General features: G+C 42.9%; 1 protein-coding gene and 1 long non-coding RNA gene across 10 annotated transcripts; one reads left to right on the forward strand and one right to left on the reverse strand.

The window, feature by feature from the left end:
* Positions 1–13380: 13380 nt before the first annotated feature.
* LOC134810794 (uncharacterized) lies at positions 13381–27137 on the reverse strand. The gene is made up of 2 exons (XR_010159383.1): positions 26894–27137; positions 13381–13593 (listed from the first exon to the last, which is right to left on the reverse strand). It is a non-coding gene; the product is annotated as an uncharacterized LOC134810794 (long non-coding RNA).
* An 18336-nt stretch (positions 27138–45473) lies between these two features.
* PDP1 (pyruvate dehydrogenase phosphatase catalytic subunit 1) lies at positions 45474–54759 on the forward strand. 9 transcript variants are annotated; one of them, XM_063817317.1, is made up of 4 exons: positions 45604–45757; positions 46588–46622; positions 47769–47816; positions 50694–54759. In XM_063817317.1, exons 3-4 carry the CDS (start codon positions 47807–47809, stop codon positions 52349–52351), a joined length of 1668 nt encoding a protein of 555 aa, XP_063673387.1. In that variant the 5' UTR covers positions 45604–45757; positions 46588–46622; positions 47769–47806; the 3' UTR covers positions 52352–54759. The 9 variants fall into 9 exon arrangements, with proteins under 9 accessions (XP_016815173.1, XP_003311893.1, XP_003311894.1 ...); XM_063817318.1 differs by lacking the exon at positions 45604–45757 and adding an exon at positions 46220–46344; XM_016959684.3 differs by lacking the exons at positions 46588–46622; positions 47769–47816 and adding an exon at positions 49905–50041 and having other exon boundaries at positions 45474–45757.
* Positions 54760–72089: the final 17330 nt, after the last annotated feature.

Genomic DNA, 72089 nt, shown 5'->3' on the forward strand with positions numbered 1-72089 from the left:
CATATTCATTTCTTCATACTTACTAAGTTCCTGCTCTGAGAGGGCCTCTGTACTAGATGTAAGGAAGAAATTGAAGAAGAGAAAGCAGCCAGGTGCGATGGCTCACGCCTGTAGTCTCAGCACTTTGGGAGGCCGAAGCGGGCAGATCATCTGAGGTCAGGAGTTCAAGACCACCTTGGCCAAAAATGTGAAACCCCGCCTCTACAAAAATACAAAAATTAGCCAGGCATGATGGCGGGTACCTGTAATCCCAGCTACTCAGGAGTCTGTGGTGGGAGAGTCACTTGAACCCGGGAGGTGGAGGTTGCAGTGTGCCGAGATCGAGCCATTGCACTCCAGCCTGGGCAACAGAGGGAGACTCCATCTCAAAAGAAAAAAAAAGAAAGAAAGCCCCTGCTTTAGAGGCACCTGCACTCTAGTTTTAGAAAGAGATGTGTTAGGCCGGGCACAGTGGCTCACGCTTGTAATCCCAGCACTTTGGGAGGCCGAGGCGGGTGGATCACGAGGTCAGGAGATTGAGACCACCCTGGCTAACATGGTGAAACCCCGTCTCTACTAAAAATACAAAAAATTAGCCGGGCGCAGTGGCAGGCGCCTGTAGTCCCAGCTGCTGGGGAGGCTGAGGCAGGAGAATGGAGGAACCCAGGAGGCGGAGCTTGCAGTGAGTGGAGATCGCACCACTGCACTCCAGCCTGGGCGACAGAGTGAGACTCTGTCTTGGAAAAAAAAAAAAGGAAGAAAGAGATGTGTTAAAAATTAAACTGTGAACTATAGTAAATAGTAATACAATAGAGGTATGTAAGTGTTATCAGGACCAGTAAGAGAGTAATTAATTTTGCATGGGCGAATCCAGAAGGTTTCATGGAAGTCACACTACTTCTCTTAAATCTGGAAGGATAAGTAGGATTTCCACAGGGGACTAAGCAAAGTCCCAAAATAAAGAAAGAGTTCAACAAATAATCCTGTGTGGTTAGAATACAAGGTACTTGAAGAGGAATGACAGGAGATAAATCTGGAAAGGGGCCAGGAGCCAGGTCCTATCATCTTTCCTACATCAGTGGAGTAGCATGTGCAAATGTGCATTTTAAAATAACAATGCTGACCGTGATATGGCCCTTGAGTCAGGGTTGTGAAAGTATCTTATTCATTTATGTGCTCCTCAGAGAGCATCTTTAGCATCATTAGACCTTTACTTATACGGAGTAGAGGTTTCTTAAACATTTATGAAAATGAACGAGGCCAGGCGCGGTGGCTCACACCTATAATGAATGAGGCCAGGCACAGTGGCTTACACCTATAATCCCAGCACTTTGGGAGGCCGAGTTGGGCAGGTCTCTTGAGGTCAGGAGTTTGAGACCAGCCTGGCCAACATAGTGAAACCCTGTTTCTACTAACAACATAAAGAAAACATTAGCTGGGTGTGGTGGTGGGTGCCTGTAATCCCAGCTACTAGGGAGGCTGAGTCAGGAGAATCACTTGAACCCAGGAGACGGAGGTTGCAGTGAGCGGAGATCACACCATTGCACTCCAGCCTGGACAACAGAGTGAGACTCTGTCTCCACAAAAGAAAAGAAAAGAAAAGAGAAAAGAAAAGAAATGAATGGATGAATGAATATGTGAATGAAGATAATAGTATTTGATTTTTTTTTTTCTTTGAGATGGAGTCTGACTTTGTCACCCAGACTGGAGTGCAGTGGCACTCACTGCAACCACCGCCTCCCGGGTTCAAGCGATTTTCCTGCCTCAGCCTCCCAAGTAGCTGGGATTACAGGTGCCACCACCACGCCCAGCTAATTTTTTGTATTTTTTAGTAGAGAAGGGGTTTCACTATGTTACCAGGCTGGTCTTGAACTCCTGACATCGTGATCCATCCACCTCGGCCTCCCAAAGTGCTGGGATTACAGGCATGAGCCACTGCACCTGGCCTTGTATTGGATTTTTAAACATAGGATATTGTAACTGTTACCAGAAAGAGGTCCTGATCCAGATCCCAAGAAAGCGTTCTTGGAATTTGTACAAGAAAAAATGCAGAGTGAGTCCACAGAATAAAGTGAAAACAAGTTTATTAGAGAAGGGAAGAAACAAAAGAATGGCTACTCCATAGACAGAGCAGCCCTGAGGGCTGCTAGCTGTATATTTTTTATGGTTATTTCTTGATCATATGCTAAACAAGGGGTGGATTATTCATGGGTTTTCTGGGAAAGGAGCAGGGATTTCCCAGAACTGAGGGTTCCTCCCCCTTTTAGATCATATAGGGTAATTTCTGGACATTGCCATGGCATTTGTAAACCATCATGGCACTGGTGAGAGTGTCTTTTAGCATGTTAATACATTACAATCAGCGTATATGAGCAGTGAGGACAGCCAGAGGTCACTTTCGTCATCATCTTGGTTTTGGCGGTTTCAGCTGGCCTCTTTATTGCATTCTGTTTTATCAGCAAGGTCTTTGTGAGGTGTATCTTGTGACCTCCTATCTCATCCTGTGACTAAGAATGCCTAACCTCTTAGGAATGCAGCCCAGCAGGTCTCAGCCTCATTTTATCCACCCCCTATTCAAGATGGAGTCACTCTAGTTCAGATGCCTCTGGCATAACTACCCAGTGGGTTCTTCTTGCCCACTGCCCAGATAGAGCTGATTTATCAAGGCAGGGGAATTGCAACAGAGAACGAGTTTTACACATGTAGAGCATCTAAACGGGAAGCTAGAGTTTTATTACTACTCAAATCAGTCTCTCCAAGAATTTGGGGGCTAGAGGTTTTTGAAGGTAGTTTAGGAGAAGGGGTCGAGGTAGCTAGGCAATGGGTGCTTGCTGCTGATTGGTTGGGGGGTGCAATTATACAGGTGTGGGAAATGGTCCTCCTGCTCGTTGAGCCACTTCAGGGTGGGGCCACAGGAGCAGGTGGCAGGTCCAAGTGGAGCCATCAGTCATCAGATATACAAAAAGCCTGAAAAGATAGCTCAAAAAACCAATCTTAGGATTTACAAGAGTGATGTTATCTGCAGGAGTAATTGAGGAATGCCGAGACCAGCTCGGTCAGGGAGATCCTAACCCAGTGGTGCTAGAGGAATTAAAGACACACACAGAAATATAGAGGTGCGAAGTGGGAAATCAGGGGTCTCACCGCCTTCAGAGCTGAAAGCCCCAAACAGAGATTTACCCACATATTTATTAACAGCAAACCAGTCATTAGCATTGTTTCTATAGCTATTAAATTAACTAAAAGTATCCCTTATGGGAAACGAAGGGATGGGCCGAATTAAAGGAATAGGTTGGGCTAGTTAACTGCAGCAGCAGCATGTCCTTAAGGCACAGATTTCTCATGCTATTGTTTGTGGCTTAAGTGGTTTTCTGCCCTGGGCGGGCAGGTGTTCCTTGCCCTCATTCCGGTAAACCCGCAGCCTTCCAGCATGGGCGTTAGGGCCATTATGAACATGTTACAGTGCTGCAGAGATTTTGTTTATGGCCAGATTTTGGGGAGCCTGTTCCCAACAGAGGAAGTTGCGTATCTTGTCACCTCTGGAGTAGTGGCTGGCAATCCTTTAGGTCTACAGCTTAGCCGAATTCAGGCTCCTCTATCCTCCTAGCCTGGTGGTCTCTCATGAGGTTTACAAAGGCAGTTGAGTTTTGGGGAAGGGCTAAACTGCACAAAGTTAGCTTGGCCCAAGCCCAGGGATAATTAAGGGCAGCTAAAGGAAAGGTGAGGGTTGGTTAAATCCCATCTCTTTCACTGCCATAATTTTCTCACTGTTATAATTTCTGCGAAGGTGGTTTCCATATCTATTTTAGTTTGCTAGGGCTTCCACAACAACATACCAGAGACTGGATGGCTCAAACCAGCGGTCTCCAACCTTTTTGGCACCAGTTTCGTGGAAGACAATTTTTCTAAGGAGGGTAGTAGCGGGGTAGAGGTAGGATGGTGGTGGGTGATGGTTTTGGAATGAAACTGCTTCACCTCAGATCATCACACATTAGATTCTCATAAGGAGTGTGCAATCTAGATCTTTCTCATGCGCATTTCACAATAGCATTACCACCTGAGCTCCACCTCCCGTCAGATGAGCAGCAGCATTAGATTCTCAGGAGAATCTAACTGTCATCATCTTCGTTTTGGCAGTTTCAGCTGGCTTCTCATTCGATTCTCATGAGAATCTAATGCTGCTCATCTGACAGGAGGCAGAGCTCAGGTGGTAATGCTCCCTTGCCCACTGCTCACCTTCTGCTGTGCGGCCTGGGTTCATAACAGGCCACAGGCTGGTATTGGAATGCGGCCCGGGGGTTGGGGACCCCTGACTTACACAATAAAAACTTATTTCTGCCAGGCGTGGTGGCTCACGCCTATAATCCCAGCACTTTGGGAGGCCAAGGCGGGTGGATCACCTGAGGTTGGGAGTTCGAGACCAGCCTGACCAACATGGAGAAACCCTGTCTCTACTAAAAACACAAAACTAGCCAAGCGTGGTAGTTCATGCCTGTATTCCCAGCTACTTGGGAGGCTGAGGCAGGAGAATTGCTTGAATCTGGGAGTCAGAGTTTGCAGTGAGCCAAGATCACACCATTGCACTCCAGCCTGGGCAACAAGAGTGAAACTCCATCCCAAAAAAACAAAAAACAAAAACAAAAACCTTATTTCTTACAGTTCCAGAGGCTGGGAAGTACAACATCAAGGTGGTGCTGGCAAGGCAGGTTTCAAACTGAGGCCTCTTCTCTTGCCTGGTGGACAGTCACCACCTTGCTGTATACTGACATGACTTCTTTGTGCAGGTGTTGGGGGTGGGGAGGGCCCTTCCTTTTATAAAGACAACAGTCCCATCAGATCAGGGCCCCACCCTTATGCCTTCACTTAACTGTAATTACCCCTTTGAAGGTCCTGTCTCCAAATACAGTCACATTGGAGGTTAGGGCTTCAATATATGAATTTGGGGCATTGAGGGGGACACAATTTGATCCATAACTATACTATTCTGCATAATGTAAAAACAATCCAAATTAGCATAAGCCCTCTCAGAGATTACCACTAGAAAGGGAAGATACCTGTATAAACAACAAACACATGGATATAAAATGATCAAACAACTCCAGGCTGGTGAGACTATTGTAGATAATAAGAGTTAGTTATCTGATAGGACTAGGGCAGGCTTGGCCAACCTGTGGCCCAACACAAATTCACAAACTTTCTTAAAACATTATGAGATTTTTCTGCAATTTTTAAAAAAGTTCATCAGCTATTGTTAGTGTTAGTATATTCTACGTGTGGCCTAAGACAATTCTTCTTCTTCCAATCTGGATGAGGGAAGCCAAAAAATTCGATACCTCTGGACTAGGGTAAGGGTGAGTGAGTTGCCGAGGCTTCATATTTAAGGAGGCACTTAGTCTCAGGGCCATGTGAATGCACGGTTGGCATTTGCACCACCCAGAGAGTGAGCACCTAGTCCTGGCCCTGTTTCCAAGTCTCCACCAAAGAAAACACTTTGAAACTGTCTTAGTTTGGGATCCTGTAGAAGCAGACTCTGAGATAGAGACTTGAGTACAGATGGTTTATTGGGGAGATGCAAGGGCTGCTGGCAGGAAAGTGGGAAAGTGACAGAGAAGGGAAGGCAGCCGACAATGTGTGAATTATGAGACCAGTCACCCTAGGGAGTGATTAGACCTTAACCCATGGAGAACCCTGGTGTGAAGGACACTCCTCAGAATCATACCACCTGAGGGGTGGGGGAGCTGGGGTATTTATACACCACCTCCCCATCAGCTTTTGTTAAGAGCTGCTCTGGGGGCTGTGGCACTTCTGAGCAAAAAAGGGGCCAAAAATTCTCAGGCACAGAAGATGCAGATACTGAAAGTTTAGGGTACAAAGGATAGGCAGTGGTGGGGGTGGGTGGCAAGGGGGAGAACTGAAGGCATTGACACTGGCTGCTGCAGAAACAAAACTTAGATATTATTGAAAAAGCCTTCTACCTCCCCCAAGGCATGGGCACTAGGTTTGACCTAGGTCTGGCCATTGGGTTGTTCCCAAGACTAGGCCTTTAGTTGCCCTTGGCTGTTGAGCCTGGTGCTAAAGAGGTTGATTCAAAAATACTGCACCGAGCAGAAGTTAAATGAAAGCCAAAAAGGAAGAAGAATCTGGGAGTGCTGTCAATAGAGTGGAGGCTGGGAAGTTCCGGACAAGAGAAGGTTTGAAGCAGGCAGAGGTTGGGAAATCAAACCTGGAGCAAATCCTGTATCACAAGAGAGGAAATATAGCCACAGTGGCTTTGTACATTCTCCCATGACCCTGGGCAAGGGCAGGGCAGGAATATAATGAGGACAATGAACAAACAAGTGCCTGTGAGAGAAGAAGGGAACATAGGGAGTCTTTAGACCATGCAATATTAGGGCCCAGAGGACCTGAAAAATCATATGCCCAAATCTCTTAAGTTACTGAAGCCCCAGTTTCTCCTACTTGGGCTCACTGTGCCCTCCCATTGTCCCTCCTCAGGCTGCTCCTGTCCCCAGTGGGGAGTTTGCAGAAGGCTGATCATGGAAAACATGGTTCCTTTTCTCTCTTCCTCTCTACTTAGCCAAAATTCATGAGGTTCTTCTGGGATGGCTGTGCCTACTTTCTCACCTCCCATTCACTCCTTGCCTCTACCACTCATTCATTTATTTACATTCATTCAGCAAACTTTATATATATATACCGGGCATTCTGCTAGGTTCTATGGATACAAAGATAAGGTACTTCCTATTCTTATAATGCACCCAGTCTTGGGGAAAGAAATTCAAGTTGTATATGACAGTGGTTAGGAGCACAGACTTAAAAGTCCAACCACTTGGCTTTGAATCTTCGCTCAACTACTTACTAATTATGCCCTTGGGCAAATTACCTCTTCCTGCTATAGATTCCTCATCAGCACAATGGAGTTCCTCACAGTACCTCTCACTTGCATCCATGTGAAGAGACCATCAAACAGGCTTTGTGTGAGCAATAAAGCTTTTTAATCACCTGGTGCAGGTGGGCTGAGTCCAAAAAGAGAGTCAGCAAAGGGAGTTAGGGGTGGGGCAGTTTCATAGGATTTGGGTAGGTAGTGGAAAATTAGAGTCAAAGGGGGTTGTTCTCTTGGGGGCAGGGACGGGGGTCATAAAGTGCTCAGTGGGGGAGCTTCTGAGCCAGGAGAAGGAATTGCACAAGGTAATGTCATCAGTTAAGGCAGGAACTGGCCATTTTCACTTCTTTTGTGATTCTTCAGTTGCTTTGGGCCATCTGGATGTATATGTGCAGGCTTGGGCTTAGAGGCCTGACAGTACCTACCACCAATGGTCATTACAAGGATTATAGGAGAGGCCTCTAATGCATTTAGCACAGACCCTGGCAGATAGTGAATGGTCAATGATGATGAGCAGTCACTGTTACCAGCACGTACAGGGGGATAAGAGTCAAATAGGCGAGTGCAGGGGATGCTTTGGAACACATGGGCATGGTTCTTAACCTAGACCAGGCAGGAAAGTGATTTCAGGGAAGGTTTTTCTAGAATAGAAGAATGGCCTAAAATGAGTCTTGCTGTTTCCATTTTGGATCCTAAGGGCCTACCATATAATAGGGACTCAAGTCCTAAGTGCTGAAATGCTGAGCATAAACACATACACAGAAACATGGACAGAAGGATGGAAGAGACAAAGAAAGCAGGAGTGGTGGTTAGACCCCACTGGTCACAGCTCATGCTCCTCTTTAAATGTCCTCTTAAATGAACATTATGATTCTCTTCCCCAGCAATGGTAGACATCGCATTCCAATAATAGGCAATAATCAACTATGGAATTGTTTACAAAAGTTTTTTTTCTTTTAGTCTTGCGAAGTTTCATTCAGTTTCTGTAACTGTAATAGGTTCATCGCCTGATGCACACAGCAAGTCAATATGCAGAGACACCAGCAGAGAAAGAGGGCCACCAAATGAGGAGATGGGAGGGAGCCTCAAACCTGTCTCCCAGAGGTGTCTGGGGATAGAGTTTTGAAGGGTTTTGAAGTGGGCCAAAGTGTGGAGATGATTGACTGGTTGAAGAGTGCAGGGTGGAGTCATGTGAAAGGGAGAGAAAGAAGCTGGATTCTCATGCTAATTCCATTCCTCTGTGGGGCCCTTCAAACTATTGCTAGAATTTGGGGGTCTGAAAACTATCTTAAGATCCTTAAACAAAGGGTTGCTTATAGCTCGAAGCAGGCAGAGGATGGGAAATGAAAGCTGGAGCAAGTTCTGTATCAAAAGAGAGGAGCAATGGGGATGCAAACCAAATCTTAAGCAGTCTTATGACCCTGATGTCAGGAATCCTACCTACAGGAAGAATGGGGATGCAAATGGTCAATATCTATTGCTACCTGACTTTTAGCAACAAGGAAGTGGGGTGGACAGCAGCCTACTAATGCTTAACCATAACAATATTTCTATCCAGAATCAGGCATGCAATTTTTATCAACCCCATGGGGATGGTTTCATTTCTATTTGGGCTTGAAGAGCCTTGGCTGATTTCAGAGACTGCTGTCCTCTGTCTTTTATTTTGTATTGGAGAAATTTCAGGAAATTATTCTGGTGCTTCCAGGACATTTGTTCATAGCATCATTTAATGTAAAATTAACATTTTAGGGATGATAGAATTTCTGAACAATGTTCTTGGATCTTTGGAATTATAATTAAATACATGTTCAGGGTGTTAAAAATTCAAGCACTATAGCTTGTACCAGAGTGTGGAAAGACTATAGAGATGTTATGCTTTTTAACGGAAGTTGGCAGAATATGATGTCAAGATTAAAGAGCAGGCAGATTTATTTTGGCAGCTGACGATCCTAGGCCTAGTGAATTTCCCATCACAACCCATTAAGCAAGAGGAGAAAAAGCCTGAGTGTAGGATCTTTAGAATGAAGCCACAGCAGGAGCAGCAAAGGTTGGTTTAATTATGTTAAAAGCAACCCTAAGACCGGAAAAAGCTTTTAACATTCCTAGCACATAAAAATAGTTGGTCTTGATGTTTTGCTGCTGAGCAATTGGGGAAATGAGTGTTTCTATTGTGGCCAAAAGCCTGCATATTTCTTTTATGACTCATCTCATGTCTGAATTATGAAAGTTTGGCATGCAGAAGGGCATGAAAGCCTCACATCTTCATTTCCAGTTAACCCCTGTCAGTATAAAGTTGGGCTGCACTTTAGGATGAAATCGTGTGACAATTCAAGTCAGAGTATATTTTCTAGGACTGTTTGGTATTTGGAATAAGGAATGATTTCTCATCTCTAAATGTTTTTTAAAAGTAGACATAGGCTGGGCGTGGTGGCTCACGCCTGTAATCCCAGCACTTTTGGAGGCTGAGGCATGCAGATGACCTGAGGTCAGGACTTCGAGACCAGCCTGGCCAACGTGGTGAAACCCCATCTCTACTAAAAATACAAAAATTAGCTGGGTGTGGTGGTGGACGCCTGTAGTTCCAGCTACTCAGGAGGCTGAGGCAGGAGGATCTCTTGAACCTGGGAGGTGGGATTGCAGTGAGCTGAGATCGCTGCCAATGCACTCCAGCCTGGATGACAAGAACAAAACTCTGTCTCAAAAAAAAAAAGGTAGATATAATGTCATATGCAAACAATAGCAGTAACCACAACACACACTCCCCTTCTTGCTTTCTATACTGATTATAAAGATCTGGCTGATTGTAAAGATCAGTGCCCTGATATTGGGAAGCAATGATTATTGCTGAGTTTTATTTTCCTCATTTGTAAAATTTGAATAATATCTGCCTGGCTGGTTTGTTGTGGGAATTAAATAAGTGAATATATGTGAATAGCTTAGTACAATGTCTGACACATACTCTTTGTTCAATAAACAGTAGCTGTTGTGAATGTTGACGTAGTTAGTATTATTAATAATGCAATGGGAGAAACATTGGCCTAGAAATCAAAAGGCTCTGTTTTCTCTAAGTAATTATTTAACCCATTGCCTAACCTGTTTTGCTTACTGAATCTATTTTAAGCCATAATTTTTCTCATCTTAAAAGAAGGAGTTTGGCCCAGATAACTTTCTAACTTTAGTATTTATGATTCTATGAATAACTGGTGGTCAGTATGGCGAAGTCCTCTCTGCTCCACCCCTTCAAGTCCCTGCATCTTTCCTGAAATAATATTCTTCAACCACAAGCAAGTCTTGTGTCTGGCGTTCTGGGAGGAGAGCTTGAGCTGCACACTGGCCAGCTTTGTGTGGGTGCAGAATAGCTCTGCACTGCGGAAGGAAGGACTTTTTTGGGAAATGAATTCTAAGTCCAAGGACATAATGTCTAGAAGTGTCTTTCGGTACTAGTGGGTACACAGATAAAGTTCGGACTTGTCTCCAGGAGATACTGTTCCATTGTGAGAGCAAAGATTGATGGCTTTGTCCCATAGACCTTGATGGAATTTAACCATTTTAATTTGACAACAAAGACGTTTTCACCTGGGGAGATAGAATTCCCCAGACTGGCTCCAGTTAAGAGCAGGCAACCATAACAGCATAATAATTACCCCTTGCATCTGTATAGTTTGTTGCCTCTACAAATCCCTTTGTCATACATTATGCCATTCCATCCCCACAACAACTGTGTAAGTTAGGGAGGGCAGCTATGAATATCCCCATTGCTTCAATAAGGAAGTGGATCTTCAGAGAGGTTGGTGACTTGCCTGGGGTTGCACAGCTCATAAGGGCATGTGCTAAGCCAGAGATGTTGGGCTTACTGTATGTGGGGCACCTACACACCTCCTAACACCGTGTCTGAATAGCAGGAACTCGCCTTCTCCACTGGTTTCCCTGGAAACTGGCAAAATGTCTCAGCATCTCCATCAGATAACACTAAGCAAAGAAAAAATTTCAAAGAAGGGTCTGTGAGGGCAGTAGTTTGGCCAAATAAGCAGAAAGGCTAAGGAGAGGGGAGATGTCACCCTCATTCTCTATCAAGAGGCTCCATATAATCCTTATCAATAAACACTTTTAAAAGGGCTGTTAAGTTATAGTCATCCAAATATGCATTAAAAAATCACCTACGAAGGGCAACATTCAATTCAAAAGTACAGTTATTTAAGACATTTTAAGGAGAAACATATCTGTTTATTGTAAAGAAAAAAACAGAGCATGTAAATATTTTATTAATTGAATAATCAAATCCTAGAAGAACAGATTCAAGTTCATCAATCAGTAGAAAAATCATTCTTGGCCTATTCATAATTTTGCTTAGTCAGTTCTGCAGAGAGAAGATAATGGCATTTGACTTGCTTCTCTCTGATTTTCCTTGCTTGGGTTTGAAAAAAGAATCCGCTGTGGCTTCTGTCTCCCACTTTCCTGGAGGCATCCTGTTCACTCAGGATGATGAAGTGGGAGTGCACTCGCTGAGGAGTCTTGGGGTGTTGAGTAGGCTCTCCTATCACTTACTCTGACAAGGGACCACAAACACACAATGCTAGTCCTCAAGTCTTCTAGAAGCTGGACTGGATGATCCAGAGGCCCCTTCTGGCTAGAAGGCCAGAGATGTCCTTTTCCCCTCCCAGGAATCAGCCAGCTGAAGTGTCCAAATCCGTCCTTCTATTCCCAGCAGGCTTTATGCCCCCCAAATCAAGGGAAAGATAAAACTCCCAGAATCCCTCACTTGATTTCCCCCACACCTTGTCATGGGAAGACCTACAGCTGTAATCTGTGTGCTGGGGGAGACAGGTGTGTCGTATTTGAATATCCTACCAAGTCTTAGGAGACATGGAAGGCAGTGAGGTTTGGGAAAGACAGAATCCCCACATAGCTTTGCTGCCCATGCCACATGTGAGAACCCTCCTGATGCTGCCAGGCCTGAAATGCCCCAGAGGTACATAGAAATGCTCTACTCTGAACCCATTTAACCAGCTTCCCAAAGGTTAGGATTGCTTTATTTCAGCTCCAGAAGAAAGCCCTCAAACTAGCTTTTTTTTCACTATGGATTTCAATCTGTCAATCTGTACAATGTCTGATTTAGCAAAATCTAAAGGCATCTGAATAAAAGGCCTACAGACAAATTGTGAATGCACTCCTATTAAACCCTTGGACAGATTTAAAGGCAATAATGATCTCCACTTCCCAAGGATAGGTTTTGCATAGGAGCGGCACTTTGGTCTTTCATCTTCTCAGAAGCCCCAGGAGGTAGGTATTACTACTGTTCTCACTTCAAAGTTGAGGACATTGAACCAGATAAGGTAGAATAATTAAGTTCACATAGGTAGTAAAAGCAGGAGCCGTACATAAATCCAGGCTCTTGCCTTTAGGCAACATTGCCTTCTAGATGGACAGGAAGGAACAGAGCTTCAGGCTAAAGAGAGATCTGGAACTTGGGACTAGCTCATCAGCATGGCTGAGTGCTGCTTTTTTCAGTTCCTTCCTTGCTGCCTCCACATCCACTCTGATCTATACTCCATATTCGATAAATGCAATAGCCCCATAATTTCCCTTAGAGGCATCTGGAAATATATAGGTCAAACTTAGAAAGGAGGAAAGTTTAAAAAAAAAAGACTCATGGGGGTTTCATGGGGCTCAGTATCAAAGCATGTGTGTGTGTCGCACGCACGCACACGCACTGAGCCTCGAATGCGGCCTCCCCACTGTGCACGTGAAGAGGAGAGCAAGACCTCTCTGTGCTGCAACAGCTCTGCGAGTGCTGCCCAGAGCAGATGTGGCCTCCCCGGCCTCATCACTTTACAGAGCAGCATCTCAGTTACAGCCTGCCACCCCGCCTCGCTGCTTTCAGCTCCCAGCTCTCCTCTTTTTTTTTTCTCTCCTGACCTCTCTATCCTTGCTGTGGATTAGCTCTGTGTGGCTAGCTTGGTCTGTACTTCCCCAAATTGAATCCCATTTCCTCTCTCCTGCTCTGCACCAGCTTTTTCGGATGTCTGTGTTGGTTTCCTTCTCCGGCCTTTGCAATACCCACTGTGCCTGCACTCTTCCGGGTTACTAAGAGTAGGTGTCAAACGAGGACAGCCAAGACCAGGTCTTCCGCTGGATGCTTCCCTAGAGCCAGCTACCAGCTCTCCCCCAAGATGGGTACAGAAATGCCAGTGCTTAGCCTCTAAGGCTTGCTTTGAATTCCAGCTCTGCCACTCGGACCAGTACTTCACTTCCTGAGTCTCAGTTTTCTTATGTGTATGATGGGTATAGCAATTTGTATGATGATATGATGGGTACAACAGTCTCTTCCTCAAAGAGTTGGGAGAAGTGAATGAGATAATGGTATAAAACACTCGGCAGGGGCAGCTACAGAGAGAGTTCTAGCTATTAATATTATCAGTATGTTGTGACTGGTTCCTTACCTTTCACAGGACACAAACTCTGCCTCATTTTCACTTCCTCCTTTTACATTTTTTTCTTTTAAACATACATTACCTGAATAACTTTTACACGTAGGTGTTATTACCCCAATTTATAAGGAAGAAAACAAAGCCACAGACAGGTTATGTAACTTTCCCAAGGTCACATCGTTTGAAAGAAGAGCAGCTGGGATTCAGTGGTCCACTCTGACTCCTTCAGGAGACAGCTGCAGGGTGTGTCAGGGTCCGTGAACTTTGCCGGGGACTGAGAAGACCAGATGATCAGACAGTGCCCTGCAGATGGGGCACAGAGAAAAGGAGAAACAGGCAGGTAAACAGATAATTATGGAATAGTGGGATAAAGGTATCCAAGTAGGCAGGCAGGGTCCTGGGGCCCCCCTGGGGGCAGGTCTCCAGAGCCCATGTTTTTTCCACCACTACTGTACTGATCACAACTCAAGCTAGATTATTTCCTGCTAGATTATGGGACACATTTGAGGAGAGAAAGAGTAATTCTGATACAGGGTAGGGGATGGGGTAGCAGTGGAGAAGTCCATATAAGAGTAGGTGGCCTTATTAGAGTCAGATTTTGGAGGAAGGGACATAGGTAGAGAAGGTAGGAAAAGGCATTTCTAGGTGGTGAGACTAACATGAACAAAGGCAGAGGGGCTGAAGGACGTAGGATTCATGGTGGGCCAGAACATGAAAAGCCCAGAATGCCATGGTAAGCAGCTTGGGCTTTATTTTGAAGGTAAAAATAGAACCACCTAAAAGGTAGGTCAAGATTGAAGCTATTTTGGGTGGCAGCATGCGTGTGGAGGCTGGACAGGAGAGAGGAAAGTTTCAGGCAGGAAAACCAAGAAGGTCCATAATTTTTTTTTTTTTTAAAGAGATGGGATTCACTGCAGCCTTGAAATCCTGGGCTCAAGCAATCTTCCCACCTCAGCCTACTGATTAGCTGGGACTACAGGCACATGCCACCATGCCCAGCTAATTTTTAAATTTTTTGTAGAGATGGGGTCTTGCTATGTAATCCAGGCTGGTCTCAAACTCCTGACCTCAGCCTCCTAAAGCACTGGGATTACAGGCATGAGCCACTGTGTCCAGACTAAGTCTAACATTTTCATCCAGGTCAGTCTCAGTTACTATGACAGAGATGGTAGTGGTGGTATAAAATTCTCAGGACATAGGTTAGATACGAGAAGGATTGGGGAGATTAAGAGGGTCTAGTCAGAGCTCTGCTATGTTGACTAATCAAGCCAGCACCCAGTGGAGGAGTACAGTAAATCACAGTCAACTTGAACACAAAATATTTCCTAGGCCCAAAACAGGAAGTGCAAAAACATGACTGTAGGTATTGCATTGTCAAAAGAAGGAATGTATCGTGGAGGGGGAACTGCCATTGCCGAAACAATTAAAAAGAAAATAAACACAAGCACAGAGATGCAGAAGTTGGCAGCTCCAGGGGAAGGTGCCCCATGACCCCCAAATTCAGCAGTCTCATCCCTGAAGTGAGTGTATTTTGACCCAAGTGTGGGTCTTGATGTCATTAGCCTTTTAATTTATATCACTGACTCTCCTTGCTCTGACTTAATACTCACCAAGCCATCTATTGATTATAAGTCTCCTTTTTATATAGATCCTCCTACAGAGGAACAGAAACCTCTGAGCAGCCAACATGAATGTCCAGCACATTTGGCAAAAGGCAGTAGAGTGTGTCAGTGAAGAGCATGGGCCAACATGCTTGAGTTTGAAACTTTCCAGCTGTGTGGCTTTGGACAAGTTATTTCAAAGCTCTGCAACTCAATTTCCCTGTCTGTAAAATAAGGATGTTAATGGTACCCTCTCAAAGGGTCATTGTAAGAATCAAATGACAAAATGCATGTAGACACCTGGAAGAGTGTCGGCAAGTAGTAGACGCTCAATAAATGATGAATGTTGTTATTACAGATCTCATTGCCAACTGATAAATGGTGGCATTGTGGTTATATAAAACATCAGTCTCTCATGAGGACGGTAAGTGTGAGTCGGTCTTCAAGGGTGTGCTTTCCTATGAGACTGATAAGATTGAGTTTCTGGGCCAGGCGTAGTGGCTCATGCCTGTAATCCCAACACTTTGGGGGGCCAAGGTGGGAGGATCACCTGAGGTCAGAAGTTCGAGACCAGCCTGGCCAACATGGCAAAACCCTGTCTCTACTAAAAATACAAAAAAAAATTAGCTGGGCTTGGTGGCGCATGCCTGTAATCCCAGCTACTCGGCAGGCTGAGGCAGGAGAATTGCTTGAACCCGGGAGGTGGAGGCTGCAGTGAGCCGAGATCATGCCACTGCACTCCAGCCTGGCAACAGAGCGAGACTCTGTCTCAAAAAAAAAAAAAAAAAAGAAAAAAACCCCTGAGAACTTGATCCTTTACTATGGTGAATTTGTTTACTTGTCTGTTTCCCATAAAACATTTGCAAGTCCTTGAGAGGAGAGTTTGTGCCTCATTGTCTCAAATCCCAAGTGCTCAGAATGGTAGCTGGCACATGATAAGTGGTTAATACATTTTTATAGACTTTATAGCTATGATTCCAATATTGTCACTGGCCTATTTCAGATCTGTCCAATAGAAAAGTAATTAAGCTATATTGAATTGTAAATTTTCAATTTTGTAGTAGCCACATTAAAAAATAGTTAAAAGATTAGGTAAAAGTAATTTGGGGAATATTTTTTATATTACACTCTTACCTCATACCGTATTTAAAAATATTAGCTTGTAACAGTTCAAAGACCTAAATGTAAGAGCCAATACTATAAAACACTTAGGAGGAAACATGGGTGTAAATTTTCATGACCATGGATGAAGCAACAGGTTATTTGAGACGACACGAAAAGCATAAAAAACAAAAGGAAAAATAAATTGGATTTCATCAAAATTTAAAACGTTTGTATACTAAAGAATACTGGCAAGAAAGTGAAAAGACAACCCACAGAAAATACTAACAAATTATACAACTGAAAAAGTATTTGTATCCAGAATATGTAAGGAACACTTACAAATAAACAATAAAAAGACAACCCAATTTCTAAAATGGGCAAAGGATTTGAGACAGTTCTCTAAAGAAGATAGACCAATGGCCAATACTTGTGTGAAAAGGTGCTCCACATCATGAGTTGTTAGGGAAATGCTAGTCAAAAACCACATGAGCTACCACTTTATACCCATTAGGATGGCTATAATTTTAAAACAGAAAAAGACAGAAAATCACAAGTGTTGATGAGGATGTAGAGAAATGGGAATCCTTACACATTGGTGGTGGGAATGTAAAATGCTGTGAAAAATGATTTGGTAGCTCCTCAAAAAGTTAAACATAGAGTTATCATATATTCCAGCAATTCCACTCCTAGGTTTACACCCAAGAGAACTGAAAACATATGTACATACAAAAACTTGTACACTTGGCCGGGCATGGTGGCTCACGCCTGTAATCCCAGCACTTTGGGAGGCCAAGGCGGGTGGATCACCTGAGGTCAGGAGTTCAAGACCAGCCTGGGCAACATGGTGAAACCCCATCTCTATTAAAATTACAAAAATTAGCTGGGCGCAGTGGTGCGTTCCTATAATCCCAGCTACTCAAGAGGCTGAGGCAGGAGAATCGCTTGAGCCTGGGAGGCAGAGGTTGCAGTGAGCCGAGATTGCGCCACTACACTCCAGCCTGGAAACAGAAAGAGACTCTGTCTCAAAAAAAAAAAAAAATTGTACACTAATTCATAGCAGCATTACTCATGGTAGTGAAAAAGCAGAAGCAACCCAAATGTTAACCGATGAACTGATAAACAAAATATGGTATATCCGTAAAAGGAAATATTATTCAGCTATAAAAAAGAATGAAGTACTAATATATATTACAACATGGGAAAACCTTGAAAGCATTATGTTCATTGAAATAAGCCAGACACAATAGTCCACATATTGTATGATTCTATTTATAAGAAATATCCAAAATAGAAAAATCTATAGAGACAGAAAGTAGACTAGTGGTTGCCAGTGTTTGAGGGGAGGCTCAAACTGGGAGTAACTGCTAACCTGCAATGGGGTTTCTTTTTGGAGCGGTAGAAATGTCCTGGAGGCCAAACATGGTGGCTCACGCCTGTAATCTCAGCACTTTGGGAGGCCGAGGCAGGCAGATCATGAGGTCAGGAGTTCGAGACCAGCCTGGCCAACAGGGTGAAACCCCATCTCTACTAAAAATACAAAAATTCCTGGGAGTGGTGGCATGCGCCTGTAATCCCAGCTACTTGGGAGTCTGGGGCAAGAGAATCGCTTGAATCCAGGAGTGGGAGGTTGCAGTGAGCCGAGATCACACACTGCACTCCAGCGTGGGTGACAGAGCCAGACTCCATCTTGGGGGCAGGGAACAAAACAAACAGAAATGTCCCGGAATTCCACAGTGGTGATAGTTTCACAACTTTGTGAATATACTAAAAACCACTGCATTTAACATTTTTAAAGGGTGATTTCTATATAGTGTGAAATTTTATATTATGTGAATTATATCTTAGGTTTTATTAAAACCAATGTATCTAAAATATTACAGGTTGACTATCCCTAATCTGAAAATCCAAAATCCAAAATTCTCCAAAATCTGAAACTTTCTGAGCACCAACATACTAACATGACACTCAAAGGAAATACTCAATGGAGCATTTTGCATTTTGTGTTTTCAGATTAGGGATCCTCAGCTGGTAATGTAAATATTCCAAAATCAGAGAAAATTCAAAACCTGAAACACTTCTGGAGTGTTTCTAAAGTATCCCTTTAAAATAAAGAATAATCAACCTGTATCATTTTAGAATGTAATTGATATAAAAAGTTATCAATGAGGTAATTTACATTTTTCCCATGCTAAGTCTTTGAAATTCCGTGTATATTTTATACTTAAAGCACATCTCAATTTGAACGCTACATTTTCTTCTGAAATATTGTATTTAGATTTCATAAAATTTACAATGAAAAAAGTAGACTCACAAACCTAAGTTGTCTCAAGCATGCTTCAAAGTTTTCCAGTAATGGAATCAAGTTATCAGTGCTTAAATTTTTGTTTTAATTAAAATTAAACAAAATTTAAATTGCACTAGACACATTTCAGGTACTCAATGGCCACATGTGGCTAGTGACCACCCGAATGCACAATGCAGGTCTAAGGCAGACTACTAAGCCTATCTCATTCTGCTATTATCATTCTAAACTAGTGTTTTTGTTTTTTCCCAGTACCATTCAACTGTGATTGTTTCAGTCACTGTCCTATTTAAAGCAGAACTATATTTGGGGAAAAGGGTCTTTCAATATTCTTCCTCCTCCCCTGGTCCTTCCTCCTCCCCTGCTTCTTTACTCTGGAAGCATAGGAAGCTTGTGTTGACGTCACGGTGGTGGGTTGCCCTCCGATATCCCTCCCCTCCACCTCTCTTAGTAACCTCTCAATTTGTTTTGGGCAGCAATGCACAAATGGAATGACATAGTCTTGGCTAGTGAGGTATTAGAAAAGCCTAACCCATCCATAGAAGAGAGATCACTGGTCTATGTACATCCTCTGGGTCAGTGGTGATACAGCTGTTCCCATCTAGCCTTTGAATGTGCACCAATATCATCTACCTATGTACTGAGCCTTCTCCTCATCCCAAACCAACTTCTTGCCCGTTGGGACTTCTGTGTAGTCCCAGCAGGACATATGGCAATCTCTGGACCATCTGCACACCACGCACAGGTCCTTTCTCTGCCTGACCATGTCACGTCGCCCTTTCTGCTCTTCTGCAGCCTTCCCTGGTGAGGAGGGCTCCTCTCACATTTCCAACTGTAAGTGAGGCACAGGCCCCTTCTGACTTTGGCTTTCCCTTTAATCTAGCAGAGGACTCCATTGTTTCCATAGGCCCCTCTTCCAAAACATTCAAGCTGTGGCCCAGCGGTAGTCATACCTATTTCAAAGCTCGTGGCTCTTGCTGCTGCTCATGCTCTCATGTACTATCTCAGTTATATTCTCCTACCATGTTCGGCATCTTCTCTGTCTTAGAGCTTGTGGTGAACCATTTACGCATACCTCCCAGATGTGCTTTTGAGGCCACCTCTAAACTAGAAGAAATGAATGAAATACAACACAGATGACCTTCACTTTGGGTTTCCTCTCAATGAGTTTAGGCTACGCTACACCCATTGGCATGGGGGGATATCTCAAGAATTCTGAACATGCATAATTGAATATACTTCTACTGCAGCAGAACCTAGTTGGATTCTAGCAAAATGCTCCAATTTAATCTGTGTTTAATATTTTTCTGTTGCTCACCAAACTGAATTAATTTGGCAATATATTGCAAAAAGAAGTGCTTAAAAATAATCTCCAAAAAAATGGCAATATATCAAGACCCAGATTTCAAAAAGATAATCATAGTAAATTAAATCTTAGAGTACTTCTTTAGCTCTTAAAAAGATTCTTTCATATCTATTACAATAAAACCTTTATTTAACTAGAATGAAGTATTTTACTCACATTATCTGGTTAAAAAGTAAACAAACCTGAACCAGTGCATCACTTAGAAATACATTTGGCTACAAGTAAGAGAAACCCTGACTCAACTGACTTAAAAAAATAAAGACTATTGTTCCATGTAATAGTGAGCCCAGAGTTGGGTGGTGTCAGAGTTTCAGCAGTTCAGTGTTATCACCTAGATCCAAATGATTTTGTATCTTTTTACTGTAACATCCTCAGAAAGTTGGCTTCAGCAGCAGTGGCAGCTTCCTGAGTTGCCAAAATGTGACACAAGCCCAGGTATCCCCTCATCACACAGCAAGTCTCAAGGCATTTACACAGTCATCCTCTATCTAGAACAAGGAGACGCTTCCCCCAGAAGTCCCCATAGACCTCTCAGGTCTCTTTGGCCAGAATCACATCACAAGCCATGATTGGCTTAGAATAACCAAGAATTATTCCTTAGGCTCAGAGTGGCCTTGTCCTAAACCCACGAAGATTAAGCAAAATTCGGGTTCTATTAGCAAGAACAAAGGGGGCTGGCTGGTGGGCGGTCAACCAAAAATATCTGTCAAAAGCATCCTTTTTTTTGTTGTTGTTTTGGTTCAAATGTTTGGCTAATCTTCCTTTCATGTGTGGTGGTCCACATTCTGCCTTTCTGATAACTGGAGATGTTGAAATAACCTCAGCTCACTAAACTGTGAGCATCAATTTTTCATTATAATGGGCTGTAGGATTAGGAAGTTTGGAATAATGGGCTGAATTTTTATTGGCTCCTAAGATGTATTTTGGAAGGTGCATTTTGGGCAAATGATCAACATTTGTTTCTCTGGCTATGATTTACTGTTTAATTCCAAAAGCAGTGTGCTGAAAAATGTTGCTGACTGTACTGCCAGCCTCCTGTTTTAGTTGTTTGGCTATTGGTCACTTCCATTTGATTCCATAACAATCTACAAAGTAGGGTAAGTACTAGAACTTCTAACTAAGGTCAGAGAAGTAAAGTAACTCTCCTAAGGCCACATAGCAAGTTTTAGGCTTCCTAGCTGCAGACTTCTCACTAAGTGTACTGTGATGAGCAAAACAGCTCATTATACGAGAAAGAAGTCTCGCATAATGACCTGAAAACAACCCTGGCAGCTCACTCTGATTACCAGTACCATGAGCTAGAAAGGATGAAAGACCTTCTTCTCCCAGCAGAAGGGGCTGCACTCAAGTGCAATATTCCAAAGGACTGGTGGTGTCCTCCCCACTGCAGGACTGTAGCATCCTTTGGACCCCAAGGTCCCCAGATGCTAGGCAGCTGGCTTTCCAAGGTACTCCTGTAAGCAGCCAAGCCCCCAAATCTAGACTGCCTGGACCAAGATGCCTAGGCATCCCTTCACTGACAAGGCAGCTTTCTCAAGCTTGCTTTATAGAAAAGGTAGAATCAGGGGGATATCGTTCCTCTGTTAGAATAAGGACTCACACTACATGTCTTGCAGAGCACTGTAACTTACCTTATAGGTTTACCCTTTCCCCAGTAAAGCCTATTTCTTAACCCAAACTAGGTGAGCTTGTAGAACTCAATGGCTGCATACCAGGTGGTGACTTGGAAGGGACCCAATTTACACAACAGACACCCGCTTCTTTTATATAGGTAGAAGGATGTGTCATCCAACTGTCCCTACAAGTGCAAAGCTATTAATATAGTGCTGCATTAAAAAAAATTCATGGAAAAATTGTTTCACCCTTAAAGTGATGCTTTCTAGTTATATTACATGCATCCATTTAAGTCATCCAAGCTTGTCTCTACAAGATAGAGTATGTATAAACACATATCAATAAATGTTATACATCATACATTGTTGTATTCGAGACTTCATCTTCTTTTGCTTTTTGTTGCCCCCATTTCAGACACACACACACACACACACACACACACACGTATCCCCTCATGAACTTTCTGATAACAACTCACCAATGCCATTGCTAAAGTAGCTTGATTTCTCTAGTGATTCTGAATATTTAGATTCTAGGGGCACATGGGAACATTCTCCTCTCCAAGTTCTTGTGATCCTACAATTTCTCTTATGTCTCAACCACAGTGATCTAAGACAAAGTAGCTTTTTTTTTTTTTTTTTTTTTTTTTTTTTACTAAACAGGGTCTCGCTGTCACCCAGGCTGGAGTGCAGTGGTGTCATATTGGCTCACTGCAGCCTCGACCTCCTGGGCCCAAGCAATTCTCCTGCCTCAGCCTCCCAAGTAGCTGGGACTATAGGTGCACACCACCACACCCAGCTAATTTTTGTATTTTTTGCAGAGACAGGGTTTTGCCATGATAGTCAGGCTGGTCTTGAACTCCTGGACTCAAGTGATCTGCCCACCTCAGCCTCACAAAGTGTTGGTAAAACAAGCATGAGTGCCCAGCAAAAGTAAAGGAGCAGGTTTCTCAGTAAAGCATTAGTCTACCCTCATGGGTTTTCCTTTGATTACTCTTTGGGATACCCTCCCTCTTAATCACATATGCTAGAGACCACGAGTTTCAGACCAGCCTGGACAACATCGCAAGATCTCTGTCTCTGCAAAAAACAAACAAATGAAAAAAAATCCAAACCAGAAAAACAAAACAAAAAAAACCATAATGGCTTATTTCATTGTCCTCCTAAGGTTTTCTTAAAATTGATTTTTAAATGTTCATTAATTTTTACATTATTCATCTACCAAAATGACTAAAATAAGACAAACTGCCAATACTTAATGTGGATGAGGATATAGAGCCACTGGAATGTCCATACATTGTTGGTGGGGTAAAATGATACAGCCACTTTTGAAAAAGGCCTGGCAATTTCTTATAAATTAAAGATACAGCTACCCTATGATCCAACAATTCTATTACTAGGTATTTACCCAAGAAAATAACAACATATGTCTGCCAAAGACATATAAGAATATTCATAGCAGCTTTATTCATAATAGCCAAAATGTGGAGATAGCCCAGATATCGTCAGTGGGAAAATAGATATACCAATTGTAGCAACTTTAACAATTGGAATGCAGTTTAGCAACAAAAAGGGAGCAAACCAGAGACATATGCAATAACATAAACAAATGTCCAAATTGTGCAATGCGAAAGAAGTCTTGCATAATGAGCAGAGTCCGCACTGTATGATTCCAACTCTATGAAGTTTTAGAACAGGCAAAACTAATCTATAGTGAATAAAATTAGAACAGTGTTTCCTTTTTTTGAGATGGAGTCTCACTCTGTCTCCCAGGTTGGAGTGCAGTGGTGCAATCTTGGCTCACTGCAACCTCCGCCTCCCGGGTTCAAGTGATTCTCTTGCCTCAGCCTCTGAGTAGCTAGGACTACAGGCATGTGTCACCATGCCCATGTAACGTTTTTGTATGTTTAGTAGAGATGGGGTTTCACCATGTTGGCCAGGATGGTCTCGAACTTCTGACCTCAGGTGATCCACCCGCCTCAGCCTCCCAAAGTGCTGGGATTACAGGCGTGAGCCACCACGCCCAGCCAGAACAGTGGTTCTTTCTGGGGTAGTTAGAATGGAGACTGACTGAGACAGGTCATGAGACATTTTGGGGTGATCATTGTTATTTTGATAGGGGTCTCAGTTACTTAAGTGTATGGATTTGTCAAAAAGAGAATGTTCACTTAAAATTTGTACATATCGTTATGCATAACTTAACAATAACTATAAATAAAATTAAACTTTAATGCAATGTATGCTGAAGTATTTAGGGAGAAGTGATGTCTGCAACTCATTTTGAAATGTATCAATAAATTAGATGGATTGATGGATGGATAGGGATGAATAGATAGGTAAATATGTGATAAAGCAAGTATAGTAACATGCTGTGATAGAATCTAGGTGGTGGGTATATGAATGTTTAGTATTAAATTCTTCCATATTTTCTTCCACTGAAATCCTGTGTTTCTGAAAATTTTCATAACTTATATTGGATATAAGTTCATTAGCTTCTTTCATCCTCCAAAACTGGTACATCCTCCTCTTCACACTTCCTTTGGTTCTCATGGTTTCTGGAGGCAGAGACAGCCTTGCGACTACAGCTACCCATGCAGTGCTATTTGAGGGACTCCAGAAGGCATCTCTGCTCAGCATCCCCCCTCACCTCCTTCTCCTACCAGTCACAACAGAAGGTTTCTTTTTTTTTTTTTGAGATGGAGTCTCGTTCTGTTACCCAGGCTGGAGTGCAGTGGCATGATCTCGGCTCACTGCAAGCTCTGCCTCCCGGGTTCACGCCATTCTCCTGCCTCAGCCTCCCGAGTAGCTGGGACTACAGGTGCCCATCACCATGCCCGGCTAATTTTTTTGTATTTTTAGTAGAGATGGGGTTTCACCGTGTTAGCCAGGATGGTCTTGATCTCCTGACCTCGTGATCCACCCACCTCGGCCTCCCAAAGTGCTGGGATTACAGGCGTGAGCCACCGCGCCTGGCCACAACAGAAGGTTTCTACTAAGCATTTATTTCTTTAGATCTAGAGGGAGTTTAGGTCATCACAAATCTCCTATCAATATGCAAATATTCCCAGGTCAGGGAAGTAATTTAAACCTGGTGGGACTTACTTGTCAAATAAAGGAAAGCAGAGTCTTTTGTGACAGTAAATAAAATATACGGACAAGAAAGAGAAAGAGAGAATCTATGTAGGAGGCTAAGACATGTCAAAGCCAAACCGCAATATACAGTTTTGCCTAGAGCCAGGTGTTTGAGACCTGGCTTAAACCTTAAAAAACTACGGTTTATCTATAGGGAACAACTCTAATCCCCGTTCCTCAAGGGATAACAGCCAGAACCTAGAAATAGAGTCAAGATCATGGTCATCAAAACACAATTCTCTGGCCCCAGGCTTGTTTGCTCTATAGAACTGAAGTTCCTCAATTTCCTCCACTTCATTCTGGGAGGCATTAGATGATGTCTTGTGCACGCCTGAGAATGAATCCTCTCTCCCTCCTTGACCTGCTGAGGCTGTGAGTTTCTCCTGGGCATGCCCCCAAGGCCTGTGCCAAAGGTCTGGATGCCTGCCTGGAGCTGATTTCCTCTCCCATGCCATCTCTGGTCCAGATGTAGGCTTGGTTCAGCCCATGCCTCTGCTCAGCTGCTATGCCCATTCCGAGTTCTAAGACCCGAATGAGGAATGTTCCCTTTGTCCTCTAAATCCCCATGTTTTCCCTAGAAACTTCACTGAAACCCTGTTTTGCATATATATATATATATATATATATATATATATATATATATATATAGTAGAGACGGGGTTTTACTATGTTGGCCAGGCTGGTCTCGAACTCCTGACCTTGTGATCCGCCTGCCTTGGCCTCCCAAAGTGCTGGGATTATAGGTGTGAGCCACTGCACCTGGCCTCCTGTTTTGTACTTTCGATTGCAGCCTCTTCTCTTCAAGGTTTGGGTACAGCTCATGGGGGCAAGACTGGGGCCACCTATGGGACAGACTAGGGCTGTACTGATAGAGCCACCCCTTATCACTGACTCAATGTTCTTGGACTGTCTTGCAACTCTCTTCTCTTTCCTCAGGATGAATTCTCAGTTCATCCTGAGGAAAGAGAAGAGAGTTGCAAGACAGTCCAAGAACTAAGGCTTTTTGTTCCTTCATGTAAGTAGGCCACCCATAACTGTTTCCCCTTCTGTTTCTTTTGAGGCAAGACTGAATTATGAGGAGATCCCAGCTGAAGCTATCAGGATGGGACACTAGTTTCTGAATAAAAATAAATGGATGCAGACTTCAAGTTACATTACTGCATTCCACTGAGAGAGAGTCTTATATCTTCAACTCCTTGCTTATGAGCTTGGCCATGTGATTTGCTCTGGCCAATGACAGAAACAATTGTGTCGCAAATGCGACACAAACAGAGTCTTGGAAACAGTTCTACAATGGGAGCTGCCTTCTTTTCTTCTTTTGGAAGACAGTAGCCAGTAGTCTGAGGTAGGTGCTAGATGCTGCAGACACAGGGCCCAGTTGCTTTTGCACCATAGCCAACCACCAGATGTGTGAGTGGGGCCATCTCTGATCAATCAGCTTCTGGCTGACCTGCCAGCTGACTGCAGCCACATGTGTGAGCCCAGGCGGTACCAACCAAATAACCACCTAGCTAAGTTCAGTTCAAATTGCCAACACCTGGAATCATGAGCTGCTCAGTAATTATTGTTTTAAGTCACTAAATTCTGGATTGGTTTGTAAGGCAGAAACAGATAAATGATACACTGTTGGGTGGGCAGAAGAGGAATTGATGGAATAAGCATCCATAATTGATTGAGGAGATAAGACCTAAGGTCCCTTTCAGATTCTGAAATTATATGATTTGATGAGAAAATCCCAATGTCTGCAATAAGTGTAATGCATGTAATTTAAATTTATAATTTAAGAACTTTTCCTCTCTTCTCCTATCTTTTACGTTTACAATCTCAGAGATATGTGACTGATTATCTACACCGGGATCTTATTACTTCTTGGCCATGCCTTGTTCTGTTGCCACCAAGTACCCCAAGTACACAACCTTTCTTAAGTGTGCACTGTTTGTAAAATTTAACTTTGCATCATTCATATCCTAATCTTGAGTAAGAGCTACATACATAAAAAGAGTTGAGACTTATGTATGAATTAATTTTTTAAATAAAAAGATATTGAGATCACTTGCAAAGTCACACAAACCATAAAGAATGCAGCTGCCATAACATTAAAGGAAATTACCTCTAGGCTTCCATCCAGTATGATGCAATTTTCAAGGACTAAGACAGAGGCCTTGAAAATGGGCGGCAATAATGGAAATGCTGACATATCCATAACTCCCACTGCTTAAGGAATGGTAAAGAAAGACTAGAATAATAATGACACATTTAGAATCCCCAGTATTTTTACCTAGTGTTGGCAGCAAGTGATGGAACAGGCTTTCATAATAACATTATAATTAAATTACAAATTGTTTGTCTAAATAATTTCTGAAAGTCAAGAAAAACAGTGCTGTATTTAATTTGGGATAAGATTTCATTTTGCTGAGGTTTTTGCTTCCTGCTCCCAAGTGAGAGGTTTCTCAGATAAGACCCTACCCTGTCCTGGTTTACATACCTGGTGTCCACGGAGGGAAATGCAGGACAGAGGCAGATGAATCTTTGTAAACAACAGGTACTGTTGCACTAAGGACTGTAGGCCTGGAGTTCTTGGAAAATGTCCTTTTTCACCTCCCCCCTCCCCTTCCCTGGTTTTGACACAGTTTTCTCTTTGAAAACACAGGGATATCAGGAAAGAGTGTGAACAGAGTCTCATCTCCATTTATGCTCTCCCCATACCCCCTGCTCTGCTTGCAAGTCCCCCGAGGACCTCAAAGGGTATCCTCCTCCAGATACTGAGAGCTGACCCAGCAGGAGGGGCCCGGGAAAGTTTGAAGGTGCAGCCACCCTTATTCATTACAGAATGTCCTCTCTTCTTATCTTGCCTTTTTTTAGCCTGAAGGACAAAGAAAGAGAGAGGAGTCTCGATTTTCCTTGTTAATCTGCTCCAGCTGGCAGCCTGTCCAACATTTGAAATCATCTGTGATGTAACAATTATTTTTTTAAAACACTAACATCCCATTTTATGTAATTTTATGGGATAACAGGATGGCAATTTAGCTTAGAAAACATTTTGACCAACGATCATTCAGACAAATAAAAATGAGGACAAAAAGGATGACTGTGACAAGCAAAATAGAACAGCCTGCTATGCCAAGAACTGAACATGAATCATGCTTTCCAAAGGCCACATTGCTTATCTGTTCTATAATAACCTGGAACCTCCTCCTCATCAAGTCTCTCTTGGGCTCCTTAGTAGCCCAAGGTTAACAGAGGTATGGACTTAGAACAGGTAGATACACAGAACCTCAGACTCACAGCTGAAGGGACCTCAGGGTTCATTTTAGTTCACCACGTCTACTGGATTCCCCATGCTGGTCTGGGAGTTGGAGAAATTGGTGTAGAGTGGAATGGGTTGAATTGTGCCCTCCAAAAGGGTATGTTAAAGTCCTAACGCCTAGTACCCATGAATGTGACTTTCTTTGGAAATAGGGTCTTTGCAGAGGTAATCAAGGTTAAGATGAGGTCATTAGGGTGGGCACTAATGTGACTGGTGTCCTTAAAAGAGGAGAAGATACACTGGAACAGAAATGCATGAGGGAAGAACTCCAGGTAATGACAGAAAAAGAGGCTGAATATTGCAGTTGCAGTTCAGGGTGTGCCAAGAATTGCGGGAAAACTACCAGCAGCTAGGAAGAGGCAAGGAAGGATCTTGTGCTACAGGTTTCAGAGAGGGAAGGGCCATCGGACACCTTCATGTTGGGCTTTTGGCCAACAGAACTGTGAGACAATAAATACCTATTGTTTTTGTTTTTGTTGTTGTTGGTGTTGTTTTTTCCTTGAGATGAAGTTCCGCTCTTGTTGCTCAGGCTGGAGTGCAATGGCACGATCTCGGCTCACTGCAACCTCTGCCTCCCGGGTCCAAGTGATTCTCCTGCCTCAGTCTCCTGAGTAGCTGGGACTACAAGCATGCGCCACCACGCCTGGCTAATTTTTTTTTAATTTTTATTATTTTTATTTTTAGTAGAGACAGTGTTTCTCCATGTTGGTCAGGCTGGTCTGGAGCTCCTGACCTCAGGTGATCCACCCGCCTCAGCTTCCCAAAGTGCTGGGATTACAGGCATGAGCCACTGCGTCCGGCCTAATAAATAACTGTTGTTTTGGTGATGGCAGCCCTATGAAATGAAGACAGAGAGCTTAGGCAAATGTTCACGATCACACAGCCTGTGATGACAGAGGAGACGGGCGCGTGTAGGCCCTGCCATCCCCATTCCAGAGCTCTGTCCTTTGTCCAGGGCTTTCTTCCTCTGAGGCTTCATGCATCAGTTGCCTGTGTTGTCTGTGTAAGTTTTCTCCATCTTTTATTTTTGTTCTGGATTTCTAAAATAATTTCCTTCAAATAGACTTTTCTTGTCTTCTGACCCCTGCTGCATATAACTTTTTATTTGGAAAAATTTAAAACCTAAGATAAATTGAGAGAATAAGTCAATGAACACACTCCCTTCACCCTGATTCACTGATTCACATTGTGCCACGTCTGTTTCCCTTTTACTTTCTCCCATGTGTATTTACTTTTTTCTGGAACCATTTGAAAGTTGCAGATCTCATGACATTTCATATCTAAAATATTTCAGCGTGCATCTCCTAAGGACAAAGACACTCTCATAACAATCAGATTCAGAAAATTTAACACCAATTCAAAATCATTATCTAATAAAATGACCATATTCACATTTCTCCGATTGTCCCCTAAATATCCTTTGTAGATATTTTCTTCCTTTCTTCCATTTCTTCCCCTCTGCTTTCCTTTCCTTCATTTTTAGACCCGCCACCCAAACCACCCAGCCATCATGCCTCTTTAGTCTCTTTTAATGTGGAGCATTCTCCCACCTTATGTTTATTTATCTATTTTTTTTTGTCTTTTACAATATTGACATTTTTGAAGGGTCCAAGACATTTGCCCTACGTGATGTCCCACAATCTGAATTTGTCTGCTTGTTTCCTCGTAATTAGATTCAGATTAGATATTCTTTGGTAAGAATTTTACCTAGGTGATGCTGATTACCTAGGCGATTGCATCTCACTGGGAAGAACAGGGTGTCAGTCAATCATCACCCTTATTAACGATGTTAGATTCATTGGTTATGGTGGGACCTGTCAGATATTCCCATTGTAAAAGTATCTTTTTCCTTGTTGTAATTAATCAATAATCTGTGTGGGATATTTGAGAGAAGACTTGTTCTTACTCATTTAATACAGTACATCCAGGGTTAAAAACAATATTGACTTGACATTAGATATCTCTCCATAGCTGAAACGCAACCCCTACCATGTCCTTTTACCGTGTGTGTGTGTGTGTGTGTGTGTGTGTGTGTGTGTGTGTGTGTGTTTTACCAGGGGTGGAGGTTGGGTTAAGGTTAAAACTAACTTTCCTCTTTTATAAACCACCAGCCTACAGACATCTGAAGGTCATTCTCATGTCTTTATCAGTACATGTATAATATTATCCAGGTTTTGGCCTCATCTAAGCTTTCTGACCCCTATTAAAATTTGTGTGGAAGCTTAAGACGGCATAAAAGGTAAAGTGTATCTTTAAAGGTAAGTTATGTATATAAAAAGGTAAGTACATCAAAGAGCAAAATGTTAGATAGGTAACCCCAAGGCTTAAAGCATAAAATGACATTATGTAAATCAAAGTTTTGCTTCTCAGCATGTCAAGGCCGAAGTATCACGGATAACATAGAGCTTATTCTGTGACACTAGCAGCAGGGTGATCTTTTCTTTGCTGGCTACCACAAAGGATGTGAACTTGAGAATGCAGAACAAAAATAGATCTCCAAAGCCATGTCAATCATTTTTGAGAGGTTGAAAATACTCTCTGCTTTAAATGGAAGTTACTGCTTTGGTAATCAGTGTAACAACATTAAAAACACACACCTGTTTCTGAGTGAGTCTCAAACACAGTGCTCAGAGTCGAAAACGCACCAAGCCCACCCTCAGAGCATTCCTATGCCACTGTGGGGCTGCATCTGCTGTGGGATTCCTGTGGAATTCTTTTTGTATCATTTTCCCCACTAGGTTGCAAGTTCCATGAGAACGGGATCTTTGTCCTGTTTTATCTCCAGTGTCAAGAACACTGTCTGGCACACATTGGGTGTCAAATAATTATTGGCTGGATGAATTAGTGACTAAAAGTAGTGCTCTTCAAAGTTAGGTCAACTCAACCTTTCCCTAGACTTTCTAAGCAAGAGATGTAACCTTCTGTCTACTCCACTCCCTTTTAACTTAATTACAAAATTTGTTTCTGGGGAGTGTGTAAAGGGGAATAAAGGAGCCCTTTTCAGTTTCTCTCTCTCAACCTCCAACAGCTCAGCTAGTCATTTCAGGCAAGACAGGCTTCAAGGCACAGCGCTGTGTGCCAGATCAGGTTAGGATTGCTCTCCTAGAGGCCATGTATCTTCTTTTCTTTGCAAAGCTGGAACCAGGAAGGACTCACCCATCCTCACTGGTGAGCTCACCTCCTTCCAATATTTTCATTGCTGAGTTGCTAAAGGTCATGAGGAGAGTGCAGCCTGAGCATCGTTGATAGAACGTGTAATTTGTTTAAAACTTCATATTATTTCTCAGCATGACTTTGTCTAGAAATAGTCCAATATCAAATTTTAATTTGCTTAAATATGTGACAGTTAACCAAAATAAATTATCTGCCTTTTGACGATTAGCATATTTATCGTTCATGTGTAGATGCCTTTGTTTCAAGGAACCTGAAAGAACCAACCAGTGCATATGAATCAGGACCCTCCAGACTTAGAGACGGTAGGTAGCCAGTGAACAGTAGAGGACAGAGGGGGCAGGAGAGAAGCACTCTTTCCAGAAGAAATAGCAATAATATCACTTAAAATATAAAAAGTAGTATCATGTGCTAGTGCATGTATAATACTTCTGTTTACAAGAGCCCTGTGAAATAAGAACCATTATTCCCATTATAGAGAGCAGGAAACTGAGGCTTAGCAAGGCTGTGACTTGACAGTAGCAAGAGGTGGAGCAAGTATTTGATGGAGCGGGTCTGACCTCAGAGCCCTTGCTTCACCACACACATGAGAAATGTGTCCAAGCGCATGGTAGAGACAGAAGCCTGTTATTTACTATTGTTGTCTGGCAAGTTTTCAAGGAAATCTTTGATCATTTCTTAAAATGCTTATGTTGGGAGAAACCCAGGACAGACAAACTCCTGTTAGATTACTGCCTCAGAGTTCAGATAGAGGAATCCCTATACTCTTCATAATAATTTTTTGATTATTTAGTCCTTTTATCATCTTTGTGGTTCTCCTTGAATCGCACTTCAAAGATGACACATTCCAGAAAAGTATGGATATAGTTCAATTCCAGAGAGGCATTTATGTGCAAATCCATGAAAAGCTCTGCTATTGTAGGTGCATTGAATGAAGGACACTGGGCAGTCAGCCTTCATCATGGCCAAGTTAAATATTCTATTACTGCTGACTTGCTTAGACACCCGAATCCAATGGCTTGTCCCTTCTCTCCTTCCCTTGCAAAATATCAGAGGGGAAAAAATACCCATATATACAAAGGTCCTTTTTATTTTTTAGCCTAACACCTAGAAATAAGTAGAAGGTTTACATTCATCAGGACTAATTTTACCTAAACTGTTTAAGATTTTATGCGGAGGGAATCCTTCCCAAACCAGTTTCATTTCCATGTAGGCAACAGCTGCTTTCCACAACTACAGTTCACATTCTCTACCACTGTGGGTACAAGTTTTCTTTCCTACTACTCACCTTGGCCCCCACTCCCCCAGACACATACAAGAAAAGCATCGAAAACCAGTTTTAAAAAGCAAGCATAGGCTAGGTGTGGTGGCTCACGCCTGTAATCCCAGCACTTTGGGAGGCCAAGGTGGGTCTTTGAAATCCAAAAAGTTAGGAGCCGTGTTATAAACAATTACATTTAAGCCGGAGTTGGAAGAGACACACTCCTATATAAAGGAGTTCCTGAAATTTGCTTGTCAGTGGCTTCACCATATCTGAGTTAAGGGGAAATTAATTTGCAAGAAATAAAAAAAAAAAAGCCTGCTTTATTTTTTTTTTGAGACAGAGTTTCGCTCTTGTTACCCAGGCTGGATTGCAATGGCATGATCTCGGCTTACTGCACCTTCCGTCTCCTTGGTTAGAGCGATTCTCCTCCCTCAGCCTCCTGAGTAGCTGGGATTATAGGCACCCACCACCATGCCTGGCTAATTGTTTTGTATTTTTAGTTGAGACAGGGTTTCATCATGTTGGCCAGGATGGTCTTCAACTCCTGTCCTCAAGTGATCTGCCTACCTCGGCCTCCCAAAGTGCTGGGATTATAAGCGTGAGGCACCATGCCCGGCCAAATTTTTAAAGGCATAAAGACTATGTCTTACGCTTTTCTCCATTTGCAGAACACAGCAAAAACCCTAGAACACAAACATTCAAAGAGTGTTTATCCAATTAGTTTGCATATAACTAAGTCAAATGTAAAGAGAAGTTTCTCTCCCTAGACAAAACTGATCACCTTTTTTGCAAACTGGCATACCACAACAGGCCCTGAAGGGAAGCCCCAAGATGTAAAGAAAGTTATAAGAACATTAAAATACCACAGGCACATAGTAATGGCTCGAGAACTGAAACTGAAATTGAAATTGAGCTAATTAGTAAACACCATTGTTCAGAACAGTCTTGGCTAAGTAATAGGGGTTGTGTTTAAACCTTAAGGGTGACATCCATTTATACATACTTCAAGTGGAAATGGAATTTCCAGATGAAGAATAGAATAAGTGCCATCAAAAGGTAGGGTAATTGCCAGCTGCAACTGAGATCCTCAGTGTTCATTTATCCAGGTCATTTATTCGTGAGTCATGGATTTGTGGAATGAAAACTGAACACTGAGCCAGCAGTTCCCTGAAACTAGGAAAACAATAAGTTCTTATTTCCCTGACAAAATCTGGCTACAGTTCAGCAATGCAGTAAAAAATCTTTATGGATTTTCTCATTACATTGACAATTTCCCCTCATGGGGGGTGGAATCACCAAAAACTTGTATCCTCTATATGCATACATTTCCCATGAACATAAAAAGTACAAGGAATAAAATTATAATCAATCGTTTCATACACTACTAAATTCAGAGAATGTAAGCATACATAGTGTTATGTTATTTTTTATTTTTTATTTTTTTTAAGAGATAGAGTCTTGCTCTGTCACCCAGGCTGGAGTACAGTGGTATGATCATAGCTCATTGAAGTTTCAGACTCCTGGACTCAAGGCATCTTCCTACCTTGGCCCCCCAAAGTGCTGGGATTACAGGCATGAACCACTGTACCTGGTCCATTAGCTATTATTTTAACTCCTTAGTGGTATCCAAACATTCAGTTGTTTAGTGTTGACTGGAGGTTCAAATTTGGACTTACTTTTAGTAGTGATTAAACGGAGATGTGAGGCTACACAAAACTTTATGGATGAAACTGTGGCAGCACTGGCAATTGTAACCAGGGTCAGAGGAACAAAACTAGAAACCCATAACATCAGCACTTGCTGGTGCTTATTTCCCTAGTTTTCAAGATGAAAGGAATGGGAACAGCTCTGAGAACCAAACTTGAGGCTCTTCTAATCCAACACTTCTGCAAAAGCAGCATCATGTAGGTTCCGCTATGTCATGTACTCACTGTGGTTGGCAGCCTCCAAGATGGCCTCCAGTGATTTCTGCTGGAATTCATACCCCTGTGGAATGCTTTCTCAAATTTTACCAGGGTACAGAAGTAATTGTATGTCACTTCCAAGATTGTTGTAAAAGATGCTGTAGCTTCCGTCTTTGTCTCTCTCTCTCATTGTCTGTCTCTCTCAGATTACTCACTCTGGGGAAAGCCAGCTGCCATGTTGTGAGCAGCCCTATAGAAAGGCCCATGTGGCAAGAAACGAAAATGTTCAGCCATGTGAGTGAGCTGGAAGCATATTCTTCAGCCTCAGCCAAGACTTCAGGTGACTCTGCAGCCCTGGCTGATGGCTTGACTGCAAACTCATGAGACCCTGAGCTAGAACCACCCAGGGAAGCTGCTCCCAGATTCTTGACCCTCAGAAACAGAGTGAGATCAGAAATATTTGTTGTTTCAAGCTAATTTTGGTGGTGATTTGTTATCCAGCAATAGATAATACACCCGCTGTAATCTTGGGCAAGTTAGATAAATTAAGCCCCTGTTCCTCATCTATAAAGCAAGGACTAATATAAATAAAAATACATTTCTATTACTCTCCTTTATTCCAGAATGAATTTATGACTACTTTTAGGGATATATAAAATAAAAGACAGCGTAAGTTAAATGAGAAGTGAGAAGAGAGGCAGAAAAACAAGGGTGGGGACATGAAACAGAAACAGGAAATAGGTTTAAAAAACAATATATTGCACACATTCCATAACTGAGTCACAATTCTGGCTCTAAAACTTTGAATAATTCTTTTTACCTCCTCCACCCCTTCAAACACACAGAGATAGAATTATTTATTCAGTTCAGAGTCCAAGAATTTTTAAAAGAATCCAATCACTTCTGAGACTTATAACTATCCTTAGTACTAAGATGGGTGGGAATTTCCCTTGGGAGCTGCCCTAAAGCAGACACTGCGTGGAGTACTAGCTGATGCCTTCATGCTCATGGGTAACTGCACAAAATGGGATGATACATACAAAGTGTCTCATATCATGTAGGCTCATAATGGGCTCATACAAGGTGCTACTATAACTATTACTATTTGGTATCAGGTTTTGCCAGTGTAACAGCTCACCTCTTAAAAATGTTTGCCCTTCACAGGCTAATGCTCTTGACTTTTTTTTTTGAGACAGAGTCTCACTCTGTCACCCAGGCTGGAGTGCAGTGGCGTGATCTCAGCTCACTGCAAGCTCTGCCTCCTGGGTTCACGCCATTCTCCTGCCTCAGCCTCCCGAGTAGCTGGGATTACAGGCACCTGCCACCACGCCTGGTTAATATTTTTGTATTTTTAGTAGAGATGGGGTTTCACCGTGTTAGCCAGGATGATCTTGATCTCCTGACCTTGTGATCCGCCCGCCTTGGCCTCCCAAAGTGCTGGGATTACAGGTGTGAGCCACTGCGCTCAGCAATACTCTTGACTTTCTATCCTCATACATATTCAAAACAGCCCACTTCAGCCATGAACTTAATGGAAACAGTTTGGGAAAAATCCTGGATATTTTGAATATTTTTCCATATTACTTCCATCTCAATAAGAAAGTTTGACATACATGTCCATCCTCATGGCCACCCATGCACAAAGCTTTGGGCCTCTTTGATACCTTCCCCCTTTTCACCCTTTCTCATTTACCTCGCCAACAAGTCCTGATTTTTTAGCAACACATCTTCCTATCTGTTCCCTCCTTTACATCCTTGCTGCCATCGTCTAGCTCTGCATTTTAACTCTTTACACCCACGTTTAGGCAGTCACTTCCAGTTATTGCCAATCAGCTATAATGCATATCATTGTCAGGGCAATTTTCTCTTCTTTGATCACAATTCAGTCAAGTGTCAATCTGCATCCCAACTGCAGAATGAGGAAGTCCAACATCCTTGAAATTAAAGACCTTCAAGAATCAAGACCCAGACTCTGCCCAACTCTTAATTCCCACTCTTCACCCAACATAGCTCCTTGACTCAGATTTGCTCTCCTCTTGGCCTTTCTGAACTGTGGTTCCCACCTAGAATGCGCCATCACCCTCACCCCCTTTCTGGATCTCAATTAAATTCACTACACCTAGCTCAGATCCCAGCTCAGAGAATTGAGAGTCCCAGAGTTGGAGGGACTCTGATGGTCACTCTCTCCAACTCTCGACCTCACCCACGCATCATCCATTTACCTAGCCAACATTTGTTAGCTACCTCCTAAGCCAAGTTAAAAACATATATGATAGATTCAGCCTAGGAAGAGGTCACATCTATATAGGGAGACTGGCCTGCAAATGATGATAATGTGAGTATAAAGTTCAAGACACAAACAAAGTGCTTTGAGAGCACATTCTTTGTCATTTGTTGTCTACATTCTATTGGCAGAATCACCCCCAATAATTCAACATAGGTTCTTTTCTATTTCCCTAAGTGTCAGCTGGTCTGAGAAATAAAGGGAAAGAGTACAAAAGAGAGAAATTTTAAAGCTGGGTGTCCAGGGGAGACATCACATGTCGGCAGGTTCTGTGATGCCCCCCAAGCCACAAAATCAGCAAGTTTTTATTAGTGATTTTCAAAGGGGAGGGAGTGTATGGATAGGGTGTGGGTCACAGCGATCGCATGCTTCACAAGGCAATAAAATATCACAAGGCGAATGGAGGCAGGGGGAGATCACAGGACCAGGGTGAAATTAAAAATGCTAATGAAGTTTCATGTACCACTGGGCACGCGTTGTCATTGATAAATCTTATCAGGAGACAGGGTTTGAGAGCAGACAACCAGTCTGACCAAAATTTATTAGGCGGGAATTTCATCGTCCTAATAGGCCTGGAAGTGCTACGGGAGACCGGGGCTTATTTCATCCCTTATCTGCAATCGTAAAGACAGACATTCCCAGAGCGGCCATTTTAGAGACCTACCCCTGAGAATGCATTCTCTTTCTCAGGGCCGTTGCTTGCTGAGAAAAACAATTCAGCGATATTTCTCCTATTTGCTTTTGAAAGAAGAGAAATTTGGCTCTGTTCCGCCCGGCTCTCAGGCAGCCAGACCTAATGGTTATCTCCCTTGTTCCCTGAACATCACTGTTATCCTGTTCTTTTTTCAAGGTGCCCAGATTTCATATTGTTTAAACACACATGTTTTATGAACAATCTGTGCAGTTAATGCAATCATCACAGGGTCCTGAGGTGACATACATCCTCAGTTTACGATGACGGGATTAAGAGATTAAAGTAAAGACAGGCATAGGAAATCACAAGAATATTGATTAGGAAAGTGATAAATGTCCATGAAATCCTCACAATTTATGTTCAGAGATTGCAGTAAAGACAGGAGTAAGAAATTATAAAAGTATTAATTTGGGGAACTACTAAATGTCCACGAAATCTTCACAATTTATGTACTTCTGCCACGGCTTCAGCCGGTCCCTCCGTTCGGGGTCCCTGACTTCCCACAACAACAGTCTATTTGAATACCTCCAGTAACAGGAAACTCATTGTCTCAAGGGGTAACTCATTCATTTTCAGAAAACTGTAACCACTTTAAAGTTATCGTATTGAGTTTAAATCTAACTTCCACACACTTAATTCTAACTTTTTCTTTTTTGTTTTCCTTTTTTTTTTTTGAGATGGAGTTTCGCTCGTGTTGCCCAGGCTGGAGTGCATCAGTGCGATCTCAGCTCACCGCAATCTCCGCTTCTCAGGTTCAAGCAATTCTCCTGCCTCAACCTCTCTAGTAGCTGGGATTACAGGCATGGGCCATCATGCCTAGCTAATTTTGTATTTTTATTAGAGGCAGTGTTTCTCCATGTTGGTCAGGCTGGTCTCAAACTCCCGACCTCAGGTGATCCACCTGCCTTGGCCTCCCAAAGTGCTGGGATTATAGGCGTGAACCACCACGCCTTGCCGTTTTGTTGTTGTTGTTTTTTGAGAAAGAGTCTTACTCTTTTGCCCAGGCTACAGTGCAGTGGCCGATCTCAGCTCACTACAACCACTGCCTCTCAGGTTCAAGCGATTCTCATGCCTCAGCCTCCTAAGTAGCTGGGATTACAGGTACACACCACCACACCTGGCTAATTTTTGTATTTTTGGTAGAGATGGGGTTTTGCCATGTTGGCCAGGTTGGTCTCGAACTCATGACCTCAAGTGATCCGTTTGCCTCAGCCTTCCAAAGTGCCAGGATTACAGGTGTTGAGCCACCGCACCTGGCCTAGTTTTTTCAAACTCTGGTGTTTTCAAAGACAAAGCTAGCTGTCTTTTCATATGACTATCATTAAAGTATTTGAAGAGCATGCCATGAATATCTCCAAACTTCTCATATGTTCTGATTCTAAACTTTTTATCCTGCTGGTAGCCCTCCTCTTGCTACACTGTAGATTTTTTATGCCCTTCAAAGTTTGGTGGGGACTCAACAAGGCAGAATGGAGGGAGTCTATCACCTCCTTTGTTCCTAACTCAACCTAAAATCACATTTAGGTTTTGAAGAGGGAAGGGGGCATTCTCATTACATTGCTGCTTTTAGACAATCAAAATTTCTAGTGACTCTTTTTTCCCTCTCTCACACACCTAAGTGATCTCTAAAATCCTGTAGCAAAAATTTGTTGTTGGTTTTTTTTTTTTCTTTTTGTTTTGGAGTGCACTGGCACAATCACAGCTCACTGTAGCCTCGAGCCCCTGAGCTCAAGTGATCCTTCCACCTCTGCCTCCCAAGTAACGGAGACTACAGATGTGTGCCACCTTGCCTGGCTAATTTTTAAAATTTTGTTGTAGAGACAAAGTCTCAGTATGTTGCGTAGGCTGGTCTTGAACTCCTAGGCTCAAGCAATCCTCCCACCTTGGCCTCTCAAAGTGCTGGGATTACAGGCATGAGCCACCAGGTCCAGCCTGTGACACAAATTTGAATGGCTCATATTGGAGCTTGTTGCTTGCTGCCTTGTACTGTTGGTTAATGTCTTTTGCATATATTTAAGCTCTCCACCTAAATATTAAGTTTCTTGAGGATAAAAATATTTATTATTCATTTTCCTTTAATAAATATATTAATAAATACATGAGTGTTAAGGGAGAAAAATGCCACAGTATGCAGAATAATGCTCCCTCTCTCCCAAAAAAAGATGTCCACATCATAATCCCAGAACCTGTGAATATGCTATGTTACATGGCAAAGGAGAATTAAGGTTGCACATGGAATTAAGGTTGCTAGTTAGCTGATTTTAAAATAAAGAGATTATTCTCAATTATCATCGTGTACCCAATGTAATCATCAGGATCTTTTTAAAATGAAGACAGAGGAGGAAGTCAAAGTCAGAGAGTGGCTGGAAGGTGCTACTCTGCCAACATTGAAGATGGAGAAAGGAGTTATGAGCCAAAGAATGTGGGCAGCTTCTCAAAGCTGAGAAAGGAAAGAAAATGGATTCTCCCTTAGAGCCCCCAGAAGGAAGCACAGCCCTGCTGATGCCTTGATTTGAGCCCAGTGAGACCCATTTCAGACTTCTGACCTTCAGAACTGAAAGATAATATGTGTGTTATTTTAAGCAACTGAATTTGTGGTCATTTGTTACAGCAGCAATAGGAAATTCATTTTTAAGTACTAACATTTGGCGTTATTTGCCAGTTATCATTTGGCTAATTCCTAATCCTTACAACACATGTTAGATTTTTTTAAAAGTTGAAGTTATTGGGTAAATTTTGAAGGATAAACCCAGAAAATAAGAAGCAGAGGTAGGGTTTGAACTCAAGTGTCTCTGACTCCAACTCATACTCATTCCACAAAACCAGTATGCCTTAAAGAGGGATAAAATCAAAATGCAGATATTGCACCTGAGTATTTCTCTGAATGTTCTGATTAGAATCCCAGAGCCCATCGTTTCTGGCAGAAACTAGATGTATAATTCAATATCTATTGTTCCTCTTTAATTCATTGCTTTTTTTCTCTCCTTAAACTTTTCTCTCTCCAGTTGATACTGCTTAAACATAAAAGTAACATTTTGAACTGAATATTAACTTACTGCTTTTAACAAATCAAATTGTTCACTTCAAATCATATTATCAACTATAGTTATATTAGAATGTGAGTTGAATACAGTAGGTATTCACCTACAAATACAGTATCTGTTTTCTAAGGAAAATATGCTTTTATAAGGTATGATTGGTTCTCCTGATAAACTATATTCAAACCCTGCAGCTCTCTAACAAGAGTGGCTATTCAGTGGTGATACACTTAGCTGTGCAAACTTTACTGCTGGTTATAGACACAATAAGCATGGGTGGAAATTCTCCAGTTATAAGGATGCAGTTTGCCCTCAAACCCATAATGAAAACGTAAAACTTTCTTTAGTTTTCACAAAGCTAGAATTAATTAAATCCTAATCCTGACATAAGCCCTTTTGAAACCTAAGGAATATAATAAAAGGTGACATATTCATTTATTCATTCATGAAGTATTTTCATTCACCCGTTGAAACATGTCATTTTCTTTTCCTTCATTTAAAACAAGTCCATTTATTCATCATTGAGCTCCTATTACGTGTAGTGATCACTATACTATAACATAGTGCCTTAGTGTCAAGCTCTGGAGTAGATGGCTCCACAACTTCTTACTTATGTGATCCTAGGGCAAATTACCCTCATTGAGATTCAGTTTCCTCTCCTGTGAAATGGATATAAGAAAAATGCCTGCCTCATAAGGAGTCAGTGCACTTAGAATAGAGAATGGTAGAAAGGAAGCATCTGCTACCTGTTAGTTTTCACTATATGCCAGGCCATGGGTTTGTATTGGTGGGTAAAAAGACATGTTCCCTGTTCTTGAAAAACTTATACTCTAAGTAGTTCAGATACGCAAAGAATTATAGCTTTTAAAAAGTATGCAAATCAGCCACTACTATTTTTGAGTTCACAGCTTGGGGACTCCTACTGAAGTCTGTAGATTGGCAGGACCTGCTTCGGGGCAGCCATGACTGGCACCTATTGTAGGAAGTGCTCTAGACACACCCCAATGTCTCAGTTCCCCGGAAGCCTGTCCTCCACCTCATACCCTCTGTGCTTTGGGGAATCCACCTACAGAATTATACTGAATAAAAAATTAATCTTGCCAAATTGCCTGATGGCCAGATACTAACACCAACACCTACCTCCCCTTTCATCTCTCCCCTCTTGCCCATACATGTCATCTTTAGTATTTGAAGATAGCCTAACAGGAATTTTTGAAGTATGTGCCAATCTCAGGTCCACAGGCATGCAATACTCTTGGTAAAGCACTTGAATTCTATCATTACGCAACCCCAGACACCTACTTTTTGTATTCTGTGTCATGTTCAATTAGTACACAGAAACTTACTGCCTGCCAGCCAAGAGCCTTTGGTCCCTCATTTTGTAAGAGAATAAAGCTTTTCCCCCCTTGAACATTCTATTGTCTCATGAATTCTGATGAGAATGGATTCCTTTTCAAATATAAAATCAGACAAATGTGAAAGCATCTAGAACAGTCTCTGGTCCAAAGGAGATGAACTACAGTACATGTTGTTTCTTTTGTATAGATGATTCGTCAATCTCACTGCTAACTCCAAACAACTTAATTTCAAAGAAGGAACTCCCGACACTGACATGGTAATAAAACAGGTAGCCATTCTTTAGTTACTTGGCAATTTCTTGCTGATTTCCTAGCCAAGACCTGTAGGGAAACAGGTGCTAGAGGAGTATGGTAAACCAGCCTCTTTCCCCTGTGACTGCTGATTTTGGCAAAGGCCACAGTAAATCAGTAACCATCAGGGTGAGGATATCTCAGACCCACATGCAGGTCTATTTTAAGCTTCTTGGCTGGCACCACTGAGACTGCTGGATCATCTCCATGTTGCCAAAGCTAACCTCCAATACCCCTAAGGGCCTAAGGGTCTAAGGGTCTAAGGGTCTTATCACCTGCCCCCAAGAACATCAGGCCAATCTGATCAAGCATTGCTCATTTTCAAATCCGTCCTAGGGCAAATGGATGACTAAATGTTAAGGTTCATATTCAGGAAATGTCATTGCATTTTTGTTTATCACAGAAAGCATTTGTGTAAACAGGTGATTTTGCACAGTGCTTTCTTAGTACCATACTATTTTTGAAGCCCCTTCCTGTCTCCTTCCCTACCTTCTCAACAACGTTCCTGGGTTGTTTCAGTGCTGCTTTCCAACACTTTCCAATGTTGAAGTATCAACAAGTGCTCTGGTGGCTAAAACAGTCTGGGGTCAACGCAGTAAACCCAAGGACCTGTTCTGGCCCTGGCCAGTTGGCCATGTGATAACAAACAGCACTTTTGAAGCAAGCCCAGTGGGTGGCTAAATGGAGCTCCATCTAGAAACAGGAACAAAGCCAGGCCAGAGGAGAATCAAGGTTGAGATACTAAAGAATCTCCTCCAGTTGTACCAGCAGTTGGTACCTCTGCAGAAGGGTAGTTTATTTATAATATACCTCTCACTGAACCATTCAACTTTACAACCAGAGGACAAAACTTATACCTGTAAATGAGATTATTTCAAAGCCATCACTTTAGGAAGGCTTTATTCTGATTTCAAAAACACCTTGGCATTCAATACTTATGTCAAAATTCTTCTGACTATATTTAGTGGTGGCAAATACCAGTTTTTTTGAGAGTGGGTGTTATTTTTAGAAATATCCAGGTCATTCAGAACTAAGAAGAATAAGATGGGAATCAATACTATTCTGGTATAAAACCAAAGTGTTGGTTATAGTAAAACAAGTTGGAGTTTCCTGTGCAGATCTGAAAACAATTTGAAAAGGGAGTTTTAAAAGTGCTCTGAATAATGGCAATGTCAGTGTGGAATAAGGGTTGCTACTAAGGTAACAGCTTTGAAGAGGTCATTTGATATGGATGTTGGACTCTGTTTTTTTTTTTTTGGAGACAGAGTCTCACTCTGTTGCCCAGGCTGGAGTGCAGTGCTGCAATCTCAGCTCACTGCAACCTCCACCTCCCAGATTCAAGCAATTCTCCTGCCTCAGCCTCCCAAGTAGCTGGGATTACAGATGCCCACCACCATACCCGGCTAATTTTTTGTATTTTTAGTAGAGATAGGGTTTCACCATGTTGGCCAGGCTGGTCTCAAACTCCTGTCCTCAAGCAATCCACCTGTCTTGGCCTCCCAAAGTGCTGGGATTACAGGTGTGAGCCACCGCACCTGGCCTGGATGTTGGATTCTTACTACTCCATTTCACAACCATTAAAAAAAAAGCTTTTTGTTTTTTTTGAGACGGGAACTTGCTTACTCGCCTAGGCTGGAGTGCAGTGATGCATCACTGCTTACAGCAGCCTCAGCTTCCTGGGATCAAGCAAGCCTCCTGAGTAGCAGAGACTATAGGCACGTGCCACCACACCCAGCTAATTGCTTTTTAGATTCTTTGTAGAGATGAGGTCTATGTTGCTCAGGCTGGTCTCTGGGCTCAAGCAATTCTTCCGCCCCGGCCTCCCAAAGTGCTGGGATTACAGGCAGGAGCCCACCAAGCCTGGCCAGGAAAAAGTTGATAAGACAACAGAGAAGTCTAGTATGTACTTCATTTCTGGGTCATAAAGCAGAAACTCTTAAAATTTTACTCACAGCTTCAGTTAAGTGGTCTCTATGTCCACAAAGTAAGGGTTAAGAGGCAGAGATCCTCCATATAAATGAATTTAAACTGATATTCTAAGGTTCAAAGATTCTCCATTCTATTAATAACTTATTAGTACCTAACTATAGAATATAATGCACTTGGGGGCCTGGGTCTCCTACTTGCTAGGAGTTCTTAATCTAAAACACTGACCTGGACATGTCGATAATATCAAGAATAGCTAACACTTATATAACACTACATGCTATGTACTTTCTTAGCAAGCTATATATGTCAACTCTCTTAATACAGCCCTGCTATTACTTTTTACATTTTTATCTTACATGTGAGAGAATGAGGCATGCAGAGTTGCCCATGACCACACAGAAAGCTGCAGAGCTGGGAATGGAACCCAGCCAGCTTGGCTCCAGCTGCACTCTTAATCACTAGGCTACACCATCCTATGCATCTATGAAGAAGAAACCAGATACTTAAATTAAATGACAGGAAGAGTAGTGGAGAATATTTGCAATTTATGGGAAGCCCATTTGAGAAGCAAAAAGGAGAGGATGAAGGGAGGCAGATGGACCTGTAAAAACTCGGATGAAGGCCAGACAGACTAGCCACAAAAGTTCCATGGGCAACCTGGGGATGGGCAAAAAGAGTCTCCTCTAGTTTATTTAGAGAACAGAGAATACAGCAACTTGAAAGATCCAGGAGTTATAAAGGACCAGTTTGGGTATATAACGTTTTTTATTACATAAAAAGAAATTCACTCCACATCATTTTGTGAACCTGACTGGCTAGTAAGAAGTTATGTGTAATAAATCAAAGTCAACTTATTGGTGAACACTAGGGAAGATAAGTGCAATGCTCTATCTGCCATTGCCAAGGAAGCTTTCAGAAGCCACTATCCCATAAAAGGGATGTATGGGTGTAAGTCACTGAAGAGCCCTCGAAGATATCTCGTTTTACCACAGCCAATACCAATGCCACCTTAAGTCTAATCTCATCTGAGGTGGAAACAATCTCATGGAACAGAAATGGGACTTAGAGCAGGGAATGACTTGGATGAAAGTTTTCTGACTCCAAGTCCAGTGTTCTCTCCTTGTAACCATTCAGGGCAACGGAAACAATACTGATTTCAAAACTCCTCAGAGAACGTGAGCACACATCTACGCTACAGAGAGAATTCCCTCATCACAACTCCCTCTTGCTGCTGTCTACACCCTCTTCCTCTCCCTGGGGCGATAGAAAACATGATGGGCGTTAATGCTCCTAAAATCTGCAACGTATCAAACGAACGAAGCAACAGCTACTCTCGAGGTTCTTTGCTACGCCTTGTACCGCAGGCTGGGGTGAGCCGCAGGGAGTTGAGGTTCCCGTGAGGCTGGGAGCCGCTCCCGCAGCCTACCCTGGGAAGCCCGCACCCAACCGCGAGGCGCAGGGGAGGCTTGGCCGCTGGGCCGGCCACCCACACCACCGCATCCCCGCAGAGGTGCCAGAGATTCGAGGAAGCCTGCACGGCAGGGGAGCAGCCCGTTCCTCGGGCCCCACGCACGCGAAGGCATTGGAGCCGGCCCAGGCGCCCCCCCTCTCCCGACCCCGCAGCCGGCTCAGCCAACGCCGCCGAGCTCCACGGACCACCGCTCCCTAGCGCCGCGCAGCCACACCTTCCACTCGCTGGTGGGGGGGGGGGGGGGCCGCGGGGGGCGGTCACGTGAGGCGGGCCCGGGGAACCAATGGGCGGCTCGCGCCGAATGGAAGGGATTGTCTGACCCCCGTGACGTCACAAAGCTGGCGGGGAGCGCGCTCCTCTTCCGCCCCCGCCCCACCCCCGGCCGCAGCCCTCTCCGCCTCCCCTCCCACTCGTCACTGCGCAGCCAATCGGCAGGCGGGAAGCACTCCGGCCCGAACGTGCGGGCGGGGCGGGGCAGGGTGGCGGCCCCGCACGGTAGGGGAGCAGAGTGGGCAGGCCGGGGGTGAGGGCTCGCGCTCCGGGAGCTGCACGGGGCTGCGTGGAAAGAGCGCCGAGCGGTGGCGTCGTTGTCGCCCCCGCCTCGTCGGGAAGAATCGTTTGGTCTCCTGCCGTGCCCGGTTCGTATGCCCTACTCCCTGCCACGAGCCGCCCCGTCCGGGATCCTCCACCCGTCCAAAGTTGTGAGGGGGCGCCGGGCGTGCTCGCGGATCGGCGGCCGCGGGCGTGCGGAGGGCGGGACGAGCCCTGGAGCGCCAGGTGCGCGCCGGGCGTCGGGGCTGTGGGGCGGGCGTGGCGGCGCTGGGGGCCGTCGGGGGGCTGGGGGCGGGGGCGGGGGCGCCGTGCAGCCCTAGCGTCTTTCGGCCCCTGCGCTCCAGCTGTCAACACGAAGGGCGCCGCGGGGCCGGCGGCAGAGTGAGCTCCAGGGAGGCTGTAGGGCTGCGGCACTGCCTGAGGGTCTCCCTGACGCACCCCGGGTCAGGGCTGGCCCAGCTGGCAGCCTGACACCGGCCGGCCCCTGTTCGTCTGGACTGAAACGGGCACCCGTGGGGCGGGGCCGGGCCGGGCAGGGCGGGGCGGGCAGCGGGCGGGGCTGCAGTCCATGGGCTTCGCGCCCCGGCTGGATGGAGGGGCTGGCCCTCGGGGCGCACCCCTGCTCGCGCCTGGGCCCCGCTGCCTTGGGCTGTGGCTCTGCCTCCCCGGCGGGGTGGGTTGGTTTGGTTGGCTTCCTTGTTCTCTCCACCCCTTTATCCCTCCTCCATCCTCTTCCCCCCACCTCCCAGCCCATTCACCGGGCTGGAGCGAGACCTCGCCCCTCCTCCGCTCCCGCCTCCCCGCCGCCGCCTCCTCTAATGAGCATCTCTGCCTTGCTTTCAATGGGCCGGTGCTGCTGTCGCTGCTGCTGCCCGCGCGGGTTGTGGATGTTGTCGGCTCCGTGTTGTGATGACAGGAGAATGTGTGTGTGTCCCGGGCCCAGACGAATTGGTAGGTATTCACTTAACTACCTGCGTTGGGTACCCAGGAAGGATGGTGACAGATTTTTGTGTATGGATGGTTTTAGATGGATCAGCATGGTATTAAGGGATGAGATAGATTGGAAAAAGGGACAAAGGCGTCTTGGATTGAGATAGCTTTGATGTCTTTGTGAGTGCAGTTTTTCAGGTAGCGACAAAGGAAACTAATCAAAAAAATACTGGCATGTGGTGCTTCGTATCTTTCTTCATTTATGTAAAAAGATAGCAGGAGCTGTGAAATGGCTAGGCATTTCCAGAAAAATGTTGAAAAATCGCGGATGGTCTTTATGTAGAGTGTTTAATGCAATCGGATTACATAAACTGGGGTTCCGACACATTAAATGATTAGCATAGCTTTTCTTTTTCATTTACATCAGAAGCTTTGCAAAGCTAAAGGGCTCTGGAGTCGGTGCCTTAATAGCATTTGCTAATTAATTTGGTCCGTGGGTCTGTTGATGGAGTGGAAAAAATGTCTTGGCACAGGCTCTGCTAAGCACATCAGTAAGAATGGACGGCTCTCTTTCCTGTTTCTGGTTGCAGTGCATCTTTCTTTATTAGTCAATGGCAAAATCAGCCAAATCTGCCTGGGATGAAGATGCTGCATACAACGTGGCTGAGTCTAGATCATGGAATAGGAACTTTTCCGTGAAAATTGTGATCAAGAATAACTTGCAAATTTGACACTGCTCTGTTTTACCAACAGTTGTACCTGGATGCTGTTCTTATTGCCTGATCAAGAGCCTTCTACACTAATTTAACAAGCTTGTCAGCAAAAGTTATGATGTAGAGTGTTTTCTTGTTGTTGAATCAGTGGATAATCTGAAGGATATTAAGAGTTTTTCATTGCTAACTTATTTATGAAAGCATTTGAAAGTACTTTGACTCCCAAGGGTATCTGATCTGATGGAGAGAATGTATCACTTGTACCGATGCGGATAGAACGCTCATTAATTACAGCACAGTTTTCATAAATTCCAACTTCCCTAGGAATTTTGTCTTTTGAAGGCATGTTGGAAGTTGGGGCATTAGGATATAATCTCAGTCCATGTACTAAGCCTCTGCATAACTGAAAGAGTCAATAAAATTCACTCTCTCATTTTTTGTTTTTAATCTCAAGAATTTTTGCCTTGAAGGAAAAATGTAGTGGAGAATTTGATGTTTGAACGTAAGTATTGTTAAAAGCACCTGCTGTGTCAATCATTAGCTTTTTGTCACTAGATTTCATTCATTTTGCAGTCAATTACAAAAGTAGAAAAGATGTCAAACCAAGCCGGGTGCAGTGGCTCATGCCTGTAATCCCAGCACTTTGGGAGGCTGAGGCGGGTGGATGGCCTGAGGTCAGGAGTTCGAGACCAACCTGACCAACATGGTGAAACCCCATCTCTACTGAAAATACAGAATTAGCCGGGCAGGAGAATCGCTTGAACCCGGGAGGCGGAGGTTGCGATGAGCTGAGATCACGCCATTGCACTTCAGCCTGGGCAACAAGAGCAAAATTCCTCCCCCCGCTGCCCTCCCTCCCCCCCCCCCCGCAAAAAAATGTCGAAGCAAAGGAATTTAAGGAAAGTGCAGGTTTCCAGGACTTGTTATTCCTTAATTAAACAATCAAACCCTGTTATGCATCTATCAACCCTCCCTCCCCCCCACACAAATAGTATTTTGAGTCAATTTACGTTCCATACAGGCACATTTTCATTGTTTTTTTCTGTAAGATTCTTACGTTTTAAAGAAAGAGCAAATGCAGTCATAAAATTATGAAGAAAAATTCATTAAGATTACATTAGTTTACATTTTTAATGATAGAAAACCTTTATTCAAAGCACAAAATGAGTTGATATGCTTTCTGCATGCAGACCTAAAAAGAGATATGGTTTAAGTATGGAAGCCACTGTCATGTGGCCCAACATTTGAGCACATCATCTGGCTCAGTCATGTACACTTAACCTCTGGATGACTTTCAGGTATTCAGTTTGAATTGCTTTTATTTAAATGGTTACTCCTGATGGATTCCCGTTTTTCTGGAATTTCTGTTTTTCATTAGTGCATTTCAGAATGCTTTTTTAGTTACGGATTCTTATTTCCAAAATTTTAGCCATTACTTTCTATTGCCTGATCTTGTCTTCATTTTCGTAAACAAATCCCTTCTTAGATAGTGCAGTTAAAATGATGGTACTTTCTACTACTTGCAGAAGAGAATCTGTGTGGCTGGCTTATGCAGTGCTTATTACAGAAACAAACAAGAATCAGTGATTATTCAGTGTTTAGTTTTCTTTGCTTCCCTCTACCCCAATTTATTACTTTTTCTCAAATTATTCTTCAAAAAAGGTACATGAAAATAATATATGGCTGACACTTGCTATGATATTTGTTTAGCCGTGGGAAGGAATAGTTGCTATTAACTCAGATGGTTTTATTTTCTGTGTTCCTTTTTGTTTATTGCATTTGTTTATTTAAAGTATTTCCAAAGTGTTTCTTTATAGTACAAATGACTATTTTGAAGCAGTATCTCAAGAATTCAGGGAAAATATATGTTATTGAGGAAGAAGAGGGATTTTTTTCTTGCCCAAATTATCTAGATTAATGATATATTCATTAAATTTCCCAAATAAATGCCCAGAAATTATTTTCAGCGCATATAGTGAGTGATAGGATTTTTTTTAAGTTTGTAATTATATTGCTGTACCTTTTCAATCCAAACCTTAGACTATTATTTGACTATACTGCTTCCCTGGAGCAAGTAAATACCTTTTTTTTTTTTTTTTTTAAATGTGAGAGAAAACATTTTTGGTCTTTTAAAATTTATTTTTAATTTACAATTGACACATAATATTATATATTTATGGGGTACAATGTGATGTTTCAGTGCATGTATATATTGGTAGACATTGTGTAATGATCAAATCAGAGTGATTACCATATCCAAGAAAACATTTCTCTAGGGATTAATTCTACTTTGGATCCATAGTAGATGAAAATACTTCTATGGGTTTTCCTTATAGCTGCTAAGCAGGAAACATTGTTAGTAGGTAAATTAAGTTCTAGGACTGAAACCATTTATGTTACTAACAAAGCTTTAGAGCTACTGCAATACTTAAACTTTTTTTTTTTTTTTAAATCATGAAGGGCACGGTAGAATTCAACAGTGAATAAATGAAACCTGAATTTTATTTAAAAACCTCACTTCCATAAGCATAAAGGCATGAATCCTAGAAGAGCCTTAGATAGCATCTGCTCTGTTGATGTTCCTTTACAGGTTAGAAGAGTGAGACTCAAAGATGTGAGCTGACTTTTCCAAGATTATTTGGGAGTTGGTGGCAGACCTATGCCCGTTAGCCTGGCAAATTACCACAGTGGACTAGAGAAGCAAGTTTTGCAAGACCATCTACTGGGGTACAGGAGAGAAATACTGGAATTTCTTTTTTTATTTAATTACGTAGAAATTTTTCTATATATGTTACAATGCATATTACTGTAGTCATATATGTATATGATGTACACATAATTCATAAATACACATGTGTTTGGCTGCCTTTTAACATTTTTGGTCATAGCCATGTGTAATCATGCCAAAAATTGACCACAGGTCTATGTAAAGGGTCTTCATAAATGGAAGAAGTCCCTGTGTAAAATGGGAGATTTCAAGGCATTTTTTAAGAATAGGGAGGGAGAAGGATGATTGGTCAGGTAGACGGCTACTGCATAATGTTATATAACCTTTATCTCCTCAGCTTTCCCCAGCCAAATCTGTTGTACATTCTGCACAGTTTGTACTGCACAAAGGACGACAAAGAAAAGAGAAAATTGAAGTTTGAGTATAGGAGCCAGGAGTTCAGTCGTGGTTCCACGAATGATTGGGAGTTGTGCCTGCCAGAATATACCCTGTAGAAATAGTACATGATGTGTGTATAAAATGTAGTACCTTCTAGCAAAGGCTTAACATGTAGATTGACTTGCTTAATATTTGTTATAAAGGCAAAGCTAGATTAAGTATCCTGAAATGTAACTCTTTCCTTTGTGTACATCTGTCTAATTTGCTGTCTAGGAATCCCAGTCAGAAGTTCCAGCCTGCCACTGTTCTCTGATGCCATGCCAGCACCAACTCAACTGTTTTTTCCTCTCATCCGTAACTGTGAACTGAGCAGGATCTATGGCACTGCATGTTACTGCCACCACAAACATCTCTGTTGTTCCTCATCGTACATTCCTCAGAGTCAACTGAGATACACACCTCATCCAGCATATGCTACCTTTTGCAGGCCAAAGGAGAGCTGGTGGCAGTACACCCAAGGAAGGAGATATGCTTCCACACCACAGAAATTTTACCTCACACCTCCACAAGTCAATAGCATCCTTAAAGCTAATGAATACAGTTTCAAAGTGCCAGAATTTGACGGCAAAAATGTCAGTTCTATCCTTGGATTTGACAGCAATCAGCTGCCTGCAAATGCACCCATTGAGGACCGGAGAAGTGCAGCAACCTGCTTGCAGACCAGAGGGATGCTTTTGGGGGTTTTTGATGGCCATGCAGGTTGTGCTTGTTCCCAGGCAGTCAGTGAAAGACTCTTTTATTATATTGCTGTGTCTTTGTTACCCCATGAGACTTTGCTAGAGATTGAAAATGCAGTGGAGAGCGGCCGGGCACTGCTACCCATTCTCCAGTGGCACAAGCACCCCAATGATTACTTTAGTAAGGAGGCATCCAAATTGTACTTTAACAGCTTGAGGACTTACTGGCAAGAGCTTATAGACCTCAACACTGGTGAGTCAACTGATATTGATGTTAAGGAGGCTCTAATTAATGCCTTCAAGAGGCTTGATAATGACATCTCCTTGGAGGCGCAAGTTGGTGATCCTAATTCTTTTCTCAACTACCTGGTGCTTCGAGTGGCATTTTCTGGAGCCACTGCTTGTGTGGCCCATGTGGATGGTGTTGACCTTCATGTGGCCAATACTGGCGATAGCAGAGCCATGCTGGGTGTGCAGGAAGAGGACGGCTCATGGTCAGCAGTCACGCTGTCTAATGACCACAATGCTCAAAATGAAAGAGAACTAGAACGGCTGAAATTGGAACATCCAAAGAGTGAGGCCAAGAGTGTCGTGAAACAGGATCGGCTGCTTGGCTTGCTGATGCCATTTAGGGCATTTGGAGATGTAAAGTTCAAATGGAGCATTGACCTTCAAAAGAGAGTGATAGAATCTGGCCCAGACCAGTTGAATGACAATGAATATACCAAGTTTATTCCTCCTAATTATCACACACCTCCTTATCTCACTGCTGAGCCAGAGGTAACTTACCACCGATTAAGGCCACAGGATAAGTTTCTGGTGTTGGCTACTGATGGGTTGTGGGAGACTATGCATAGGCAGGATGTGGTTAGGATTGTGGGTGAGTACCTAACTGGCATGCATCACCAACAGCCAATAGCTGTTGGTGGCTACAAGGTGACTCTGGGACAGATGCACGGCCTTTTAACAGAAAGGAGAACCAAAATGTCCTCGGTATTTGAGGATCAGAACGCAGCAACCCATCTCATTCGCCACGCTGTGGGCAACAACGAGTTTGGGACTGTTGATCATGAGCGCCTCTCTAAAATGCTTAGTCTTCCTGAAGAGCTTGCTCGAATGTACAGAGATGACATTACAATCATTGTAGTTCAGTTCAATTCTCATGTTGTAGGGGCGTATCAAAACCGAGAATAGTGAGTGGCTCTTTCACTGGCAATTCTCAAATGATATACATTTAAAGGGCAGATTTTTTAAAAAGATACTACTATAATAAACATTTCCAGTTGGTCATTCTAAGCATTTACCCTTTTGATACTCTAGCTAGTCAGGTACTCCAAATTGACTTTGCAGCAGGGTGGCAGGGTCAGGAGAGTCTGGTTCTGCCTAGCTCAGATTTCATGGCACCTGCACTTGAAGCAAGTCACTTCTTTATCACAGGTGTCTTGAAACATTGGCTTCTTTTACCAACCTGAGAAAATTAGGATGACCTGGCAAATAAGATCTTGAATAGGCCAAAAGCAAGTATCTTGCTGTGTGTAGTCTCTTGGTTAAAGTGAAGAAACAGTACTGTTCACACCTTTCTTCACTGAGATTCCAGTGTACATGAGAACATATATTTATTGCATGATTTTCTAGATACACAGTCTATGCATTATTCATATACATTTATTTTAGCCTAAAGTGGTTTTCAAATCCAGTTCTTCAAGCCATAAATGACCAAGATCCAAGCAATCTGAATTTGTTTTTGTGATTATTTGACTGGAATACTTCTTAAGTGGAATAACTATACTCCGTTATCCACCCGATTTCCTAATGTAATTGAAACATTTTCTATTTTGCCACACACTTGGAGACAATAAGGGTTTTTAGTTTTATCTACTCTTCTATTGAAGTTAAATAAAGAAAAAAAGATTTTTTTATTTGTATTAATGAAAAGCTTTAGTTTAAAATAAGGAGATCCAGAATAAAAAGAAGAGACTGATCTCTTCAATTATTGTCATCTGTAGCCACCAGCACATCACTCTTATGTAATCCCCAAAGGCTTGGCATGCCGTAAGTGTGTGGTGGGTAGACTGCTGCCGGGGAATCGTACTTCTTATTTAGTAATGATAAGACTTTTCATTATTTTTGGAATTTTAAAGATGACATAAATAAGTTTAAATATCAATTTGGGGAGTAAGGTTTAATATTGCCATCGGGTATTGAGACAGAAGGAAGTTTCTGTTTTTCTCCATTTAGACATAGGTCAATTAAAATATTTGGGTTTAAAATGACTAAATGCTTTAAACATATTGTAGCTTAAGATATATGTGTTAAGATATATACATGAGAAACTTTAAAAGGTAACTACTGTGCATGCCTGATGCTTAATAGAACACTTAGTGGCATCAAATGTTTGCAGCAGTCTCCATAATTATATTCAGTCCCTTCTAATACTGTATCAATGTAAATGAAATAAATATATTCAAATTGGCTTTTTGGGAGCTATTTGATATGCATCAAGTGGCATTTTGTTCCTGTGTTTAATAGTGATCTGTATACAGCTGTGCACATATTGTCATCACTTATTCTAGCATCACTGTTAAGGCTGTGATTATGTTTGATATTCACCTGGATTTTAATACAAGCCAATATCAGCTTCCCATTGTGTAATAACTTGGGTGTTAAGGAGTCTTTTCACATTTTTTGGGGATATGAACTAGATGTTCAAGAACTCCTTCTGGACTGTGGATACTGAATCAGTGTACTATTGGCTGCAGAATTTGTTTCAATTGAAAATAGACTCAGGAAGATTGCTGCTCAGAATATCATATAATGTTTATTTTTTGAGGTGTTTTTGTTTTTATTTGTGTGTTTTTTTTTTTTAAGTCAGCTTGGAACTTTTTTCCTGGGTAGTATTTGGGAGAGGGAAAGGCTGTACTATATATTTATTTCTAAATGTTTTGACTGGGCATTTTTCTTTTAATGAAATATGTGGACTGCTCTAGCAAACCCTATTTTCAGCTACTATTTGAATATTCTTGAACACCACCACTGAAGAGTTTCATATTATACACCAAATAATGTCTCATCTCTATAGTACAGGGAATATAAAATTGGTTTCCTGTGGTCATGATCAAGATAGTAGTATTATTACACAAGAAACTTGGTCTGCAGTCTGGAAGCTTGTCTGCTCTATAGAAATGAAAATGCAGCATGAAGTTGACATTGTGGAAATGAAAGTAATTGGGTATTAGAAATCTGAAAGTACTGTCATCTAAAAGCAATTGTGATTTTATTGTAATTGGTTGTCACTGTTATACGGTGTCTAGAATTAAAGAATACATGTAAACTTTCATGGTATTTAGCCTTTCTTAAATTTTTTTAAAATTTAAACTTTCTAACCTATGTATTCAACTTCTGTATTTATATTTAATCAGTGGTTCATGTTATATAATACACCCTTAACTAGTTAAATGGAATGTTGGTATGGTACAGAGTACCATATTGGTAAGAAAACTGTCTTATAAAAGATGTATATGTGTGAAGACATGAAAGTTTAATGTACAGAATGGTTGGAGAAATGCCTATGGTGAATTAAAGCTTCATATCTGCTTTCTGAATGTCCTGTGTTGGTTTTTAATAACAAGATTGATTAGATGCTTCCTATGTATAGTAGATTATATTTAATTTTAGGACCCAGTAGATACATAGTACTTCAAATTTGTAAAAATTGAGGTAAAATTTTTTTTTTTTTTTTTTTTTGAGATGGAGTCTCGCTCTGTCACCCAGGCTGGAGTGCGGTGGTGCGATCTCATCTTACTGCAGCCTCTGCCTCCTGGGTTCAAGCAGTTCTTCTGCCTCAGCCTCCCAAGTAGCTGGGACTACAGGTGCGGGCCACCACGCCTGGCTAATTTTTGTATTTTTAGTAGAGATGGGGTTTCACCATGTTGGCCAGGCTGGTCTTGAACTCCTGACCTTGTGATCCACCCGCCTCGGCCTCCCAAAGTGTTTGGATTACAGGCGTGAGCCACCACGCCTGGCCAAAATTGAGGTATAATTTAAACAAAATGCACAGATTTAAAATTTGCGATGTAACATTTGGTAACACCCCAACAAAGATATAAAACTTTTTCTTCAGAAAATTCCCTATGCCCCTTTCCAGTTAATCCCTCCCCTCATAACTATCATTCCACTTCTCTCACTATAATTTTGCTTCTAGAAATTTATATAAATCATACATGTACTTTTTTTTTTTTTCCAGACAGTCTTGCTCTGTCGCCCTGGCTGGAGTGCATGATCTCGGCTCACTGCAGCCTCCCCCTCCTGGGTTTGAGCAATCCTCCTGCCTCAGCCTCCCAAGTAGCTGGGACTACAAGCATGTGCCACCACACCTGGCTAACTTTTGTATTTTTGGTGGAGACGGGATTTCACCATGTTAGCCAGACTGGTCTCAAACTCCTGACCTCAAGTGATCTGCCCACATCAGCCTCCCAAAGTACTGGGATCACAGGCGTAAGCCACTGCACCTGGCCCACATATGTACTTTTTATGTTTTACTTTTGCTCAGTTTTTGGAGATTCACTTATGTTGTTGATTGTATTCATAGTCTGTTCCTTATTACTGGGTAGCATTCCAGTGTTTGAATGTATCACAATTTATCCATTCTCTATTGATGGATGTTGTCAGTCTCCCCCTGCCCCCCTTTAAAGATAATTTTTAGATTAATAATTCTCAGAAATGCTGTTTGGTTAAGGTGTAGCTTTAACTTTGCAAATAATGATTACAGGTAAGTTTTCTGTTAAAGCTTTGATGATAGGACCCTTAATGCCCTTAAAACAAATGGTGGGAATTTTTCATGGTGAAAAGTTCAGTGGGATTAAGGTGTGGCCCTTTGCTATTGGCCTCTCTGTTCCTCTCCCACTGAGAAGTTTGTTGAGTTCATTAAGCTTGGTAGATGATTGTGTTAATGACAAATTGAGAAAATGGCAAATTATACCTTGGTGGGTTTTTTGTCTTTTTTAAGAGAGTCTCACTCTGTCACCTAGACTGGCATGTAGTGGTGTGATCACAGCTTATTGCAACCTCAACCTCCTAAGCTCATATAGCTTGGTTTTTGATGGTTTGGGTTTATCACTGCATTGGCCATAGCTATGACTAGGGATGAGGAAGGAAGAGGATGAAGTGCCGACTGTTGGGGATGGGGTGACTGACTTGAGTATTTCTGCTTTCATTAAACAAAGTTAACACTGCTTAGAATGAGCTTCCATGTTCACTAGTCAAACAAATACCTGAATGTGGGTTGTTCATTTGTCCTTGGGTATAGCAAGAGGATCTAGGTAACTGTTATCCTCTCTATAGGTTGACATATTTAATTCTGACCTTTTTCATAAATACTAGAGCAATAGCTATTCATTGTAGAGTTTTTTAGACCTTCAAAAGTTACATTCTGTTAAAATTGATGCAGTGGTGCTTTTACTACCTAAACAAGCTGAATAAATGAAGACGTTTTAATGGCATCAGAATTGGCTTGTTACAGTATGAAAATCATTTCCTTTTTTCCTTTCAGAATGTACTTTAAAAGGCAAGCTTAAACCTATTAAATCCTGTCTGTCCAGTTCTTACAACAATGCAGTTTATAACCCTGGATTGAATCATAATGCATAGCATTATTTTCTAAATAGCTCTCAAATTACAAGTCTTCAAAACAAATATATTAGGAATGATGAAATTTGTATACTCCATATGCCATTAAAAATGGTTATCCATGGCCAGGCATGGTGGCTCACACCTGTAATCCCAGCACTTTGGGAGGCCAAGGCGGGTGGATCACAAGGTCAGGAGATCGAGACCATCCTGGCTAACACGGTGAAACCCCATCTTTACTAAAAATACAAAAAATTAGCCGGGCGTTGTGGTGGGCACCTGTAGTCCCAGCTACTTGGGAGGCTGAGGCAGGAGAATGGCGTGAACCTGGGAGGCGGAGCTTGCAGTGAGCCAAGATTGCACCACTAAACTCCAGCCTGGGCGACAGACAGAGCAACACTCCATCTCAAAAAAAAACAAAAAAAACAAAAAAAAGGGTTATCCAATGCATGTATATTAAGGTCCACACAATTTAGGCTCAGTTATTTAGCCAATATTTAGGTTCATATATGGTCCCCATCCAACCCTTGACTCCCAGAAGCTCCCTATGCACAGAATGAGAGAAGCGTTCCTTTGAGGGTCCACCAGGAACTGTAGCTGCTATTTGTGAGTATCAGGTACCCAGCTCCAAAAGGACTGGATATTTCATCTTAGTTTATCTTAGTACCCCTACCCAAAGGCGGGTGGAGGAGACAGTTTTCTATCCAGGATCCTGCCCAAACTCATGAGTTCTCTGCTTTTCTTTCTTTTCTTTTCTTTTTTCTTTTTGAGAGAGAGCTTCACTCTTCTTGCCTAGGCTGGAGTGCAGTGGTGCAATCTAGGCTCCCTACAACCGCCTCCTGGGTTCAAGTGATTCTCCTGCCTCAGCCTTCCGAGTAGCTGGGATTGCAGGCATGCGCCACTACACCTGGCTAATTTTGTATTTTTAGTAGAGACAGGGTTTCTCCATGTTGGTCAGGCTGGTCTCGAACTTCCGACTTCAGATGATCTGCCTGCCTCGGTCTCCCAAAGTGCTGGGATTACAGATGTGAGCCACTGTGCCCAGCCAGTTCCCTGCTTTTCTAAAATATACCTGGTTCACTGACTTTCTGCCTGTAACAGATGCTCAAAATGCACAAATACTAAAGTGTGAGGTTAGTGATCACATTCAGCCTTTCAGAAACTTTAAACCCTGGGCACTAGCAACAAGCAGTCAAGAAGAGTCAACTAAAGATTTTATCTCATCTGTGGCGATGAACCAGATTGTCTTTTTGAAGGCCAGGAACTGTTTTATTTGCTGGCAGTGTTGCCTCAGAGACCAGCCTTCCAGCGTGAACACTGAGAAGAATGGGAAATGTGACAAGAGACCTAAGCTGGGAAAAACAAGAAAAGTGAGGGAAGGGAAAGAATGGTATTGGCAATTGCTGTAGTGATTACAGAGGCAGTAATGGGGTCAGGGAGCACCAGATCCTAATACTTTGGAACAGTGACAAGGATGAGAGCAAAGCACCGGAAAGACAGCAGTGAGCTAAATAGTAACAAGGTAAAGGACTTTAAAAATCATTTTTGGCCAGGCACGATGGCTCATGTCTGTAATCTCAGCACTTTGGGAGGCTGAGGTGGGTGAATCACCTGAGGTCAGGAGTTCAAGAGCCCCCTGGCCAACGTGGCGAAACCCCATCTCTACTAAAAATACAAAAAAATTAGTTGGGCATGGTGGTGCATACCTGTAATCCCAGCTATTTGGGAGGCTGAGACAGGAGACTCACTTGAACCCGGGAGGCGAAGGCTGCAGTGAGCCAAGATTGTGCCACTGCACTCCAGCCTGGTGACAGAGCAAGACTCCGTCTCAAAAAAAAAAAAAAAAAAAAAGGCCAGGCACGGTGGCTCACACCTTTAATCCCAGCACTTTGGGAGGCCGAGGTGGGCAGATCACAAGGTCAGGAGATCGAGGCCATCCTGGCTAACACAGTGAAACCCCGTCTCTACTAAAAATACAAGAAAATTAGCCAGGCGTGGCGGCGTGCGCCTGTAGTTCCAGCTGCTGGGGAGGCTGAGGCAGGAGAATGGCATGAACCCGGGAGGCGGAGCTTGCAGTGAGCTGAGATCACACCACTGCACTCCAGCCTGGGCAACAGAGCAAGACTCCATCTCAAAAAAAAAAAAATCATTTTTAAACCCTTATGTGTACATATTTTATGGTAGGGCAGCAGCAATTGACATTAGCATGGCCATTTAGTCCTGGTCCATTAGATATGCAAAAAGGAAAGTCTTTGAAACTGACCACATGGAAGGGGATCTGTGGTACCCAGAAGGATAGTTTTCTCCAAAGAACTTTGCTTAGAAATTATTTTTCTTTGCTCCAAACCTGTAGATAAGTTAAATAGCCTAATTTAGCCTGATGAAAACAGAGATGGGATCATTAAGGCCCTGGTGTCAGTAGAGACAGAGCTGTGAGACCGAGCAGGCCAGAGAGAATGAGGTTTATTAAAGCAGGGCCTTGTTGACCATAAAGTCAGAGCCCTGTGGCTCTGGGCATAACCAGAAAACACACTGATGTTGCAGCCATACTAATACTAACAGTAACCACAACCGTTGTTTCTTGTGTACCTACTATGTGCCTGGTTCTGTGAAAAGTACACTGTGTACATGTTCTCATTTTATCCTTGTGCCAGGTAGTGTCTGGCCCTTCAATCCCTTCTCTGGCTGTCCCTGCCCTGCTCTGTGGACCAGGAAGCCAGACCCTACAGGCTGTAGCTCCCAGGGCTCCTTTGCCTCCTGATTGCCATTTCAGTTCAACCAACAGATAACACCAGCAGATGATCAGAGGGTGGGATGAGAGAGAGGCTGGGATATTTCTTCCTTATTCCCTCCATGCTGTGGGCTGCATCTCCAGCCTTAGCTGTAACTCTCACACTGTACTGCTCGTCTTCCATGATTCCAAGCCTCAGTGGGCCCAGGTAACATTATTTTCTTCCTTTGTCCTTTCAGCCTTAGGGAGGGTAATGACTTCTACTGTTGCTAGTCTCCTGGTGCCCCACCATCCTTTGTTTGTTCCTTTTCTCTTGTTCAAATCTCTGTAAGAAATCCATTCATTTGAAACATCTAGGGTGAAGTCAGTTTCCTGCTGAGACCTGACCAACATAAGCTTCAAAGCAAGCTGAAGTATTATATCCTCTATTTTAGCCAGCACAAAGAGGCTAAGTAACACGTCCAGCATCACACACCAAACAAATTCACGTCTGTGTATTTCAAAGCCGGCATGTTTAATCAACACAGCATGCTGCCTGGCCTCTCCATGTAACCAGAATGATTCCTTTGGAATCGAGAAAGCCTGAGGCCTAAGTGGCCAATAAGCAAGTGATTCCTTGAGAAGCAGAAACCAAGATTGACATAGCCCAGCAGTTAACATAGCACACAAGGAATGGAGCCCCCCACAGATGGAAGGAGTGAGCTGGGTGCAGAAAAAACAGAATTATGGTTTTATAGGTTAGAACCAGTTGTTTCTCACTTAGCAGTGCATTGCATACACAGGTACATGTTTCTTAGTGCCTTGTTTCAATTGTCCAGGCACTGAGGATAGGTGTTAGGGGTGAAAGGTGGTTAAAAGGTAGGGTCTGCCTTCAAGGAGCTCACAGTTTGGAGGGAAAATTACCATTGCATAAAATAATAATTACCCTTTGGTAATTAGGGATGATTCAGAAACTGAGACAAATACAAAATTTCAACAATAATCCAGAAAAAAGAGTGACTCTGTCCTGATGTGCCATAGTGACAAGGCAGGCCCTAGAGAGTCAGGGAAGTTTCATTAGAAGGGACAGTGCTTGAGCAGAGATTTTAAAGGGGAAAAGGGGTTTGCCAGGCAGAAAAGAATCCAGGGGCCAGGCTCGGTGGCTCACGCCTGTAATCCCAGCACTTTGAGAGGCCGAGGTGGGTGGATCACCTGAGGTCAGGAGTTTGAGACCAGCCTGGCCAACATGGTGAAACCCCTTCTCTACTAAGAATACAAAAATTAGCCGGGTGTGGTGGCACATGCCTGTAATCCCAGTTACTTGGGAGGCTGAGGCAGGAGAATTGCTTAAACCCAGGAGGCAGAGGTTGCAGTGAGCCAAGATTGTGCCATTGCACTCCAACCTGGGTGACAGAGCAAGACTGTGTCTCAAACAAACAAACAAACAAACAACAATTTAAAAAAAGAAGAGAATTGAGGGATGACTTTCTTGGAAGAAGGCAGAACTCGTGTTTGAAGAGCTCTGAGTGCCTTTCATATGGGTAGAACATGCACTGGTGGGGAGCTGTGGTGGGTGATGAGGTGGAAAGGTAGGAACAGCACAGAAGAGCCCTAAGCAAATACACAGTCACTCTGGAGCACTTTTGCAGCCAGCAAAACTTTAGAGACAGAACTGCTTGAGAAGGCAGAGGCCAACCAAGACAAGCATGGGATGCAAGAGTTGGTGGGGGCAGGCGTGGGAGGAAGAAGGACAAAGGAAGGTCAGCTAGACCCGTGCCAGGCTGAGATCTGGCTTCTAGCCACTCACAGACAGGAGCCTAGACTGATTTAAGTGAGGAAGTGTTGATGGTTAAACAAGAGAACATCCGTGTGATTTGCATATTGCCATTAGTCATTCGTGGGTCTGCAGTCAAATTTAGTAACCTGGTGTTTAATTCAAACATAGTCATATTTTTGTTCCCCTTAGTTCCTTGGCTACTGTAGTACACTTACTGAACACTACTCAGGTATTGGGCAACTTAAAAGCCACTGAACCTGAGTAACCTACCAGCCACCCATCAAAGTCTTGGACCATGATAGCTGGATTGAATTACCAGCCACAGGCTGGTTCAGTCCAATCTAGCAAGTGTGTATTGGGTTCCTTCATTGTTTTAGGTACTAGGGATACGTGGTAACCAGCCTTCAGGATGGCTCTCAGTGACCCCTGCCTCCTGGTATTTACATCCTGTGTAGTCAATACACTCCTAGGATTGGGTTAGAGTATAGCAGATGCAATGGGATGGCCCTCCTGATATTAGATTGTAAAAAGACACTGCAGCTTCTGTCTTGGACACTGCTTTGCTCTTGGATAACTGACTCTAGGAAGAGCCATGCTGTGCGCAGCCTTCTAGAGAGGCCCATGGAGAAAGGGACTGAATCCTTCTTCCAACAATCACACGAGTGACCTTGGAAGCAGATTTTGCAGTCCCAGTGACATCTTCATGGCTGCACCCTTAGTCAACAGCATGACTGTGACCTCATGAATGACCTTGAGCTAGAAAAGCTGCTCTCAGGTTCTAAACCCTCAGAAACTGCGTGAGAAATAACTTTGTTGTTTTAGATGCTAAGATTTGAGTTAATTTGTTACACTTTTGAGAATTTTACAGTTTGGTCACACAGACACTGATTATTTGACTGTGTCTCCAACTTGGATTACCTGGTAAACAAGATGTGCAATGACCAAATAAGTCACATATTTAAAGGTCACGGGTTCAAAGAAATGGAGGTAGATCTATACATACTCTCATGAAAAGACTTCTGAGACATATTTAGTAGAACAAGTGAAATTGTATAATACGGTCTTTATTTTTATTTATTTTTTTTGAGACAGTCCTGTCATCCAGGCTGGAGTTAGTGGTGCAGTCTTGGCTCACTGCAAGCTCCATCTCCCAGGTTTAAGTGATACTCCTGCCTCAGCCTCCCGAGTATCTGGGATAAAAGTGTGCACCACCATGCCTGGCTAATTTTTATATTTTTAGTAGAGACAGAGTTTCGCCATGTTGGACAGGCTGGTCTTGATCTTCTGACCTCAAGTGATCGTCCCGTCCCCACAAAGTGCTAGATTACAGGTGTGAACCACCGCGCCTGGCCCTGTGGTCTTATTTATGTTTTTAAAAAAAGCATCTCCAGTTTTCTAGATTGTCAATGAAAGGGAATTCCACTGGGGGAGGAGCAGCTGACAAGCCAACCCATGACCCCCTGCAAATCACTTTCACTTTGGGTAATTTCTGTTAATTTGCTATTACTAATCCTTGAGATTGTCAGCAGGTATATTTACACATTAAAATTCGATATTTGAAAGCACATCTGTTTAACACTGTTCAAAATCACTTTAGGTGAAAGTTTTGTTACAGGAATTAATAGTATGGTTAATAAATAAATGATATATAATGTAAATGTATCAGGCCTCACTGGCCTGTGACTGTAAAATAAGGTCATATGTCATTATAATTTTTTAAATTGAGGTAAGATTAACATGCAATAAAAAGCCCAGATCTTAGAGGATTGATAAGTTCCAACAATGTCATACACCTATATAACCACCATCAAAATAATATATAAGACAATTTCTTGTTTTCTTTTTCATTTACTGCTCCTTGTAGAGCAGGGCTCTCTCAACAAGCAGTGTGCCCAGAGTATCCAGGACATTTTCATGGTCCCAGAAAGTTCCCTTGTGCCCCTTTCCAGTCACTGCATTTCCCTGCAACTGCAAACACATGCTGATTTTTATCACCATAGAAATTAGATTTCATATAAATGGAATCTTATATCAGCATCATATTTTTGAGATTTATACATGTGTATCTTAATAATTTGTTCCTTTTGTTGTTGAGTAATATTCCATTGTTTGACTGTACTAACTTTGTTTATCCACTCACCTCTGGATAACATTTGGGTTGTCCAGTTGTTGGCTATTATGAACGAGGCTGCTGTAATATTCTTGCATAAGTCATTTTGTGGGCATATGTTTTCATTTCTCCTGGCTAAATACCTACAAGTGGAATTACTGGGTCATAGGGTAGTTGTATGTGGAACTTTAAAGAAACTGCAGTTCTCCCAAATGTATGAGCCATTTTACAACACCACCAGCAATATATGAGAGTTTACCATTGCTCCACATCCTCATTCACATCGGGTGGTATTCGTGTTGTTTATTTCAGCCACTCTAGTGGGTATAAAGTGGTATCTCATTGTGACAACCAAAGGTGTTGAGCACATTTTCTCATGTATCATTTTTATACCTGAAGTGTGATGATCTGAACTTGAGTGCTGCAAATTAGCTCTCTTTTTACTGGTGTCTTCCAGTTCTTTCCAGCTGGATGCAGGCAATACCTCACAGGTTCCCACAAGTCAGTCAGTGGGTGCGAGTCAACCTTTCCCTTTATTCCCCAGGCTCCTTAACATTCAAGGCTCCTTATGTCCTTTTTGATGTTTCCCATTATGGGTTCTGTGCCTATAAATGGGGTGAGGTAGGCAGGGTTCTATGCCTATAAATGGGGTGGGGTAGGCGGGGTTCTGTGCCTATAAATGGGGTGGGGTAGGCGGGAGTGGGGGTTGGGTGGGATGTGAGTGCGTCATCTGTTGCCTGGTTACAGGGATCTGTTCCCTCTCCCTGGTAATTTGGGAAACTAAAGCACACTGTAGTTTCCACTGCATCAGAATGGACTCCAAGCTTCCTCATTTTTTCTTCTTCATTTCCCCAGCTACTAGGTTACCTATCATCACCAACCCCGATTTAACTTGTTTCATCACATTATATGTATGACAATTGTTTGAGTCATTAGCTTTTCTTTTACTTTCTTTGAAAGGCAAATTAAAATCAGTGTTAGGAAGACACAACCTAAAAGTAACAACTTACGTAGGATGAATTGCATCCCAGAAATATGGGCATCTATCCAGTTTCAAAGGCCTCCACTGACAGAAAGTTTTCCATGAAAGAAAAAAAGTCTTAATCTTTTTAAATCTAGTTTTAATTACTCGTTTAATAAGCTTTCTACAACTTCCTGTCCTGGAAATATCTGGTAACAGGGAATGGAATTGAAGCTACTAATTCAGCTTTCTGTAGTCAGTAGATAATAGCCACAGATCAGAAGCACCTGTGGTCAGGCGCCAGATTTTTTTTTTTTTTTTTCTCTCGCTCTCTGTTTCTTGGCACTTAGCCCAGTGCTTAAGTTTCATGTGTGGTGCAAGGTCAGAAACAACCAGGTTCACGCACATTTGTGTCTTCCCACAGTGTAAGACTTTTATTGATGCTATTTCAATCACAAAAGCCACAAGCGGCATGGAGTTCCCAAAGAGGTGAGTCTCCTTAGTATTTCCTGTTCAGTCATGAGTCAGAGCTGTGGGCACACAGGCTCAAGCCACTTCACAAGTCAGTCAACATTGCAGACTGTACATAATAGTACACTTAATCAATATATAAATGAATAGATTAAACATTCCACAAAGTATTTTTTAAAATCAAGAGAAAAGAAGTAGGAGAACTAGGACTGGAAAAGAACTAGGACTGGTTAACAAACCACTCCAGGGAGTGCTAGGAAGTTGCAAAGAATCTCCTGGTTTGGGTTGGGTGCTTCGTAGGACTTTCAAGGGAGAATCTTTCATGTGGCAGAGGCTTCAGTGGCAGATTCTGAGTTCTTATGAGTGACAGCAAGACAGTGTCAGTTAAGATGGCTGTTTGAAGCTGCTGAAGGCCTGCTCTTTTTATGACCAGAGTCCTCTAGTGAGGACTGATAGTGGAATAGTATGCTTGGTTATGTCCTTATCTGGTTGAATGTAGTTTTTATTTTCTGTTTTTTAAGCAAAACATCTTATCCTTGTTGACAAAGTCCCCTATGGAATAGCAAATTGAGGCCAGGCACAGTGGCTCACGCCTGTAATCCCAGCACTTTGGGAGGCCAAGGTGGGCAGATCACCTGAGGTCAGGAGTTCGAGACCAGCCTGGCCAACATGCTGAAACCCTGTCTTTACTAAAAATACAAAAATTAGCTGGGCCTGGTGGTACACGCCTGTAATCCCAGCCACTCGGGAGGCTGAAGCAGGAGAATCGCTTGAACCCAGAAAGTGGAGGGTTGCAGTGAGCTGAGATCATACCATTGCACTCCAGCCTGGATGACAGAGCAAGATTCCATCTCAAAAAAAAAAAAAAAAAGCAAATTGAGTCTTTTTCTAAGATGGAGTTACATAATTATGTCCAAGGTGCTCTATACACTGAGCTCTAATTGGGCTGCAGAACACGCCTACCAAATTGAAAGACTTTCCAGTTTTATTAACATTTTTCCTAATGGATATTCCCTCCCTACAATTTCTTAAAGGTATGATCCAGCAACTATCTAATTTTTAAAATAGTTTTAGTATTAATTGTTCTTTCTTTCCAGAAGTAAATAATGACTTTACTTCTCCTGGAAGTAAAGTCTCTCCTCTTACTTTAAATTTAAGTAAATAAGTTTAAATCGTCAACATTTCCAGCCATGGAGATTTTTATGTTAAAAAGAGAGGCATAAGAGTCCGTCTTTTTGATTGCTCAAAATAAAATCTAGATTTGGGCATGAATGTTATTTTAATTTCCAGGTGGAATGTGATTGATTATTCTCAGCCTGTTTAAAAAAGAAATTTTAGGCTTTATTTCTATCATGTAGACAGACCCTAAGTGTTGATTGTAGAAAATTAGAAAATACATGTAAGCAAACATAATTAATAGATAATCAGAGTCAACAATTATCTTGCTATCCAGTGATGACAATTGTGTACAATTCCATGTATATCAGGAGACAGTGTAGGAGAGTGGAATTAACAGTGGCTTACCCACAAGTTTACCTGGATTTGTGTCTCAAGTTGACCACTTCCTGGAAACATTTTTACCTTTCGTTGCCTCAGATTCCTCATCTATAAAATGGGGCTAACAATGGTACTTTCTTCATGGGCTTTTTGTGAGGATTACATGGAATAATGTATATATGAAAGGCTTGGCAACAGACAAAAATGCTCTAGAAGCTCTTTTTACTATTATCCTTCCTTTTTTTTTTTTTTTTTTTGAGATGGAGTCTTGCTGTGTCGCCCAGGCTGGAATGCAATGGCATGATCTCGGCTCACTGCAATCTCCGCCTCCCAGGTTCATGCCATTCTCCTGCCTCAGCCTCCCAAGTAGCTGGGACTACAGGCACCCACCACCACACCCGGCTAATTTTTTGTATTTTTAGTAGAGACGGGGTTTCACCAGGTAAGCCAGGATGGTCTCAATCTCCTGACCTCATGATCCGCCTGCCTCGGCCTCCCAGAGTGCTGGGATTACAGGTGGAAGCCACCGTGCCCAGCCGTATCTTATTTTTTCAATGTTTTTATGGTAATAACCTGAGTTAATATTTAGTTGTTGGGTTTCTTTTTTACTGAATTAGTTTTAATATTTAAAAAAGTAGTAATAATTTAAGTGACTGGATTTTGATTTTTTTAATGCTTTTTGCTCTTTTTCTTAGTAGCAGAGAGAATTTCCATTTTTTAGTGGAAATTTACAGAATATGACTATGTGATACTTCCGCTTTATAGAGTCTTTAAGTAGGCAGATTAATACTTTACAAACAAAAACTACCAGCCTGAGACCTAGCCCCTCACCCTTCCTAGTTCATCTATTGCTGAGCTTCCTGCCCTGCCAAGACTCTCTCTCGGCTCCCTCCCACCCCACTTTGGCTGTCTCTCGCTAGCCCACTGCCTTTCTTATCTCTGGTCCGAAGAATAAGCTGGTTATGCCATCACATGCTTCCCAGTGGGGCTAGGCTGTCATGCATCACAGCTCACAGCTTTGCCAGTGCAAGTTCAGCCAAGAAGTGATCTAATTCCAGAGTGAGCTGAACCACAAAGTCCCCCAGAGGTAAGTAACCATGACCAACAGATTCATTTGGGCTGCCAAGTTCTTACTTCTTTGTTTTTTGTTGGGAAGGGGTTTATAGTTTATTATGATTTACAAGTGTCATTTTAAAAACATTAGTCCATTTAAACCACGTAGAAATAAGTTTTTGAAAAGTCTGAAAAACAAAACATATTTTAAACATGTTTTTTGTTTTTGATTTTTTTGAGACGGAGTCTCACTGTCGCCCAGGCTGCAGTACAATGGTGCGATCTTGGCTCACTGCAACCTCCGCCTCCTGGGTTCAAGCAATTCTCCTGCCTCAGCGTCCCAAGTAGCTAGGATTACAAGCGTCTGCCACCAAGCCCAGCTAATTTTTGTATTCTTAGTGGGGACAGGGTTTCACCATGCTGGTCAGGCTGGTCTCGAACTCTTGACCTCAGGTGATCCACCCGCCTTGGCCTCCCAAAATGCTGGGATTACAGGCATGAGCCACCACACCTGGCCATAAACATGTTTAAGTAGATAGATTATCTGAAATTCCAGATTGTTCAGTCTTTTCATTATTGTGCTATGACAGCCAAGTAATCCTTAACTTCAGTTGGAGTAATCCTCCCAAATCAGCTTCATTGCAGATTCCAACTTCTACGTTATCCTCTGTCATTTGCCCTTCAAAGCTTTCCTTGAGGTGTTAAGATGGCTGTATTGAAAAAAAGAATCAAACTGTAAAATAGTAAAATATTTGAAGAGATTTATTCTGAGCCAAATATGAGTGACCAGGACCCATGACACAGCCCTAGGAGGTCCTGAGAACATGTGCCCATGGTGCAGCTTGGTTTTATACCTTTTAGGAAGACATGAGACTTCGGTCAAATACATTTAAGAAATACATTGGTTTGGTCCAGAAAGGCAGGACAACTTGAAGGTTGGGGTGATGGACTTCCAGTTATAGGTAGATTTAAAATTTTCTGGTTGACAATTGGTTGAGTTTATCTAAAGACCTGGGATCAATAGAAACGAAGTGTCTGGGTTGTAGAAGAGGTTGTGGAGACCAAAGTTTTATCATGCAGATGAAGCCTCCAGGTAGTAAGCTTCAGAGAGAATAGACTCTAAATGCTTCTTATCAAACTTAGGGTCTGTATTGATGTTAATGCCACAGAGGTATAATGAGGCCTGTCCGACCCCGACTTTCCATCATGGCATGAAGCAGTCTTTCAGGTTAGGAGTGCCCTAACAGAGGAAGAAGTCCCTTTAGATGGTTGGGGGGGGGGCCTCAAAATTTTATTTTTGGTTTACAGCTATATGAATGCATCTTCAAGTTCCAGATCTTCATTATATCTTTTCTCAGCATTTTCCCATTCACATAGTTCTTTGCTGTGGTTTTCCAGCAGAGTAAGCTCTGGATGGATCTGACTGAAATAAACATGGTCATCCCTCATTCCAACCACAGATAAATCAATTCCAAATGGACAAACACCACTTGAGTGAGTGTATTCTTGGGTTACAGAAACTACTGTCAGTACCAGCCAAGCTATGGAAATGGGTTCTTGGTGATGTAGGATTTTTCTTCTTGGTCACTTTGCAGGCCAGGGGATCCTCAGCTGGTGACACCCCTCCCAGCCCTCACTCGGCCACAATGGCGTGCCCCAGCTTGCATGTGTTATAGCTTGTACCTGTGTTCAGCAGTTCTCGAGGTCTTGTACTGTGCCCAAGAAGAATGAGGATATGCTGGATATTGAAGGGTGAGGAGGGTGGAAAAGAATTTTATTGAGTGATGGAACAGCTCCCAGTGGAGAGGGGATGTGGGGGGTGGTCCCCCACCTCACAGTTGGGTGGTTCTCTCCTCCCTGCGTGGCTGGGTCCAGGGCTTTTTATGGGCTCAGAATAGGAGTGGGGCACACTGTAGGTAGTATTGGAAAAGGCAACATTCAATTGGTTAAAAGGCATTATTCAGAAATAATCAATTGGGAAGGGCAGGCAAACAGGAACAAAAGTTCTCACTCAGTCTCAGGTTTAATCCAGGGCCAGCAGTCTGGTCTTTCAGCCTTCAGGCTGTTTTTGGCTTGAAGGTGAGATTTTACTGGGGTTTGTATCCCCAGGTCCTGGCGACCTCAGCAGGGTGCCACCCATTGGTGCCAATGCGGCTTTTACCCATGTTAACAGGGAGGCCTAGTGGGTAGGAATTATCGCATTCACCTACACGTTGTCCTGTCCTCCCTCCTCTTGGTAACCTCATCTATTCCATGGATGCTAGCATGACCTTTATCCATGAAATGGGTGGGGGGAGCTAACCAGCAGGGATTAGTCATGCTCACCTGCGCTGTGCCCCTTGACTTCTGTTATCACCTGCCTTTGGATCACTCCGATGTAGTTTTCCTTTCTAGGAATTCAACCTGAAGCTCTGAATTGAGTTTGGGGCAAGAAGGTGCCTTAGGAGGGTTCATGGATGCATTAAATTAAGTCCTACGTGGCCCTCACCAGACTGCAGCCAGCAGCCAGTGGAGCTGCTCCTTCACTGCTTCCTTATCATAAGCCCAATGCTAAGGTAAAGCGTGGAACTGGGTCTTCCTCAAACAAGGGAGTGAAAGGGAGAATTGGGGTCCTGGCCTAGTAAGATGCCTTTCAAAAGGAAAAAAATCCTCTAGCATAGAAAAAGCTCCCTGTATTTGCAGGACTGTGTTAACTCCTGACATGGTGGAGAAAAGAAAAAAAACAGCTTAAGTGCAGGATGGGGAAGGTGCCTGGGGGAAAAAGCCTCTTGATCTATGCAATTGGGTTCCTCCAAAAGGGAGAGAAATTCTTAATCTGTGCTTCCTTTTTGCCTCTAAGAATAGATAGAAACTGCATTGTTCTGAATTGCATATCTGATGGCTGGGCCAAATGCTCTTTCCACCTAGTAATATGTCTGTAGTTTGTAACAACACCCTTAACATTGTAAGGGAGATAATGCCATGATATCTGTGAAAAAAAAGAAGGAAAATGCTATAGGAAAGACTGGATTGGAATGAGGCTGACATTCCCAACCCCAGAGATGACGGAGGTGGGGGTGTCGGGGTCCTCTCCAGCATCCTGTCCTCTTAGTTGCGCCATTGCTCTTAATTGGCTCACCAGAGGTTTGGTGCTTCATCTGCCTTCAGAAAAGGGTCTGAGGACAAGAAGCCTCGGAAAAAAGTGAAGTGTCTACGTCCGCATTTACTCACCCTTCAGGTATCCTGGGTTATTCCCCAAAATGATGTAGGATTTTTCTTTTCAGTCAGTTTGCAAGCCAGGGACCCCCGGTTGGTGATGCCCCACCTGGGCCTTGCTTGGCCACGCTGGCATGCCCCAGCTCACCTGTGTTATAGTTTGTACCTGTGTTTGGCGGTTCCTGAGCTCTTGTACTGTGCCCAAGGAGAGGGGAGAATAATTATATTGAGCAACTCAACAGCTCTCAGTGGAGAGGAGACGCGGTGGGTGGCCCCCAGCCCTGCAGTCGGGCGGTTCTCTCCTCCCCACATGGCCAGGTCCAATGCCTTTATGAGTTCAGAATAGGGATGGGGCAGGCCATAGGTAGTATTGGAAAAGGCAACATTTGGTTGGTTAAAAGGCATTATTCAGAAAGAATCGATTGGGAAAGGGCAGGCAAACAAGAACAGAAGTTTTCACTCTGAGTTGTGGGTTTCATCTGGGACCAGCAGTCTGGTCTGTCAACCTTTAGGCTGTTTTTGGTTTAAAGGTGGGGTTTCACTGGGGACCCGCCCCTATCTGCCTAGGCATTTGGCTGCTTCCTGTCATTATCATTGGTACGCAGATATTACAGTATTGCTGAGCTGTTTTTGAATTCCATGCACAAGCACTCTGATCTGGATCCGCACCACCGTGCACCAAACTGCTGCGCTTGGTAATGGGTTCTACTTTGTGTGCACTTTGCTCATCATACAGAATGGATTTCTGTGTCTTCTCAGTGCTAATACCACACCATTTGCAGCTGTAATTCCCACTGAAGGGGCTCCTCCCACTACAGCAGCTAAAGCATATTCAGTCTGGACAAGTGTACCAGATGGGCTGAGTGTAGTCAGCAAGAAGCTGTACCTGTGCTCTGCCATCTTTACCTGGAGAGCCAAAGCACATCCCCTCACTTTTCTTCTCTGGCTCCCAACCTGACTTTAACTGTGTTTTCCCTCTGTGCCTCTGTGCAAAATACCAAACACAAGTACTGGAGATCCAATTCCAGAATGGCAGTGTGAGAAGTTTCTCGGACATGCTTCCCAGTGAAACATCAGTAATTGGTGAAAATTATTAGGAAAAAAACCCCAACACTTAGAGTCACTGGAGATTGTCCAGAGAACATACAGCAAATGAATAAATACTTATTCAAGTAAATCTACTAAATTTTGGACAGTGAGAGTCTGCGACAATTGATCTGCTCCCTGCCTACCGCTACCCTCAAACTCCATGTGATGGAAGATCCACTGCAGGTTGGGTGGCCAAGAATATGGAGACCCAGCTCCCAGTCTCTCCCAGAGTTCAGGCTGCCAGCATTTCTCTCATCCCCTTCTCCATGTAGCAGAGGCTAAATTCTCAGTGAGTACAGCCAAAGAGATGGGGACTCCTGTCCTTCACTCAGCTCTCTACTGCTACCCTAGACATGACAGGTTGAAAACACTAGGCCCCAGTTGCTTTTGCCCCGGCTTGCTTTTAGGGCAGATATTGCTCACTGGAAGAACCAAGCCAAGAAA

This window comes from Pan troglodytes, chromosome 7, assembly GCF_028858775.2.
Source record: "Pan troglodytes isolate AG18354 chromosome 7, NHGRI_mPanTro3-v2.0_pri, whole genome shotgun sequence".
NCBI classification, from domain to species: domain Eukaryota; kingdom Metazoa; phylum Chordata; class Mammalia; order Primates; family Hominidae; genus Pan; species Pan troglodytes.

What these genes read in the sequence shown, in the direction of transcription:
- PDP1 (XM_016959683.4), top strand. Translation starts at nt 46,262, where the DNA reads ATGGAGGGGCTGGCCCTCGGGGCGCACCCCTGCTCGCGCCTGGGCCCC. An exon ending in TCCCGGGCCCAGACGAATTG is followed by an intron (nt 46,623 to 50,693) that starts GTAGGTATTCAC and finishes TTTGCTGTCTAG; the next exon opens with GAATCCCAGTCAGAAGTTCC.